The sequence below is a fragment of the Polypterus senegalus genome, chromosome 10, assembly GCF_016835505.1.
Source record: "Polypterus senegalus isolate Bchr_013 chromosome 10, ASM1683550v1, whole genome shotgun sequence".
NCBI classification, from domain to species: domain Eukaryota; kingdom Metazoa; phylum Chordata; class Cladistia; order Polypteriformes; family Polypteridae; genus Polypterus; species Polypterus senegalus.
The window spans coordinates 71892325-71964413 of record NC_053163.1 but is presented as its reverse complement, the minus strand read 5'-3'; the positions used below and the strand labels follow the sequence as shown (position 1 = coordinate 71964413).

The following is a 72089-nucleotide window of genomic DNA, read 5'->3' as shown; positions in this document are numbered from 1 at the left end:
AAGTATTAAAATGTCTAAAAAATGCATAACCTTAAAATGGAAATAAATATGTCTTGGTACTTGTCTTCAGTATACTAATGATAGATCACAATGAATACTATATAATTATACACGTACTTTAGGTATATCTGTTCTTTAACCCAAATAGCCTGTTCTTCCAAGCTACCAAACATGTGGCTGAAACTCAGTATTTAGAGCATACTAGAAGCAACATCCAGCATTGCATGGGTAAGTAATTTTTAACTTTGAACTGCTAGTCTTGCTCAAGTCTGTTCTAGTGTTTCACTCATTCTCAGCCGCCAGGTGGCACTGTTCTTCAAACCATTGTAAACAAAAAAAAAAATAGTACTAGGGTCACAATTTTGTACTTTCCCCTGCCCAAATGGAGGTGTGCAAACTTTGGCAGAGGTAGGTCAAACTTTGTTTATACTGGATATACAGTATATTGTGACAGGGGCTTGGCGCCCTTACCTAGCCGGGACGCCCCTGCACGCTATATTCAGGGGGAACAGCCATGGACGTTGCAATACCTCCCCCTGAACGCTAGTTGGCCACCTCCTTGGGGTGAAACAGTATATCGGGTTCCCGCAGGGCATCCTGGGATTTGGAGTTGGGTGCAGCCCTGTTGGGTCCAGCAGGTACCACCAGGGGGCGCTATATTTGGGACTCCTGAACACGTGAGGGTAGCCAATCCATTATACCCGGAAGTGAAGCAGGAAATGAGGGATCAAGCACCTGGACCACTTCCGGGTTAATTATAAAAGGAGCCAGCGACCACCTCTCAGTGGCCAGAGTCGGGTGGAAGGAGGACAAAGCTTGGTGAGGAGTGGTGGAGTGAGAAGAGGAAAGGGTATTGTGTGCCTGGGACTGTGTTGGGCTAGTGAGACACGGGGAAGACGTGTCTCACAGCTGAAGAAAAATAAAAATATATTTAATTTTATACGTGCCTCCTGTGTCCAATCTGTGTCAGGTCGGGCACTATATAGCGCCTTTCTTACAATATATATATATATATATATATATATATATATATATATTGTGATGGATGGCCAGCCATTTATCTCGGCCAATACCCCCAAGCCGCCAGGTGGAGCCCTCCTTGCAGTACGGAGGTCCTCAGAAGACCAGCAGGGCATCATGGACAATGTAGTTTTTATGCACAGCCCCGCTGGATGCCATGGGGGCCACTAGGGGATGCAGCAGGGAGGAATAATGGCTATTTTCCCTACACCCCGGAAGCACACGTGGACAAGAGGAATGACGTGCTTCCGGGGTGAAGAAAAGAACTTTTGCTGATTGAGAGTCACATGGACTGGGGATTAGGAACACTTCCGGGTCAGGAGATATAAAAGGACTGTGGGAGCTCCCAGACAGCGAGCTGAGCTGGGTGGAAGGGTGGCAACGCGTCTGGGAGTGGAGGATTGTTTATTGTTAGTAATTGTGATTGTTTATGAGTATTGTGGAAAAGAGGGTTCTTTGTGCACTTTCAATTTGAGGACTTTTATCTGGTGTCTGGAGTCGTGGACAGGGGTTCAAGAGAGCGATAGCACCCCCTATCTGTCACTATATATATATATATATATATATATATATATATATATATATATATATATATATATATATATATATATATATATATATATATATACTGTCAGAGGTGACTGGGGTGGCGACCTGGCCGCGACACCCAGGAAGACCAAAAGAGGGCTTACGTCCTCCCCAGACCACATGGGGGTGACCACCGTGGCTCCTTACCCTGTAGGGGCCCGTGGTCACCGCCAGGGGGCGCCCCTGCGCCTAAAGAGCCCTGGACCTCAGCACTTCCGCCACACCCGGACGTGCTGGTGGGAAGAGGATCGGGGACACCCGGAGTGCTTCCAGGTACACAGCTGGTGCTTCCACCTCACAGGGGCATGTCGGCGGAAGGTCATTGGAGAACACCTGGGGCACATCCGGGTGCTTATATAAAGGGGCCACCTCCCTTCATATGATGGCTGGTGTCGGGAGGAGAAGGAGACAAGGTCTTAGGAGGAGGAGGCAAGGAGGCGGCCTGAAGAAGAGAGTTAGGCATTGTGGTGGCCAAGACTTTGGGGACTTTTGGGGTTGTTGTTGCATCATGTAAATAATGGACTGTATAAATAAACGTGTTTTGGGTGAGTTGAACGTGTCCAACTGTCTGTGTCTGGGCCAGCTTCTACAATATATATACTGTATATATATATATATATATATATATACATTGTGACAGATAGGGGGCGCTATCGCTCCCTTGAACCCTAGTCCAAGACTCCAGACACCAGGAAAAAGTCCAAATGTAGACTTTATTTAAATGCCACAGTGCACAAAGCACCCTCTCCTCCACTATACTCATATAAACTTACAATCACAAACAATAAACCAATCCTCCACTCCCAGACGCGTTGCCCTCCTACCACCCAGCTCAGCTCGCCGTCTGGGAGCTCCCATAGTCCTTTTATTGTCCCAGACCCGGAAGTGTTCCCAATCCCCAGTCCATGTGATTCAATATTACTTCCGAGTCAGGTACAAGTCCTTCTTCTTCACCCCGGAAGCACGTCACTCTTCCTTTGATGCACTTCTGGGTTATAGGGCACAAAGAAGTCTTCGGTCCTCCGTGCAGATCCCCACAGTAGTAGTAGTAGTAGTAGCAGTAGTACCCAGCAAGGCTGAGGATAAAAACTACAAAGTCCATGACTCCCTGCTGGTCTTCGGGGCACCTCCATACTGCAGGGAGGGCTCCATCTGGTGGCCTGGGGGTATTGGCCGGGATGATAAGCCGGCCAAATACCACAATATATATATGTTGAATAGTCTACTGTTAAATAATGCAAAGAGTATTCTGGGCTCATCAGGCATACACACTCACTGCACCCCCTCTCGGGGGTCGAACCTTAGACCTCAGTGTCAGAGGCAAAGCCTCTTTACGTTGCGCCACAGCGTGTGGTTTGTTTATTTGACACCATGTAGGTAACCACCCATACAATCAAATTGTGATTCAGACTACGAATGCCATGAATATATCTATACTAATAAAAGGCAAAGCCCTCACTCACTCACTCACTCACTCACTCACTGACTCACTGACTCACTGACTCACTCACTGACTCATCACTAATTCTCCAACTTCCCGTGTGGGTGGAAGGCTGAAATTTGGCAGGTTCATTCCTGACAGCTTCCTTACAAAAGTTGGGCAGGTTTTATATCGAAATTCTATGCGTAATGGTCATAACTGGAAGCAGTTTTTCTCCATTTACTGTAATGGAGATGAGCTTCAACGCCGGGGGGAGTTTCGTGTGACATCATCACGCCTCCCACGTAATCACGCAGTACATAGAAAACCAGGAAGACCTCAAAAAAGCGCTTAAGAAAACATGCATTATATAATTGAGAAGGCAGTGAAACAATAAGAAGCGAGCGAGTGACATATACAACCATATTCATGAGTTCTGCTACTTCGGAAACAAAGCACGATGTAAACCTACACTTTAAATTAAGTTCATAGACAGGCTGCGCTGGCGTTTGTAATTTAGTGCCTGCCCATATAAGGCCGTCCGTCAGCGGCAATCCAATAGCAAACTGCCACGGGTAAATATTCACGGGTGAAGGACTGTGCTTATGGAGAGGAAGATGAGATGGTCAGGGTGGTGTTTGACACAAACTCAGCGAAACTGCGAGAGAAAGTTTTAAGTGCCAGGACTAAGGTAACATTAAATACAGCCATGGACATAGCACGAGATGGCACCAGCACAGCTGGGAACCTTCGATGCAAGTACACCGAGTGGCTCACGTGAACTGACGCGAGTGCACAGATAAAAGCAACAGTTCCAAAGAGCTGAACAAAACCGAATTACACAATTGAAAAGGCAGCAAAAATATGAAGCGTCTGATAAGCATATTCATAAATGCAGCTACTGTGGAAACAAAGCACACGGTGGGAAAAGTCAATGTCCCTTAAAGGAAGACAGTGTAAAAAAAAACCTGTGCATGCAGTGTGTCAGGTCTCAGATAAAGAAGAAGACAAGCTGTTTATTGATGCAGTAAGAAACGAATCGATGAATGAAACCTGTCATCTTTACAACGATTGACAAACACGGAATGTAACTTGAACACAACACATCCTACAAATACAAACCTGATTGAAAGAAATAATGATAATCAAATCCTTGATGACAGCAACACTCAGTAACACTCACAAAACAAATACTGTATATTGACAGTCATGTTACGTTATTTTTAAAATGTTCCCTTTTCTTTTCTACCTTTTTAACACACTACTTCTCCGCTGCGATACGTGGGTATATATATGTATATATATATATATCCCGCTCTACATACTCGAATAATGGATACTTTATTCACCATCAGTGATTGTTTTGGTAAAGCCATACTCAGTGTATTCATTAGATGAACGGTAAAAAAGTAAGAGCGAGGGAGGATGACTCATTGAGGCATGCAGGCTGTAGTCTTGCCAACTCTATCTGAATTGCGATCACATTTGAAAAATATATCTTTTCAAGTTCTATTTAGTCCATATGTGTCAAACTCAAGGGTCATGGCCACATCCGGACCGGCGTAATTATATCCGCCCGTGAGATCATTTTATATACTGTATTATTGTTATTAAAGCCCGGGTATATGAAGCGCTGGTAACACAATAAACTACAGATCCCATAATGCAGCGCTTCAGCTGCCTTGCCAACACTTACCGCTTACTAGAGTTATTGCGCACTGAGTTTGCATGGCGCTTTGGTGACTTTGAAGAACAAAAAAAGTCCGTCTACATGCGGCTCGAACCTTGTGCATGTTTGGTAGCACATATCTGTGTGAGAAGCTCTTCTCAGTGATAAAGACTAACAAAACAGCACACAGGAGTCGCCTCACTGATGAGCACCTGCAATCCATCCTGAGAATCTCCACAACACAGAACCTCACACCAAACATAAACGAACTTGTTGCCAAAAAAAGATGCCAGGCGTCCAGCTCTAAAATGACATATGAGCAAAGACAACTGAATGATTTGATTTGTTATTGCACATAAGAGCGGAGTCAACGCTTTAACAAACAGCGTATTGCACTGATACTGAAATAGCTGTGTGTGTATATATGTAGATATGTATGTATATGTATATATATGTTTATATATGTGTGTATATATGTAGATATATATGTATATATATGTGGATATGTATAGATATGTATATATATATATATGTTTATGTGTGTAAATATATATATATATATATATATATATATATATATATATATATATATATATATGACAACACCACTCATCACTCACAACAGTGACAAAACAATTACATTGACAATCAGGTTACGTTATTTTCAAAATGTTTCCTTTTCTTTTCATTGCTTCTTTAACACACTACTTCTCCGCTGCGAAGCGCGGGTATTTTGCTATATATATATATATTGTGAAATAACAAGTCTCAATACAATAAAAAAAGGTTTGGGGCAGACATCCGTATATTGCTCCTAGCTGCAAAAGGATTTTACTGATGTTGCTTGTTTGTGTTCCTACTATGAACTGAACTTGGTTTGGCAAAATGGAGGATTTATAGTCTGTAACCCGGAAGTGACTTCAGTCTGGGAGCCGGAACCGAAAGTGATGTCAGTTTGCGGGCTGGAACCGGAAGTGGCGTCAGTTTGGGAGCCAGAACTGGAACTGACGTTGAATCAGGCAGGTTTTCCCGTATTTGATCTGCAGAATTAACAGAAACAGGTTTAGCACCCCGCCACCCCCTGGCCTGGCGGGTAATCACCTCCACTTGGACCATTCAGCTCGCTCCTAGTCGTACGTGTGTGACTATATATAAAGTATATATATATATATATAGTGAAAGCCAGCCCGACCACAGACAGACAGACACCATTTTCCAGTCCACCACACACAATTTATTAAACTATTTACAAATGCCAAGTCCATAAACAGTCCCGCACCACACACAGTGCTTCCAGCACCAATCACCCTTCTTGCCGAGCCTCCCAATGCTCCTCTTCGGGCCGGCTTCTTTCCATTTTTCCAAGCCTCGTCTCCTTCTTCCCCACAACAGTTCCCTGACTGTTGGAAGGCGGCCCCTTTTATGTTGCCCCGGATATGCTCCATGTACCCCTTAATGAACTTCTGCCAGCACTTCCTGGTGCGGTGGAAGTACCGGCTGAGCAACCGGAAGCACTCAGGGTGACCCTGGAATATCTCCCACCAGCACTTCCTACTGTGGCGGAAGTTCTGGCTTCCAGGGCTTCAGGATCCCAAACCCGCCCCCGGCGGTGGCCATGGGCCCCTATAGGGTTGAGCTTCCCAGCTCGGTTCCCATGACCCCCATAGAAACCAGGGCGGCTGTTCTCTCCTGGCAGAGGCACTATATATGGCATCCCGACTGGGTATGGCACCCAGCCACCCGTGACAATATATATATATAGTGGCGGAAGGCCCCTTTGATACTGGATCTGGGGGAGCAGCCATGGGATGCACACTACATCCCCCGGAACACTTGGTGGCAGCCCCCCGGGTTGCATCGGGGCCAACATCTTGGAACACTGGAGCTTATCCCTGTTGGGCTCCGTGGCCACCGCCAGGGGGTGCTACAAGGCTTCTTGAGCCCAAGTGGGCTGGCAACGCAGCCACACCCGGAAGTGCAGCCTAATCTAGTTTAATTGCCACCTGGAGCACTTCCGGGTGAACTATAAAGAGAACCTGTGGCCACTACTCAGGGTACCAGAGTTGGGTGGAGGAGGACGAAGCTGCCTGGGAGGAGAAGTGGAGGATGAAGAGTGTGGTTTGGGATTTACTTTGTGTGTTATTTGGGACTGTGTTGGGCCAGTGGAACACAGGGAAGACGTGCCCCACAGCTGAAGAAAAATAAGTTATTTTCATTTATTTCTACATGTGCCTCCATTGTCAGTCTGTGTTGGGTCGATGCCTATATAGCGCATTTACCACTGTATATATACAGTGCATCCGGAAAGTATTCACGGCGCATCACTTTTTCCACATTTTGTTATGTTACAGCCTTATTCCATAATGGATTAAATTCATTTTTTTTCTCAGCATTCTACACACAACATCCCATTATGACAACGTAAAAAAAGTTTACTTGAAGTTTTTTCAAATTTATTAAAAATAAAAAACTGAGAAAGCACATGTACATAAGTATTCATAGCCTTTGCTCAATAATTTGTCGATGCACCTTTGGCAGCAATTACAGCCTCAAATCTTTTTGAATATGATGCTACAAGCTTGGCACACCTATCCTTGGCCAGTTTCGCCCATTCCTCTTTGCAGCACCTCTCAAGCTCCATTAGGTTGGATGGGAAGCATCGGTGCACAGCCATTTTAAGATCTCTCCAGAGATGTTCAATCAGATTCAAGTCTGGGCTCTGGCTGGGCCACTCAAGGACATTCACAGAGTTGTCCTGAAGCCACTCCTTTGATATCTTGGCTGTGTGCTTAGGGTCATTGTCCTGCTGAAAGATGAACCGTCGCCCCAGTCTGAGGTCAAGAGCGCTCTGGAGCAGGTTTTCATCCAGGGATGGTATTGGCCTGGTGATGAGCGTTGCCTGGTTTCCTCCAAACGTGACGCGTGGCATTCACACCAAAGAGTTCAATCTTTATCTCATCAGACCAGAGAATTTTGTTTCTTATGGTCCGAGAGCCCTTAAGGTGCCTTTTGGCAAACTCCAGGTGGGCTGCCATGTGCCTTTTACTAAGGAGTGGCTTCCGTCTGGCCACTTTACCATGCCTGATTGGTAGATTGCTGCAGAGATAGTTGTCCTTCTGGTAGGTTCTCCTCTCTTCACAGAGGACCTCTGGAGCTCTGACAGAGTGACCATTGGGTTCTTGGTCACCATCCTGACTAAGGTTCTTCTCCCCCGATTGCTCAGTTCAGATGGCCAGCCAGCTCTAGGAAGAGTCCTGGTGGTTTCAAACTTCTTCCACTTACGGATGATGGAGGCCACTGTGCTCACTGGGACCTTCAAAGCAGCAGAAATTTTTCTGCAACCTTCCTTAAATTTGTGCCTCGAGACAATCTTGTCTCGGAGGTCTACAGACAATTCCTTTGACTTCATGCTTGGTTTGTGCTCTGACATGAACTGTCAACTGTGGGACCTTCTATAGACAGGTGTGTGCCTTTCCAAATCATGTCCAATCAACTGAATTTACCACAGGTGGACTCCAATTAAGCTACAGAAACATCTCTAGGATGATCAGGGGAAATAGGATGCACCTGAGCTCAATTTTGAGCTTCATGGCAAAGACTGTAAATACTTATGTACATGTGCTTTCTCAGTTTTTTTTATTTTTAATAAATTTGCAAAAACCTCAAGTAAACTTTTTTCATGTTGTCATTATGGGGTGTTGTGTGTAGATTTCTGGGGAAAAAAATGAATTTAATCCATTTTGGAATAAGGCCGTAACATAACAAAATGTGGAAAAAGTGATGCGCTGTGAATACTTTCCGGATGCACTATATATATTTATATATATATATATATATATGTGTATACACACACAGTTTAGCTGTATCTAGATAGACAAGTTCAACAAAACATTACAATGGCCAATAAGCATGATCTAAACATCTTTGACCTGGGTATGATTATTGGACATAATGGTTGTAGATAATTTACCTATATTTATATATTGTGAACTTTGCCCGGACACAGACAGGCGGACATGTTGTTTAAAACCACCACACGTTTATTTACTATAATTATTTACAATAATTTGGTCACAAAGACCCAGTCCAATGGTCACACAGACCTCAATCACGTGCACAAACCCCAAAACAGTCACAGTCCTGGCCACAATGCCTTGTCTTCGGGCCGCCTCCACAGCTCCTCTTGCCTCGTCCTCCTTCCACCCGACTCTAGCCTCGAATGAATGGGGACGGCCCCTTTTATAGAGAACCCGGATGAGCCCCAGGTGTTCCCGGCAATCTTCTTCTGGCCACGCCCCAGTGTGGCGGAAGTGCCGGCTGTCCTCCCGGCTGCTCTCCGGCGCCATAATCTTCCCCAGCACTTCCTGGTGTGGCGGAAGTGCTGGGGTAACAGGTCCCCAAGGCACTGGGGCGCCTCCTGGTGGTGACCACGGGCCCCTACAGGGAAAGGCTTCCATGCCCTTGACCCGTGGCCCCCAAAACGACCCGGAAGGCAAACCCCACGTGATCCAGGCAGGGCTCTGACCCTCTTCCGGTCCCTCCTGGCGTCCCGGCCGGGTCATGGCCCCTGGCATCCCTGACAATATATATATATATATAGAGAGAGAGAGAGGTTGCAACAAAAATGCAAGTAGATTTTATGTAAAACTAGGGGGCTATGCCCCATCCTTGCTTTACTCGCCCACCCCCCGTGTTTGGTTTACCGGATATACAATTTAAAGAGATTGTTATTTTCATGGAAATTGTTACATATGCATTATTTTCACTTTTACTTTAAAAACGTTTGTAAAAAAAATACTTGTCCTTTATTTTCGGTCCCGGGCTTGGTTACATCTCTTTCTCGCAGGACGTATATAACACTGCTCACATTGTGAAGGGGGAGTGGCTGAACGCACGCTAAGGAGATGCCGCCGGATCATCTGCTATCTATTTGCTACTTGCGAGCTGCCTGTTCTGCTTGTCGCATGTCGTCAGTTTTAAGAGCTGGGAGCACATGATGCTTGTCTGCCAAATGCAATCCAACTACTGCTAGGTTAGATGTATGTGGACTTGTTTTAAATAATGGCTCACTGCCTTGTCTTGCCTGACGTCGTAAAAACAATACTTGTCCTTTATTTCCAGCCCTGGGTGTGGTTAAATCTCTTTCTCGCAGGACGTATAACGATGCTCGCGTTTTGAAGGGGGGGGGATTGAAATTAGCTGCTGTCGCGCTGCCTGTCGATCATTTTAAAGCCTGTACAGCCGCTCTCCTTTTTGCCACTTCGTGTCTCTGCTGCTTGTGTTGTGATTGCTTCTCCATGATCATAAATATACACCTGACCGAATTGTGTTTTCTTTGAAATTAAACTTGTCACTGCTTTAACTGTTGTGGGACCATAGATTCTCATAGCATGTAGTCTATTATTGTGTAAATCTACGTTTCGTGCATTGAATGATGCGAATGTGAAAAGACTTTATTTTCTGCTCTTTGCCTTTTATTTCTGATCTCGCTTCGTCCTGCTATTTTTTCAATTACACCTGGTCCTGATGATTAATTTCCTTTTGTTTGCGCTAACAAGATCTTTACTATCTGTTTTTCGATACTGTAGCGACTGACGTAATAAAGTGTCACAAAAGTTTTACTTGAACAATCGCCAACTTCATATCCCCAAACACAACTTTCTAGCACCCTCTCCAACCCCTCATCCCCTGGGTCTGCCCCCCCTCTTACCGCATCAATCAATACCCTGCTATCAGTCTTCCATGCTGTACTCCACCCTTCCTCAATTGGACCTAACAATCACTTAAAACAAAAAAGGCTTCAACCTGGCTGGGACGCTACAATACTTTTGAATTATACTGCTTTCATATTCTTTACCTTTCTCTGCATGTGTATTGTACCATCATTTGTTTGAGCCATTCGAATTCCACTGCTTTCATAATCCCTTATCTGCCTTTTTTTCTCTCCAGCGCTTTTGGGTCTCTTTTATCCGCGCGGCTCCTTCTTCTTTGCTTAAGCGTTGACGTTTCATCTAGAACATATTGTCCTTATACGCTCTATATGTGCTGAGAGCACATGATCTGTGTGTGCTATGTGCCTTTACAAGACTGAGTGTTTTGCTGGCTGTACTCTCTTATTTGATATTGTTTGCGTCTTGTAGGTCTTTTAAGTGTCTTCCGAGAACTTCAGAGAAGATCACGTCTCGTCGCCCTGCTTTTCCTTTCCAGGATTTTTTTTTATTTATAATAGAGAGATCTTTTCAGACACATGTCCATGAGTCAGGCTGGTGAGTGGAGGTAGAGCTGCATGTTTTATGAAGAGGAAGAATAAGGAAAGGAACAAACAGTGACTTCATAGATTGTCAACTTTCAGAGCTTTTGGTCTGTAGATGAAAAGGAAGAACACATAAATAATAGTACCACTTCTCAACCCGAGGTGGAATTACAACCATTACACCAGCCCAGAGAATGTTTATTACTCAGGTATGTGTGAAAATATGAATCCAGTGAGTACTACAATTCTGGTCTGATAAATCTCAATTCTATTTTAACAGGCAAATGATAGGGTCAGAATTTGTTGTGAACATCCTCAATCCATGAATCCTTCCTACCTTGTACTAATGGTGTTGACTAGGGGTGATAATGTAATGTTCTGGAAGTTGTTTTTTTGGCACATAAACTTAGGTCCATAAGTATTTGGACAGTAACACATTTTCATAATTTTGGCTCTGTACATCACCACAATGGATTTGAGCAATCATTATGTGATTGAAGTGTAGAGTTTCAGCTTTAGTTTGAGGGAGTTTACCAAAAATATTGTATGAACTGTTTATGAATGACAGACGTTTTTCTGCATAGCCTCCTATTTCCAGGGGCTCAAATGTATTTGAACATTTGACTGACAAGCTGTTCCATAGCCAGACTGGAGCAGTTCCACCATTATTTCATTAATTATTAAGCAGGTAAAAGGTTTGGAATTGATTCCAAGTGTGGAATTTGCATTTGAAAGCTGTCACTGTGAACTCTCAAATTTAGGTCCAAAGAGCTGTCCATACAAGTAAAGTAACAGTCCATAATTAGGCAGAGAAAACAAAACAACTCCTTTAGAGCAGGGGTGTCAAACAGTCCTGGAGGGGCACAGTGGCTGCAGGTTTTCATTCTAACCGTCTTCTGAATTAGTGACCAGTTGTTGCTGCTGATTACTTCTTTTAATTAACTTGACTCAGGCCCTTTAGTTGTTTGTTTTTCTTTCATTAGCAACCAAATAATAATGAGATACAAAACAAGCTGCCACATCACACAATATCTGAAAACAAAGAAAGGTGAAGGTCTCCGTAAGGTTGATCTCTCAACTCACCAAAACACTTAGATGATGTTCTTATGAAAAACAGAAAATCAACAGTTTTGGAAATGTGAGCTGTGGCAGAATGAGAGCAACAACGAGCCGTGGAATTAAATAACGAGTTTAATTAACAGCAAGAATTGGCTTCTCATTAAGAAACTGGTTGGAGTTTGAAGCCCCAGTTTAGCTGGTCATCTGTTGCCTCGTTTCACGTCTCATTTCTGTTTGGCTGCATTTTAATGACGAAACGAATCAATTCAGAGGATAGAATCCTTCTAACAGGGCTATTAAAATGTGAATTAGCAGTGAAAATGGGTCACTGATTAGGAAAAGGGTTAGGAGGAAAACCTGTAGCCGCTGCGGCCCTCCAGGCCTGGAGTTCGACACCTGTGCTTTAGAGAGAGCAGAAACACCAGGAGTGGTCAAATCAAATCTCTGGTACATTTTTATGAAGGAGGAACTCACTGGTGAACTCAGCAACACCAGAAGGTATGGAAAACCACTGAAGAAAACTGTTCTGGATGATTGCAGAATTCTGTCCTTGGTGAAGAAGAACCCCATCAAAACATGTAGCCAATCCAAGAATCCTCTCTGAGAGGGAGACCTATCATTACAAAAGTTTATGATCAAGAGAAGCTTTCATGAAAGTAAAGACAGTGGGTTTACCACAAGGTGCAAACCGTTGGTAAACCTCAAACATAGGAAGGACAGACAGATAAGACTTTGCCAGGAAACAGCTTTTAAAAGCCTGTCTAGTTCTGCAACAGTTTTCTTTGGATAAAGGAAACTAAGATCAATATATAAGAGAAGAGTATTTGGCTCATAATCCAAACCTATCAGAGAGATAGCTAAAACTGCAGGAGTGCCCAAATCTACAATATAGTACATTCTTAAAAAGAATTATGAAAATTGTGTCACTGTCCAAATACTGTATTAGGCCTTTTAATATTTGATGAGCACCCTTCAAATGCTGTAGTGCCATTGTCAGCAATAATTATTAGGTGCATTCTGTGCACCCTCCCAAGCATGTGTGCATAAGGGAAATCTTCACGGCCCCGATAATGTAAACAATACTACCTGATCAGAGAGGTAGCACTGTCACTAATTATCCATCCTTTTCTGCCTGCAGTTCCATACCTCACCAATTGGAAGATATGTGACCCAGTTCCGCTTCCACCCTGATTCCCCATCCCTTCCAGGTTGTTAATATGAAAACCCAGATGCCACTGAAAATCGGGGTTCATTTTGTTGTGAATATAGAGTTCCAAAGCACTTAAGTTCCAAAAAGCACTTTCAGTAATGCCCACTGGGGGAAAAACACAGTCAAAATCACTAGCCAGATATAAAAAGGACCTCATAGAATCTTTATAAAATAAAAGATTTATTCTTCCTAAAACAGTATTCCAATATAAATGAAACTTTCAGTGCAAAACACAACCAAGGCATAGTACACAAAGCACAGAATACATGAAAGTAACATTAATATAAAACAGTGACCCAAAAGTGAATAACAAATATATACAAATATGAACCCTAGCCAGGGGAGGAACACTGGCAGAAATATAACAGAACCCCCACCTCAAGGAGTAGTTTCAAGACACACAAACCCCCATGATTGAGTCCAACAGGTACACCTAGGAAAGGCCGGAAGGGAAGACTTCAATACCTGGATGGCACACAAAGAATGAAGATTTGAACCCGCTTGGGTAGATGAGGAGTGAAACTATCAGGCCTCCTCCTGGCAATCCCCTCAGTGCAAGTGGGTACAGCAGACAACTTCCAGGCACCACCCTGGATAGCAGGCACCTGGGCATCTGCCAGCAAGGATGTCAAGGCTAAAACATAAAGTATAAGCTAAGAGGTGAGTTGTTGTTTTTGGTACTCAGTTCTAGTTTCTCTGAAGCCCTTGACTGTACTTCAGATGTGCCCTCTTCTGAGGTCACGGACAGGAACTAAATTGTGCTACCTGCTGGGGTCACTGGCAGATACTCGAATGTGTCCCGTTCTTGGATCAAGGGCAGGAACTCGAATGTCCCACCTACTGGGATCACTGGCAGGTACTTGAATGTGCTCCCTCCTGGGGCCATGAGCAGGAACTTGAATGTGCCCCCTCCTGGAGTAGGGCATCAGCTCAACAGGTACTCCTCCCAATTGACCCAACAGGCCCGACAAGAGATAAAGGCCACCACCATGAAAATACCATTTCCTGGTTTTAATGACTGGGCAACAAGCACCTGGACATGTCACAGTAGGGACAAGATTTACTGACTGTATTCTAATTGCAATGTAGCTCCATGGAGCACAAAGGCAAATGGATTTGCCTATAACAATAAAGGCAATCCTAGGCAAACAAGTTCCAAAGCAGAAATTCAAAAAATGTCAAAAACAGAGCAAAAGTTCAAAATATCCAATAAATGCAAAACAAATCACAAAATGTTACAAAGCACAAGAACTCACCAAACTCTCAGAGTGCTTTCACAATGAACCACCAGGAACAATGAGAGACCCTGCGGACTTATAGGGCAAAGGGCAGTTCCTGGCAGTGGGCCCAGTTTCTCAGGGGGCCACCCACAAAACACATGAAACATAACCAAGGCATAGTATGCAAAGCACAGAATACATGAAAGTAACATTACCATAAAATAATAACCAAGAAGTGAACAAAAATATATAAAAGAATAATATGCACCACAGCCAGGGTTCATATAATGCATTTGAGGACCATTTGTTGAAAAGGATAGAGCATTACTTCACCAGCATTATTTTCTGTTTGGTTTGATGCCAGTTTTTTACCCATGTGTGTTATTAATTTTCCATCTTTTTTATCCTTCATTATTAAGTGGGGTTACCAGTTGGTACCCCAACCCTTTGTTTTGCGTGATGTTTTCTTCTTTACACTTTACAACCCCTTTATGGTCACAGTGTACCCTTTTTCAGATTATTACTTTTAGCTGGATAAAGTGCCATCACACAAAGAATGCATCATCTCAAGCTTCCTTGAAAGTGACTTCAGTCTACTCCAATTCCTGCTATGTCCCTTTAACATTAGATGGAATGGTGTTAGGATATAGCAGATTGGATAATGGGTGGATGAGATTTGCAGTAGGAATGTCTGGACAAAAAATGTGCCGGAACTGTGTGATGCTATTGGGTCAACACAAACTGAAAATCTCCAAGGAACAGCTCCCAGTTGAAAATATGCCTTGAAGAATTAAGTCTGTTCTAAGCAAGTAAGAAAAACCTGGCAACAAATATAGTAGGTTTACCAAATAGTCGCCCATTTAGTGCTCTCTGTTTATTTTTTTTCCAATGCTATTGATTATATTACTGGCCATTAAATTTGAAGGTTGGTCATTACACTTGAAGGTTGCCAATTCAATTCTTGCCTCCAACTCTCTGTGCAATCCTGTGTAAGTCCCTTCTTCTCACTATTATTCTGGGTGTTCAGAAAGAGCTAGTATTATGACAGATTAAATTTTTAAGATTTAATCCTGAAAAAAGAATTTGAATTGAAGCCTTGACCTGAGTCTGTTAAAAAATTTGTGAAAGATGGAGACAAAAATGGTAAACAATGAGAAGATTGACCGGATCTTCACAAAGAAGTATTGTGTAAGCTATAGAGAAGACATTTTCTACACAGAAATAAAACAAATTTTTAAGGAATGGATAGACCTCTCTTTAGCAAAGAAATTGAAGACAATTTTATAATTGTATGCACATCAAGTACAGTATATTTAGTTGAAATTCCAGTATGAAGGAAATTTGAGACCTAGTGTCCATGTGGGTTTCCTCCCGCAGTCTAGATATGCAGGTTAGGTGACTTGCTGTTGCAAAATTTTCCCTAGTGCGTGTGTGAGTATGTGTGGGTGTGTGTGTGCTCAACCTGTGATGGACTGGCAACCTAAAAGGTGGTGTTCCTGCCTCGTGCCCTATGTCTACTGGGACAGGCTCCAGCTGACCTGTGTAAAGGGTTTAGGAAAATAGTTGGTTGAATGGATGGAAATTTAAAATAATTTGGGGTATATATTCTTTGTCTGAAAAGTGAATGTGCTTGTATAGACATACCCAAACACACAAAAGGTGATAGTATTAAGAGAAGTGCATTTAATGCTTTTAACTGAATAGAGTAAGCAAACAAAAAAAGATTTTTAGGATCTCGAGATTGTTCAGAAAATGGATGACAATTCATAAAAACAAGACAGGTCACTTCAGTTTCAAAGTTTGACTGAAAAGAAAATATTAAGTCTGTCAATTTACATAAGAGTGGCAAGACGTGTTAGGCTGGAAATGTGGAAAACATGGCTATATTGCAATAAAAGTGAAATGTTTCAAAGATGGATACATAGCAAGAGATTGAAAAGTAATTTTTTGTGCAGATGCAAAGCAAAGATTTAATTAGTAGGGACCGTCGTATGTGAATCAGATGAAAGAAGATAATGAAAAATGAGGGAAAAAACAAGAAGTGGATCTGAATGATGACAGAAGAAGGAGATAAGGGTTGCAATGAATAATTATAACCCGTGATCAAATGACAGTTTATTGAACTTTCATTCGGTGCTGCTATGAGAGTGACCATACTTTTTCAACAACTCCCAAGCAGATGATTTACAAAAGATTTAATTTAGGAAGCCATTGGAAGGAAATCACCTATCCTTTAAATGAAAAGATTAGGCATTATTACTAGAACTTTTTTCCCTTTTTGTTTTGCTCAGCAATGAAATGTTTGCCACTTGAGGTAGTGTTCTACTCAATTTAGCAACTTTTTACCCCACGCGAAGAAACAGGCATGGATAGGTTGGTGGTTTTAGAACTGCTTCCAGTATTCCAAGGCATTTGTTTCAAATTTTAAATTACTTGACTGCCATAATGTAACATTTAATAACAGTCACAAATTAGGTCATTTGCAATAAAGAAACACTTATTTTGTCTCAATATTCCATGAGTAGAACCTTACCCTCCTTGTGCTGCCCACCCCCATTATATTTTAAGAAAGAAACAGCATTCTATAACATGAGAAAAAATCATCACAGTCCAATTAAATTGCAGTTTTCATAATGTAGCAAATTAATTATTGTGCCTTCTTCAGATTTTTTAATAATAATTTGAAATTTACTCAGTTCACTTGTAACAGCTGTCTATTTTAAATGTTAATAAACTCAGCCTGGACTTCATGTGTCTTTGGTTTCTATCTCCAGTTAGTCAGTCTTGCATAACTGCTCATCTGGTCACTTTTTCCTTACTCTTATTTTGCTATTTACATTTTTTCCTAAACTTAGTTTAGACTGCTGCAATAAATTCAGTCTTTTCTTAAATTTATTTATTCTCCCATCTTGATATGTTAACCTCCTGTATTCTGTATTCAGTTTAACTTAACGCATTCTTCCATTGTTTTTTTTCTCCACATAAATTCTTCACTTACTTATCCAGTCCTGCGGCCATCACTGTTTAATAGCACAGCCCCCGACCTCAAAATTCCACTTTCAGGTATGTTTTTATACATGATAGACTAATTGATTTCTTGCCAAGCAAATCACATCTGACATTAAAAAAATGATTATTGCATAACAGATGGTCTGGAAAGGTCAAAGCCTGTTATTAAATGACACAGTATGATGACACTGGAACTAAACTGCTTCCTTAACTTCAACATGGAAGTGATCGTTACATTACCATCTTTGGACATGAATGTTTTATTTCTCCAACCCTAGCAGCACACGGCTTCCTTCAGTGCCATCTAGTAAGAAACTGTATCAGCACATTTCACGCTTACTAGCAGACAATTCAAAATAAACATTATTGAACAAGCCTCAAGTTTGCATGTACTGCCACAGTCCTCAGTTAGTGAGGTTTGTCTGCTATTATTCAGCAGTTCCGGAGTTTCCAGTTTTTCACCAGTAGGAGGCTGCTATATACTGAAAAAGATAAATAAGATACTTAAACTTACTTACTGTAACTTTGTCTATTTTACTGCCTGTTGCCCAAATACCTTTGTGGTTTCCTTTAAATGGTACAGTGGTGAGCAGTTTTAAATACTGAAAGTGCTAAAAGATTATTACAGTTGAATTCCCTGTAGAACTGAATTCATTCATTTAACCATATGGTAACCATCTAACATTTATTGTAAGTGTCTCACATTCATCCTTGCAGCTGAGGCACATCATCATATGACAGGAAACATTTCTGGCCAACAAGGGATTTTGTGAAACTTTATCATATCCTAGAAGTTATGGAAACATTTGATTTTAACTATTGCAAACCTACATTGTTAAAGAAGGTTTCACAAATTATATGATGATTACTCAAATAATAATACATTTCCTTAGATTCGTATAATAGCCTATAAAGTAAGAATTGATTTTTGAGCATGTTTATAAATTTATTACCGATTCAACATTTTGGATCCTTTATAGATAGTGACAGACAGTTTTTACCTTGACAATAAAGCAGCTGTTTCACTAGCCAGTTTTGCAATTCTCATCTTCACAGAAGCAGCATCTGGATAGTGTCAACAGTGACTTGGGCTTAAGTTTAATGTACACAGGAATCATTAGCCAGCCAAAAAAGGTTTAAACTCTGAAGAGAAAATTGTTGCCAAGGATCATTTTAAACAGATTCAAAAGCAAAATTCAGCAAACAGCTAAAACAGAGAGGTTTAGCATTAACTTGTAGTTTTTAATATTAAAAGATTAAGTTTATGTTTTGTATAAACACCTTTCCTAGTGAGCACTGAACACTGTCACAAACAGCATTCCACAAATCACAACCTTGCTATGAAGTTAGTGTAGTATGAAATATTTTATATTTGAAACCACATGGCTCAGTAGTATCATGGTGCTCTGTGTTTCATGATATCATGTTATGCCAGTGTTCATATAAAAGCAGACATGGGAAAGCTTGGTTTTTACTGCAGCCAATCTTATGTGAGCCTGTCATGGGACCTCTTACCTAATTCTACTCGATATTCTCATTTTCTGAACTCACATGGCTAGGTATGGGGCTGCAGGGAGTTGCAGTATGTCTAAGCAACACTGCACACAAGGTAGGATTCAAATCAGAATTAGTCCTTTACGCTATACACCCCCCCAGCCATATTCATACTAACAAAATGTAGACGTGCATGCCAATCTAATATATATATATATATATATATATATATATATATATATATATATATAGTGAAACCAATAGGGAGAACATGTAAACTTCACACTGGCAGAGTCTGAAGTTGAACCATAGGCCTTCAAGCTGCGAGGCAGCAGCACTAACCACAGTGTTAATGTGCAGTCTTAATTCTACTCTCTTTTTAATATATTTATGAATTTACAGGATCCCAGATCAGTGCTACCTTTCTCCAAAATATGAGCACAGATTTGAATTGCTTTTGCGATCCCACTGACCTTTTTTGTTAAAAGGCGAGTCATTTCTGATCAGCAGATGAATGGTAGGAATGTAATAATGCTTGATTTGTGTCACTTATGCCAGTTCAGCAGAAAGTAGTTTTCGATAGAAACAGTTAATCGAACAGGCGTAATTAAAAGTAGTATCAACAGCATAATAAAATTTGTGACATTGGTTGATGACCAAAACCACAGCATTTTCAGGTATAAATAAGCCTCTAATAATATGCATTGGAATGAAAATCTTTCTGCACTGAACCAATTTAGAAGAGCTTTAAGGTGGGGTTCACCATGAAATGCGCTATATAAATTAAGCCCAATTGATTAAGTATAAACAATATATCCACAAAATGGTAATCCTAATACATTCCAGTGCTATGTCTAAAGATATGTGCATTTTCATAATTCTGAAAAAAATACCTCAAAGAACAAGAACAGATGCACGACTGATTATCCAGCAAAATCAGAGCATGAACTTGAAAAGGCAAACCTTTCGTGACCTTTTATCATTTCGACGATTCAATATTACGTGCGACAGGCACACCTTCTGTATGTGCACCAGTGTAGATAAGGCATTTTACTAAACAAGCAAGCATACGCCCCTTGAATAAAGAAAAGGGAAATTAATGGGAGAATCTGTTATAAAAAAGAACAAGGTAGCTCAATATAACGTATGCATCGAGCACAACATGTTTTTCTTTGTTTTCGAGAAACATTCTCTTCTACTTTCAGCATATCTACCTGCAGCGATCAGTTAATTAAACGGTGGCCTCGAAGCAAAACGGGAACCTTGGTAAATTCTTCCACGCATGCGTACGTGCACGCGCAGCGCCCTCTCAGAGGCGGAGCCCACAACTGTCGCGTACCCGTAACAAGCGCGAGCCAGTTTGCAAGGAATTTCGCGCGCCACCGCCACGACTGTCTTGAAGGTACAGCGGTTTTGTAAGCGGACGACCAGCTACGTGTTCGGACCTTTCCAGCTGTCCACGGTGCATTCCAGCAACCGCTGTCCTTGACCTGCTTGTGCCGGTGTTTTCCTACCTTTGCCTTTGCAGGTGTTCAGCAATTAATAATGGTGATTAAAGTTTACATAGCATCTTCTTCTGGATCAACTTCGGTAAGACAACGCTTTCTTCGAGAAGCCTAAATGTTCGGAGTAAAGAGTGCACGAGAATGGGTATTTATGTTAACTGGTATTAGCTAGCACGTAGGTAATCCGAAATAGTGCTTTGTGGAATGTTTTATTCAAACACGACCCAGGTTATTATTGCATCAGCGTGTAATGTAGTTTACTTTAAGTACTGTTTGAATGTTTAAGGCAACATTCAATGGTAATGCTGTTTTATTCAGATTGCAAATATGATTTTCAGGCTCTGTTTAAGTAAGTGTGTGAATAATTAAACTCCCAAGTTGATAGACTTGAATAAGAAGGGAGAATATATCATTGTTCTGGAAACTGAATTAATATTAATTCATCCTAAATAGAAAAACACGTGTTAAAGTTGCACAGATGTTGGTACTTCTGCCCCTCCACTCGTGGTAGGAAAAACGTTGGAGTATTATTTGACAGTGTTACTTGAAATTACACATATGGTATCTTTGTTGCACTGATGGTAATTAGAAATGGTCATTAACTGAGTGCAATACTTTTCACGAGTAAGAAAAGAGTAAGCTTTTAAAATGTCAGTTAAAGGGTTTTGAAAATGTTCGAGTGTAAAGATTTTTTTTGCAGTGTGTTTTTGAGTGTTTAGTCGGAAGTAGCAAGAGTGACTACGGTATAGCAGTGTGGGTGTCATGTAAGGGCTTTGGGTGTAAGCCAACTCTCAAAGCTAATTTCACAGAGAGAGTCTTTATTAAGTAAAATAACTCTCCTTAGAAAGTGAGCCACTGGTATTGTGTGCCATCTGGCTCTCATTCCGATCTGCAAGCCATTTAAGTGTTTACCAGAGGTGTGAGGAATGTGTTTTGTTTTTTTTTTAAATTGTGAATCGTAGTGGGTGGGTGGGGAGGGTTTTAAGATCTTTTTTCGTTCTTGCATTGCAACATTATGCATGAAAGGTTTTGCTTGGTGTATTAACATATTGTACACTAGTTACATAGTTAAACTACTGCGAATCACTCTGCTACCACACATGTGGTCAATGCTGTGCAGATAGCAGTACCTGGGCACTTTAAAGCTGCCAGGTTTGTATTGTTTGAACCTTGCAATTCTTAGACTGACATGTAGTGTTTGTAACAAAAAAAACTTTGGGAATTTAAAATGCTTTGCTTATTTTATTTATTTTTTCCTCCAGTTCCACAAGGGAATTTTTTAAAGTTTTTATAAGGAAACATGAAAAAGCTTTGCGCCAGTTCTCAACAATGATACTGATAAATGTTACACAAAATTTCAGACATGCTGTTGTATAAAACATGTTAAACAGTGGAGATATTTGAACTGAAGGTGTGGCTTTGCATATAGAGGAACCAGTAAACTAAATGCTCTTTTGTTTTAGGCATTCAGTCTAATAGCTGTCTTGCAAACCACAAAGCTGTTTATAATGCGTAGTTATTATTACTTTGCTCGTGTCCTTTATTTATCAGTTCTTCTTTTCATTTAAATATAGGCCTAGCAGGGTACAGACAAACTTATTTCCCTTTGTGATATAACATAATCAACACAGCATTCACAAGTAGTTGCACATTATGGGAACAATATACAAATGTAACTAAAATTTGTATTATGTAAATTATATTACATCTGATTGTTACATACTTTATTTCCTGACATTTTATTTATATGTTTATGCATTTCCTAGTTCCTGGTTTTCTGAGTGGTCTCCTCTCTTTTGTCAAATGAGTTCTAATGATTGAATTGTCAATAAAATGCTTTTTTCTGATCATCTCACATTCCCATGTGGTTATGCTGTATATTGTATTTATCCTCGGTGTCATTTTTAAGAAAAAAATTAGGAAAATGTTGTTGAACACTTACCAGGTGCTGTTACACAAGGCAACACACAATCAGAAAATGTTAGAGAAAAAGAGAATAGATATTTAGTGGTTATGCATTTAAGGTTAATTTATAGTCAAGATATACACCCAGGATAGGACTGTTTTGCAATCATTTTATAAAATGTATTCATATGAGTTCTTTGCTAGGGTTTTGTTTATGTGTTTATTGGTTTAATCCTTATTTTTCCCATCTTTTAACATAATTACACATGTTAAAGTAAAGTTAACATTTTACTATTTTAGACATTGAATAAATGCAAGACTCAGTTGCACCACTTAATGACTGATATTGACACAAATCACTTACATTGAGGAATATTTATTGTATTAACAGGAAAGGAAAAAGATTTTTAAAATGTAAAGAAGGAGAGAATCAAAGGGGACAAAAAAAGAGCATAAACATAAAGATGTTCTTTTCGGGTCATTTTATACAGTAATTTAAACTGTTATTAACAAGTAGAACTTGGCTTATTTTAGTTAATATGCATTTTGTATACACTCATCTCCCCTTTTCTGTATTTAAAGTTATTCTACTGCAATTAGGTTATTGTCTTATCTCTCCCCTTCTTAAGTCCAAATTTTCAGATCTCTGGCAAAAAAAGACTTATGGAGCCCAGTGTGAAGTCACTTATATGGTTAGAAGTAATGGTAGTTCTAGTGCACAGTACCTTCTTAGTGTTCCTAGGTGTATATCCCATTACATATTTCACGTACTTTCACACTTGCAATAAACATTTGTTTAATTTGAAGTCAAGAACAAAAATAAAGTGTAGTCTTTATTATAGTACTCACTGCTCTGGCAAAGAAACAAAGCTGAAAAATTGGTTTGAAGAAAATAACATTTCTAGGATACGCTCATCCATTTATCCATCTTCTTTGTTACTTTGACAGCACTGGCCACATAGCTGGATCCAACACTTGATGGCGTAGTGTCCAATTCCATTAAAAGCAGGGAGAAGATCAATTATTAACATACTGTATATGTTTTCATCAACCACTTCACCCTCACCCAGACTGTCTGTTGAATCCTCTCCTGCATAACTTATTTAATTATAAGTAAACCCAAATATTATTAATAATTGCTGTGCCTAAAAGAGAGAACTTCATCTTTGTACTATTTCCCTTGTCTATATTTGAGGGAGATGGAGTCCATTCCGCAGACTCATAATTAAAATTAAGTTATTGATATTAGCCTGTATAGTAGAAGAAGATCAAAAGGTTTTACTGCTTTCTGCACAATTATTTAACAGGCAAGATTAAATAGTTGTATTGGTCTCTAGTTTTACAATCTGTCAAAGAAGGTAAATTTAAACAAGTGTGGCAAAAAATCTAATTCTCTGTACGAGCAGTATTTTTAATTCCAACAACTGTATTTTTTTAACATACATCAAGAAAACAGCTACAGACCTATATTCAAAACAGAAAAGTATGCATGAGACAGGCGCCAGGTGCATGGATTTCAAATTTCAAATAATGTTGTTCACAACTTCTTGCCACAATATGAGTATTTAACAATTAAGATGGCATATGCACATTTCAACGCCACATGTTAGTCCATATTATTGGCATTCATTTTCCTGATTTTTACATATTGCCAAAAGGCTCCATTTTTAGAGGTGCAATCCTGCTGGAGCAAAGCTAGAGAAGAATTGCAGTGGTAAAAATTAGCTAAGTTTGAACTTTTCAGCCTACTGGTTCTACATTCAGCTATAGATAAAATTATTTCTCTTATGTTTTACAGTGATTCAAATCTGATATGACTGTGTACTGGTATCTATCCTGACAAGATAAATTTAATAAAATTAATTAATCAGCTCGATGTTACTTCATAAACAAACATGAATACTAGCTACATGTTGGCCTCAAATTATATTGCAGAATGTCTGTAAGTTGGTCATCTAATGATGGTCATTGCTTAAAGGTGCTTTTAGTGGAATCATTACTGCCAAAAAAAACACATTTGAGGCTTGCCATTGCAGGGAAACATTGTAGTATTTGGGCAGTTTTGGCAAGCTTTCTTTTTTTGCGTATTACATTTCTGTATGGAATTATTGAAAAAGGAGGAATATTATTATTATTATTATTTTTACTATTTGATTAATGTTTGCCTTTATTTTTTTTGTTTCCCTCCACCTAATGTTTATGACAGGCTGGCGCCCATGCATATTGCATTGTCTGATTGTGCCTTTTTGTAAAATGTTGTTAATTTCTGGAATTTCTTTAAGCTGTCAGTCACAGTTTATGTTAAGTCTTTTAAGTTTGCATGGCAAGTGATTAATTAGAAAGGACAGAAGTCTTTAAGCTTGGAGAACAGTTTGAAACAGATGAAGTATCGAGCAATACATCCGAGTTTAGTTTCACAATCAGTTTCATATTATACATATTTTTTTTTGTCTTATGTTCAGAGAATACATTGTATTTTGAAGCCTGTATAATATTACATACTGTATGTGAGCAAACTGCATCATCTCTTGCATGATAGAGATGAATATGTTGTTGGTACAATAAGGGGTTAATCTTTTAGTCAGTTTATCATTAGTTCAGTTTAGTTTGGTCAGTAGTTTGTCCAGTTTGCATCACAGCTGTGAGCATAAGTGCCAGGAGGTAGATTATAAGTTTAAATCCAATCTCAATAGAAGGAATATGTTGGCAGTCTATAATACAAATCTATAGAAAATTGCATCATATCCTTTTTGAAAGGAGTGCCTTTGTTTTATGTGTATAAGGTGAGGGTGTTGGTGTGTGTGTGGTTTTTTTTCCTTGTTTTTCCTTCTTACTCTCCTATATTGAGTTATTTGAGAAGTTAATTTCAGGCGTCAGAGATGGAATTTGTAAGCTTACCCAAGGGATGCTAAGAGTTTTCAGTTTGTGCAGAACTATGTTTGCTTTCATGTTTGTCACATGTCTAAACCTACATTTTGCTTTCAGTACACTGTGATGATTAAAAAAAGCAGCAGTTGCACTGCAAGCTGAGTCAGAAAATAGTGCTAGCCTACACAACAGGAAAGGATGTTCTGGTTTTACTGCTTCTAAAATAACACATATCAGTCATTTAATTATGCTTACCCAAACTTAGCTTTTTTGTTTTATACAAATAAAATATAAATTACAAGTAAGACTTATGTAGTAGAGAAAAAAGAAATTAATTTTCTTTGTTTCTTAATGTAGAAGATGAGGGGAAATTCTAACTGCTCACCAAAGCAGTGAACTCATTTTATATGTATGTATACAGTATACATTTATACAAATGTAAACCACATACAGAATCTGTATGTGATTCGCTGGATAAATGTAAAACTTTCTGCCTAGTAATTGTATTTATAAACAATGAAATTTTGCCAAAAAACAAAACGGTGCCAAGATCTCTGTGCTATAATTATTAGAAAAGGTATCTTAAAAATACGCTATATATATATATTGACAATAGTTTTTTTTTCTAACTTAAATTTTAATGTTAAAGTTAGAATAAAACTAGGGTCCATGTATATTAGTATACTGCTGCTGGATTATGTGAATTTCCCCTTGGGATTAATAAAGTATCTATCTATCTATCAATTAAATGTTTCTATAAAGCCTGAAAAGTAGACATAGAAATGCATTAAAAGTTTTCAAATAAATTGCCTGGTACTTAGTCTTTTTTGCTTAAACTTCATTTTGGTACAACTATATTTTTAATTGATTGAATTTAGAATGTTTATTTTTTTAACATATTGCGGAATTCAGGTTGTTGCAGTCTTTGTGTCTACCAGTGACATCCAAAGAAGAAAAAAAAAACTGCCATGAGATTTTTTTATTAGTTTCCTGCAGTTTTTCCCCCCTAAACTTCCTGTTTTAAGTTACAGTATTTGCTTGCACAGTTGTCAGAAATAAAATGCAAACCAAATTCTGTCCTATCTGTGGTTCTGAACATTTTTATATGAATATGTGGCTCTGGATACCCATTGTTTTAAAGGGGTCAAAGCTGTTTATATTTTATTTATAAAATATTTACAGTATACAATATTCTTTCAAGATTTATCTCAAAGGTACTGCATGTTTTGCCTTAAATTGTGTATGTGTTATGCAAGTCTTCCAAATACATAAAACGTTTTTATTTTTATTCTTTTATTCAGTTTCATCATCCATTGACCTTCCTCCTCTTGTTAGCAGAAATGCTTCTAGTAAATTGACCCTTAGAAATCTCTTGAAGATTCATCTTTTCCCATGACACCCTGAGAAACCCTAAGCCTTCCAGCAGATTTTTTTCTGCCTGATGTTTAATCATTTCCTGTGCATAGATGTTTCCTTCTCTTTCTAAATCTGATGGTAGCTGCTGTGGCATACTAGCATGGTAGCAATGATCCCTATATGTAACTGTCTTAACTTTGTACTGTCAAACACTAGGTGTACTGTATGTGTTCTGCTTTTTGTAAATCAGCTTTGATAACTCAATCTATAAAATAATTCAGTCTTTATCCACATTGATAATGCTTAAGCAATTAAAATAGGGAGAAGAGGGGTGGTACAGTGTGCATAATATGTCTGTTTACACAAAGTATTGTATTCCTTAAAGTATACCTCATGGAAATGGTCAGTGTATTTTGCAGAAGTCATTGTGATCTAGACTTATACTTATTTTACTAAAAATAATTTGGCAAATAGGATAGTTTATGACATATTTCAATATTGTAGCCGATGAAGTGGACAACTACCGTACAAGTATTGTTTATATTTGCACTGTGATAATCAATACACTCTACTTGTAACATCTGTATAGTGTAAAATTATAAATTTTGATCTTAGAAACCACTGTAAGAGCACAGTAATAAAAATCTTGCATAACAAAGTCATTTATTCAGTTGACATGAAACCATGATGATCATGTCATTAAATTTTATTTATTAATAGATTACACTTTCATTTTTTTGTTTATTAAATGAGATAAAAAATAAGAAAATAGTAGTAAGTTATTTTCTTATTTTAAACCAAAATGTGTATATGTACTTTGTCTTTTAAAGATTGCTGCACTCTAGAAAATAGATAAATCATAAAGTAGGCTGCGTTTTGGTAGTTGTAAACTTACAAGTATGTGTCATGGTGCATACACTGATAACATTTTTCTCATTTTTTTTTTATTTAAATGGCCTAGTAAATATTGTGATTCTAATAAAATAAGCAAGTCAAATGCAGCTTCTCCATATTCATCTGCAAATTTCCCTATAATTCCCAAGCCATCTGACAGGTGCAATCAATCTATTATGTCTTGGGTCTCTTCCTATTAGGCTGTACCCAGTTGACCTTTTACAAGATAAGCCTAAGCCTTACTTTGTCTTGTTGCCCATATTGTATCAGTTGGACCCTTAATTCTACTGCAGCAGCAGCAGCATAAGCTCTGTAGCCCAGTGGAGAAAACTTATTCCACTGGCTCATATCTGTAGCCTCATGATTTATGTTATTACCCAAAATTAATTTCATTGGGTGAACTAGAGCCTAATGTACTTAAACTTACAGTGAATTCAGAGGTTATCCAGGTGCCTTCACTTCCTGCACACTTAATTGTATTGTAGATTTAATTTTAAATTGATTCATCTGCCATTTTTGTTTACCAGTCTACACTCGATAACCAAAAATAAGTTAAAAGCATAGGACAGCCTGCATGGCGTTTGCCATACTTTATGAACCCACTGTATCCTTGAGCATGGGGAAGGTACTATATAAATAAAATGTATTATTATTATCATCATCCTTGATGGTTCTACACCTGTTACATAGAGAGGTGTGTCACTCTCAATGTGATGTCCAATAGCAATTCACAACTCAAAGCAGGGTGGCTGTTCCACAAAGACATGTTCCTAGAGGTGTGACTGTCACTGACTCATGTGAGTGTGCTAGGTATGTTAAGAGACTCTATTGAGCTTTGCAAAAATGTTTCCAAGATGGTTAAATCCTTTAATTTGCTGTTAGGTGCATACCGGCAAACACAGAATTTTACAACCTGTAACATCAAATCACAGTGGGTAACTCTGTCATGGCGTGGCTTCAAATTACAAATGTACAGCAGTCATTTAGGTCTTATGAAGATTCTGAAACACACTCTAGGTCTCACTCTTATCTGCCAACCTTAGAAAAGGACAAAGAACACCTTTAATTAATAAGTCTAGTTCTAGAGCCGATCCTGTCTCTATACGTAAATAGAGTATATTAAAATGGTACTTTTCAACATTCCACACAAGGTCTTTTTCCATCCCCACAACTGAAGTAACATTCCAGATCCCAGGAGCCAGTTTCTGTTGTCAAGGTCTAATCTTTCTGTAACCACCCATCATATTGTAGTGACCTCACTGTGACAGGAAAAGAAGAAAAAACACAGCAGGACAAAGAAGGGATTGCATAATAGTTTACTTGAACAGTCAAAAAAAATACAGGAATTAAAAATTATCTATGAATCTTTCATTATGGCCCTGAGAAAAGCTGTCAACAGACCAAAAACACACCTCCAGTTCCATTTCTGTAACCCACCTTGTGTACCCAGTTTAACTCCCCATCTCTGTCCTTCTGCACCTTCTTAGCTGTTCCACAAACCATCCAGAAATCCCTGCCTCCGTTTCCCACCCCTCCATTCAGGGTGCTGCCCCTTTTCTTCCCTTTACAGTCAATCATATCCCTGATGTCAATCCTCCGCACTGTTCTCCAACCTACTAGCTCGGCCCAACAGTTGCTTTCCCTCTGGCTCACTCCAGCTGAGATGCTACAATGTTATCACTAAAGTGATGTAGAAGGTAGCCTCTACCCTTCATCTTGTAGGTTACACTGGAAAAATGCTGCTATGCCAAGGCAGTACTGTAAAGGCGATTCCCAGGAACTCTGTTCTAAGTGTGGCCTATTTAGTTTCTATGTGAACTAACATAGGAATCAGTTTTGTAAGTTTTGTAAAGTTTATGAATGGTAATCATGCTTGCATAGAAAGCTCCCAACAGTGCAGCAATAAGGATTCCTATAGCATCAAAGTCTCTAGAGCACACCAAGGCAACAGTCCTAGCAGGTGCTGATAAAATTAAGTGTAGAATAAATACCAAGGGTATATTATTGTTATGTTATTGTTATGTACCTGAGTAGTAAGCCTTGGATCACAAAAGGTATTGAAGCACTTCTATTAGAGAGACAGCATGCTCTCTGAGGAAATGAGGTAGAAGGAAACTCTGGCTTTACAGTATATAATGTATAATTCCTTTATAAAAGAAAATGGTACATGGGAGGAGGAAAAGAGAGTTTAATAATAATAAAAAAAAAAATCCAAAAGCCATGAAAACTGAATTGGGTGTTTTCTATGATACAGGTATCACAAACTCTTCCCTTATGAATTAAGTGACATGTTAAAAGATTTCAAGCCAATAATTTCAACACCTTAAATGTACAAGTAATGGGAATGCTTTGCTAAAATGCCATAAATGTTTCTGGGATGGAGGTGACCATAGCTGAAATGAAAATGGAAGTTGTGTGCACTGGGTAAACAGGGCAGTGCCAGATACAAAAGTGTTGCCAGAAGTCCTGATTTTTATCTAAGCTCTAGAAAGAGGCAGCCATTAGCCAAGATTACCTAAGATGTCCAAGCTAGGCAGTATTCATGACTATGAGCCAGTGGGCTTTACCTCCATAACAATGAAATGGTTTGATATTTGGGGATATACATCCTAATGACAGAGACCAAGCCATCAATTTCTTTACTGTGCACATAGCTGTAGAGAATGTACTGGTTGTAATCTTACATAATAACTGCTTTTTCTTGACAAACATGATCCTTACATGAAGGCACTATTTCTGGATTTTTTTCAATATTCAGTTTTTTCCAGTCATGTGTATTGATGGAGAAGCTGAACAACATGAATGTGAATCCATATATGACCTTCCTAAAGCCTTATTTGAACAGGTTTGGTCTTACACCAGAATGCAAGATAAAGTCAGTGCTACAAGTGGGCCAATATGCACTTGTACTCCGTACTGACAATTCCCCATTCTTGACTTGCTAGTACTTATTTTATATATCCCAAAAATAAGACCTACTCTGAAAATGAGCCCTAGCATAATTTTCAGGCTGCTCAGTAATATAACACCCTACCCAAAAATAAGACCTATTCAAGATTGTCAGCTGAAAAGTAAGGTGCCTAAGGCCAGGTTTATACTTTTTTTTTTTTTAGATACTTTATTAATCCCAAGGGGAAATTCATATAATCCAGCAGCAGTATACTGATACAAAGAAACAATATTAAATTAAATAGTAATAAAAATGAAAAGAATTAAAATAAAATTAATGTTCGTGATTTACTCCCGGTGGAATTGAAGAGTCGCATAGTGTGGGGGAGGAACGATCTCCTCAGTCTGTCAGTGGAACAGGACAGTGACAAAAGTCTGTCACTGAAGCTACTCCTCTGCCTGGAGATGATCCTGTTAAGTGGATGCAGTGGATTCTTCATGATTGACAGGAGTTTGCTTAGTGCCCGTCGCTCTGCCACAGATGTTAAACTGTCCAACTTTAATCCTGCAATGGAGCCTGCCTTCTTAACAAGTTTGTCCAGGCGTGAGGCGTCTTTCATCTTTATGCTGCCACCCCAGCACACCACCGCGTAGAAGAGGGCACTTGCCACAACCGTCTGGTAGAACATCTGCAGCATCTTACTGCAGATGTTGAAGGATGCCAACCTTCTCAGAAAGTATAGTCTGCTCTGAGCTTTCTTACATAGAGCATCAGTATTGGCAGTCCAGTCCAATTTGTCATCCAGCTGCACTCCCAGATATTTATAGGTCTGCACCCTCTGCACACAGTCACCTCTGATGATCACAGGGTCCATGAGGGGCCTGGGCCTCCTAAAATCCACCATTTAATGATTACATCCATCAATCCGGGGATGCGCCCATTCCAGCAGCATTGGTGCATGACAGAAACAAAATCCCTGCACAAGTCATCAGCACATCGCAAGGTTAACACAAGCACGCACACATACACTAGCGTCATTTTAGCATCACCAAGTCCGCAAACCTTCATGTCTTTGGATGGAAAATTGAGCCCACTGTGGAAACCCACCAGGAAAAACATGCAAACTCCAAGCAGGGATCACAAGGGACGTGACTCCCTACTGCCAGAGAGCAGCACTACCACTCTGCCACCGTGCCACCCCCATATGTGTAACTATTAACAGTATTATTTAAACAAAGTTAGCGATTTATCTGTAAATGTAACATCACATATTTTAATGCATTTCATCATGAAAGTGATATAAAGTATAAATCTAAAAATTCTAATTGTTCAGAGAGCTGGAATATCATATATTTAATGTGTTCTTTGTGGTGGTCTGTTGCTGCTTGCCACTGCTGTCAGGTCAGGAGGATGCCCCAGAAGCTTGTAGCGATTTAACAACTGATGGCGTTTACTATGGTCTACTTTAATGATAAAGTAAACTACGAAGTTAAAGTGGACATTTTGAGTTTAAAGCCAAAATTTCCACTTTAATCACAAAATAGACATTTTCATTATGTCCTTATTTTTTTTTCTCTGTGGCACAAATACGCCGCTGTACATTCGGATGGTATTGTAAAGGTACAAAAATAAAGATTGTACAGAAGATGTTATGTGAGACTTTTTTAAAATATATTTTGTCATTACTTTGGGGGATATACGACACTTAGATATAAAAGCAACTTGAATACATTTGTATGTCGGCATTTTGCTTCACCACATGGAACCATTCATCAAACATCGAAGCAGGCACATCGATCCGCAGAGCGGCTGGAGTAGCAAGTAATTCAGGCTGGAATTCAGGGTTTGAATGTGGAGAGCTATGACGATATTGCAGAAGAAGATGACATGACTGTATTTGGATAAATGAATATTGTTGTACATGAATCAATATATGATATCCCCTGAAAATAAGCCCTAGTGCATCTGTACCAGTAGTTAATGCTTTCACACTGGTACCATCAGTTTGGACTGCATTATTACTATTTATGTTAGATTTTTGTTCTTGTTTGTATGCTGCACAATTCACCTTACAGGGGAGCAGTTTGTTCAGACTAATGTTCTTGCCCTATACTTCAATTTTATTTTATTCTCTTTGGATTCATTTCTTGTTTACATTAAGGGTAAGTGTCTGTTTAAAATGCTCTCATTGTAATAGTTTTTGTTGGACATTTGTGTAAGTCCTGTAGACCACTTTGAAATAGTTTACTCATGCTTGCACTGTTTGATTTCAGTAATACTGTTTTTTATTTTTTTGTGTTTTTTTACTTCATCCATCAATCCATCCATTATTCAACCCGCTATATCCTCTTTAGGGTCACGGGGGTCTGCTGGAGCCAATCCCAGCTCTCCCCATTATGTTACTGAGCACCTATAACAAGGACCAGTTGTTTTATCCACTTCAGTTATTGGATAAAGTACTTATTACTGGAGGACCTCAGTAATTTTTGTCCAGTCCAAATAGCTTAAATAACAGGATTTTACTGACATGTTGATTCGCATAGGACTAGTTTAAACTGATTTTATTTTTTATAGTCCTTTTATAGTAAAGATTATGGCACAATTTACCTTTTAAGAGGTGAACACACGTAAAATGTTTACTGACATGAGCAATTCACAATGAAGTAACAATGCAGAGGTTCTCTAGTAATAATTACTTTATCCCACTGATGTAAAGCTAATCCTTTCTGAATACAATCTTAAGATTGTTCATTCAAACACAGGAGCTCCTCATGGTTGTGTTCTGTCTCAGTAGTGTTTATACTGTATGCCAGTGACATGAGACTTAACAGTGATCATTATTCCAATATCAAGTAAGCTAATAACACTATGGAAATAGGACAGATTTCTGTGAGGATAAAGTAATTACATAAATCAGGTGGACTGATTAGTATGTTGTAATCTTAACTATCTTTCACTGAAGACTAAAGAAATTATATTTGACTTCAGCAGACAGAAATTGGTATTTTTATCCTTCATTATTAATCGTATCTATCTGTCTCTCTGTCTGTCAGTCAGTCTATCTCTTGGAACTCAAATTAATAATAGTTTAAACTGGAAAATTATTACAAAAATATGTGTTCTAAATGCAGTAATTGCTTGGTTCCCCTCTGTAAGATCTGACTATTCACAGTAACCTGCTCTTTTATTGTAATGTTATCCAGTCTGTTATCATCTTCATCTCCATTGCCTGGTTTATTGGTCTGGGAAATCAATTTTTTAAAAAGGCCCCAACAGGGTATCAAACATGCAGTCAGAGTGATTGATGGTGATGTAAATGATGTGAAGCATGTGCCAGAGAGCGATGATGAAGAAACTGGAAAAGAGGGCTGATGACAGATACCCTTTACTTGTAGCACTTACCTTTGTTAACTAGGGATGATATTCACTTTGAAGACCCTGAAAAATTGTTCTAGAAATTCCTTTTTCCTCAGTACTTTACTGCTTTTTAACAAAAAGCATTTGAGGTTGTGAAGTTTTAGTAATGAAGAGGTTCTTCATTTGCACATTGAATATGACTAGGTAAAAACCTAAATATAAGTACCAATAAATGCTTTTGATTTTTTGTGAAATTTGTAACTTCTTTTGTATGTACACAAGTGAGATGGCAAATTTCTTATTGTCTTATGTTTAAACATGAGTAAAAAAAAAAAACGTTAAACCTATGAAATGGAGCACAGAGATACTGGCAAAATCCCGTGTAAAAGATGCAGAATTCCCAGTTAACGTAGTATTTAAAGAGAGTTGCCGAAGGATGTAACCCTAATCAAAACCTGATAAGAACTCCCTTCAAGTGTATATTGCTCATTTAAAGTTTTGTGAAATGTATCCATCTGTTCCTTCCTGTGTCTCAGTAACATATAGAAGTTCCTTTCACATGCAGCTTTGGAGTTCAGAAGCCATTTAAAATTTCCATTTCCAGGTGAGTTCTCAGCTCACTAGTTGTTTGATTTCATGTATTTGTAATGTTTTTAAATTTTACTATAAATACTAAGTATGTGCAAGTAACTGGCACAGATTAGGATTATGCAGAAATTAAACTGTATAGCTATATGCAAATAATAAGTACAAAGTACCTTTTCTAACAATGGGTGCTTTCTGGTTATTACTGGTAAGATTTTCTTTTTTTTTTTTGTTATCCATCTATCTATCCATTTGAAATCACTTTTAATTAAGTGACAGAAGAAGCCAGTGCACTTACAATTTGAAGTAGTTTAAGATAGGAACTCTTCACCTAGTGCTATAAACGCTCTTTTTAGATTTGTGGCTGTTTGATCTTGAGGCTTTAGTAGTGTTAACATGTAAATCACATCTAAAAACCCATCTTTTCTTATGCATTTTAAATTAAATGTTTTTATTTTAATCTTTATTACAATTGCATATTTACTTACTATGCTTGTACTAATTCAGCTGTACTCTTCTCTCTCTCTACTGTATCATTTTTACTTTGATAGGCTTTTCCTATTTTATTAGATTCCCGTGATGGAATTTATTTTTTATTCCGTCTATTTGAATAGTCTTATATCTAACTTTGTTTTTTCCATTGTAAATTATACATGTGTGCTTTACCCAAAAATATGCTTTGGCAAAATGTGACAGCATATACATACATACTTAAATATAGTTTAGGGCAATAGTTTCCAACCAGTCAATGGGAGGTCTAGGCGATCGCTGCCAGGCTGCTTTTTTCTATGTGGCTTCTAGCTACAGTGTAACTTTAGGGCAAATGATTGTAGAATAACATACAAAAAAATTCTGTACTAATAGAAAACAGACAAAGGATTCTTCAAAAACAATGAACACTTGAAACTGGCATTAACAACTTTAAAAATGAATAAATAAATATACACAAACATACAAATGTGTAAGCGCCTAGAGACTATGCAAAACGTTTTTGGAGGACCCAATGCTTGTAGATCTAACACACATCAGCCATTTGGCAGTGTTATAGATAGTGCATACCCTGCTATGGTGTCTTATGACCCAACTTTATCGTGTATTACATTAAATAGCTTGCAATTGTAATCCAGTTCTTCATTGCAGTGTAAAGAATGACACATTTACTGTATTAAATTTTACAGGAAAGTTTCATTTTCAGTGATTTTTAAATGGTATGGGTACAATTTGAAGTCACTTTTTATTAATTGGAGAATACTTTATGGTTCTTTAAATCAACACTCGTGATGTTTTTTTGCTGTAGTCATTATCAAGTACCTCTTTGTCATTCTGGTTCATTTATGTTTTAAGAACAGGAAATTACCACATTGTATAAAATGGGTTAAGTTAGGCAGTGTTATTGTATTTTAAGCTCTCACCTTGTGGTGTTTTTTGCTGCACATATTTCTAAGTATGACACTCCTAAACTTCTTCAAGAAATACTATTGTGTTATAGGCATTGTCACTTATTTTCTTCTAGAAAATATGCATTATTGGTCATTAAGGCTTTGGTTATATCAAGGCCGCTCCACAGTTTCACCCTAAATCTGTAGAATAATTGAAGTGAATGGAAAGTAGATATGAAAAATTTAGAGCTGCTATTAGGAAAAAATACTCATCTCTTTAAAGACGTATCTAAATTTTCAGGGAAAAGCCTGTAATAATGATTCCAGTTCTCTTGCCTCCTACTGGTAAGTGTTTTGTGACATCATTTACTGTGGGTTTGTTTATTCACATTGTTTTGCCAGAAGGTGCTTACCCACCACCTTCAACCTTTTCATTCAGGAGGTTGTGCTTGATGCACAGATGAACATGTCAATGCCCATGTAATTAGCTAGTAGTTAGTCAGAAATTGTTAAGTCAAACAAGAAGTAATGGTAGCTGGCACTGATTTTTAAGAATATCTGTGAATTGTGTTCTTATACCACAGAAAGAACATCTATCTAGATGAATTTCCAAGACATGATCATATATGAGTGACATCTTTAACTTTCCTAGACCCAGATTTGAACTTCCACTAATGTAAGAAGATACAGCTGCCTCACTGAAATGGGTCTCTAGAGAACTCTGTTGTTCACGTGTTGGAAGAATTTTTACAAGTACTGTATGTTACATTACTGCCAGAGTATCACAAGAATTTATAGGTAAACCTTGAATCAGAATTAGATCTAAATAACCACTTCCTTCCAGAAATAAACATGAATCCAGGAATAGAGCGATTACTTCCTGTAAAGTTTTTTGTTTTATATGTAAATTAAGTAAACATTTACAATACTCACATAATATTCTGTGATTTTTAAATGGGATGTCTGTCTATACAACAGAATTCAAACGGTTAAATCAGAGAGAGAAATATTTGAGTTGGGTAATTTTACATCCATATAGTGTGCAATGAATTGAATTGATCTTGCTTTGTTGTAAAAAGACATTCCTGCATAAAATATTAAGGGACAGAGAGCAGCAAAATATGAATTTGTATAAATATAACAAAAATGCTATATAATGCATAAGTGGTGCTTTTATGTAACATTCATGTAAGTTTACTCCATATGCTGTCAGCACTGGTGACCCTCCATTGAAAAATTGTTTTAGTTGCTACATGTGCTAAGAACCCAACCCTTCATCGGCAAAATACTGAAATGCAACCAAACTGATTGTAAACCTCTCAGCCTTTTGTGATTACAGTCTTGGTACAGACAAATTTGCTTACTTTGTTAAGTTAATTGGGTGTTTTGAGTATAAACACTTTAAAAAAAAAAAATATATATATATATATATATATATATATATATATATATATATATATATATATATATATTCCTTTGAAGTACATTTTGTTTGCAGTGTTTATTCAAGAAAAAGAAAGGTAAATGTCTTCTGTGAAAGAGCAAATAGAGCTTATGGGCTGTTTTGTGTTTTGACTAAGCAAGGTTTGACTGCAATAGCTAATAGTTGTAATATTTTTTTCTAAATGATGGATTCTGCATCATTAAAGACATTTTTCACAGTTGCCTTAACTGTCAACCTCATTACTGTATTTTCATTAAAGTAAATATTTTAGTAAAGAAATATTTTTAATTTAAAATTGGTAAAATGTAATAGTTTTAATGAGTCATTAATGTAACCATTTTAAGAGATAATTAGTAAATATTAGAGGCTTAACATACTGTTGGAATTATTGTGTATTTTTTTGGAATCCCAATTTCTTAGTAAAAACTAATTACTGCAACACTGGTAGTCAAGTTACTTTCTTGCTTGACTTTCACCTTTCGATAGTTCACATTTCCAGGTAAACACATCAAAGTAATAAAAATAACGATTCTATCAATAGACACTAGCTATTTGGTTGAAGTGCTTGAGTTATAATGTATATTTTGCACTTTACTATTATATATATGCATATCAACTTGATACTTGGAGAGCATCCAGTTTGTGAGCATAATAGTTACATGTCATGTATTTGGATAGAGCATGCATTTTCAGAGACTGATAAGACTTTTTAGCTTTAGATGACTAGTGACTCGTGAGATGTTCCTGGGTACAAAGAGCCACCATTATAAACCTCTCCCAGCAGATTCCTCCAACCGTAGAAAGCTATATGTGTAACCATGTTGCTCAAAGAGAGACACAAGTTCAAGATATTTTCAGAGAAAATTTGCAGACAGTTAGGGAGTATTTCTGCCTACTCTTAGTAGAATCTTGCCTGATTACCCAGTTTTCATCTCATGTTTTATTGACTACCACTGTCACAGCCAGCCAAGCAATATTTTTTGATACTCCAGTAAATTCATTGTTCAAGGTACAAATAAAGTACTTGCTTGTCTCAACCTCTGTCTCATTTGGAGAGAATGTTTTCTCCTTACTCCTCACTTGGCATTCACTTGCCATTTCAATAGAATTTATCATGGGTCATTTCCTGCTGTTTATATGGCATCATATAATACCATATAAGATATTGGAGGGTGTTCACTGGGTGGAGACAACATGCTCATTCACTTGTACATGATTTTAATATGATTTATAAGCAGGCTGCAAGTGGAAAGGATTTAGAAATATTTATTATACACATTTCTCTCTCTCTCTCTCTCTCTCTCTCTCTCTCTCCATATATATGTATATATGTATATATATATATATATATATATATATATATATGTATGTATGTATGTATGTATGTGTATATATATATATATATATATATATATATATATATATATTTATACATATACACAAGGCAGAAACATAAAAGGTAATTTGACCAGCTTCACCTTTAAACTCTGAGTAACCTTAGCCAAAATTATTTTGTACATTAGGCTAAAACAGTGTGATCATTGAACATTTTCTAATTAGATGTAATTAAAATTACTAACGGTCACAGAAGTCCAATGATCCCCAATAAGAGCCACAAAGTCCGCTTTCTGTAATACATCTAATTTTGCTTGCTTTTCAGTGTCATAAAGCTGTTGAATTTTATTTGAAATAGTCTCTCGGCACGGCAGTTGAAAAGGTGGATCACCTGATGGTAACTGTAGCACATTTTCTAACCCCCTATCTTTCACCACTGTTAGTGGTCTACAGTCCAAAGCAATCCATTTTGCGAGAGAATTTGTAGGTTTAGTTTGTAGGCCAGTCATTTCATCAGTTTTGGACTGCCGACGCCTTTTGTTGGTACTCAAACTTGTACTGCTAGTGCTAACAGCATACACAGTTTCTGTGTTCGCTGTAACATGTTTTGCATTTAGATGGTACCGTAAGGTTGAAGTGCCTCGGTGTTATGCAATCTCTTTTTTCCACAGTTTGCAAAAAACCACGCTTTTATCAAGGCTTCCGTCGAGTAGTCTTTTGAAATGAAATTTTCCTCCAATCAGTCGTAGCAACGTGCTTTCTTCCGACTGTTACATTTTTGTAGCTCTGATGTGTGCATCAGTGTAATCGGTGTACCAGGAAATCATGCATTGACAGAAGTTCCCCTTTGCTTGGAATGCAAAGTGTGATTAAATGCGTTATTTTTTAACGCGTTATGGAGCACATGCATCGAGGCTTCTCGGCTGTGCTTGTGCTAAGTTAAGGAAACATTTTAAAAATAACGTAACACGATTATCAATGTAACCTTTTGTAAGTAGTGCCTGGAGGATTCAGAGTGTGGAGAAACTCTAGAGACGGCGTGTGTATTACTTTGTGGATTTTTCTGTGAGTATTTGGTGGCAGCGTCACAAAGTTGGTTCCGCAAGACTGCGTTAGCTGCGGAGCTCAGCTCAGAGCGAAATGAGGTGAATCCCCCACCCGCCTTAACTGTCCATCCCCGCACAAACACAGTCTCTCGGAATTTGCATAAGCACAGCCCTTCACCTGCAATTTTAACTTAGTTACAAAGTGATCAAAACTCTCGTTTATATCCTGCGTCCTCTCATTAAACTTGTATCCCGATTTACCCGTGGGCATGACAAACGCCAGCAGCAGCGTGTCTATGAACTTAATTTAAACTTTAGGTTTACACCGTGCTTTGTTTCTGAAGTAGCAGCACTCATGAATATGGTAGTATATATGTCACTCGCTCGCTTCTTATTGTTTTGCTGCCATCTCAATTATATAATGCATGTTTTCTTCGGCACTTTTTGGAGCTCTTCCTTGTTTTCTACGTCCTGCGTTGACAGTCAGTTCACGTGATTACGTGGGAGGCGTGATGATGTCACATGAAACTCCACCCCCCATGGCCATCGAGCTCAACTCCATTACAGTATATGGAGAAAAATAGCTTCCAGTTATGACCATTACGCGTAGAATTTCTAAATGAAACCTGCCCAACTTTTGTAAGGAAGCTGTAAGGAATGAGCCTGCCAAATTTCAGCCTTCCACCCACACGGGAAGTTGGAGAATTAGTGATGAGTGAGTGAGTCAGTCAGTGAGTCAGTGAGTGAGTGAGTGAGTGAGGGCTTTGCCTTTTATTAATGTGTGTGTGTATATATATATATATATATATATATATATATATATATATATATATATATATATATATATATGTATGTTCTCCCCGTGTCTGCGTGGGTTTCCTCCAGGCGCTCTGGTTTCCTCCCACAGTCCAAAGACATGCAGGTTGGGTGGATTGGCGATTCTAAATTGGCCTTGGTGTGTTTGTGTGTGTGTCCTGCGTTGGGTTGGCACCCTGCCCAGGATTGGTTCCTGCCTTGTGCCCTGTGTATATATAATATATGGCTCTTGAATTTGTTTTGGAGAAATTGTGCACACTCCTCGCTGTTCACATTATTACATTAGTTTAACTCAGGGTACTAGGACTTGTGCATATCCACTGCTTTGCATATACATTCCTATCTGCTCACACTCATAGTGACAGTAGTGGCATTTGAACTCGCCATCTCAGGGTTTGAAGTTCTGTCTTAACCACTGCAACACACTGCCTGCCAGTAATATTAGGTTTTAAAAAAATATTCAGATATCATATACAGAAATACACTGAGCTACATAGTGCTTCTGATATACCTGATTAACAGACAGTACTATAACTGATGCCCATGGTCTTGTGTAATTTTAAGACTTAGATTAGGTGTTTTTCAGTTTTAATGTAGTAGCCTCCTTAACATTATGCTTACCCATGGGAAAAACAACAAGAAGAAGCAGTGTTACGTGTAACTGAAACACATGTAAACTAAAAGATTAGCATAAATACAGTAAGAAAGGTATGTCTAGTGTCCTTCCCACTGATGTACTGATAAAGATTTAGTACACGTCCTCCATATTTTGAAACCGTCAACACCACAAAGCCCAATGTCAAAATTAGGAAGGTAGAAACATATTTCTTTGCTCATTTTTTTTATAATATTTATTGTATTGCTTGTGCATGTGTGGGTAGAATATCAGTGCCCAATCCACACATTTCCACTGACGCAACCATTGACAATTTTTGCATTGTAAACATGGCTTAGGGGGCTAATGTTTTTTATGTCCTTACATTTGATTGCAAACATTTTGCATTTAAGTCACATGGATACTGAACCCCACTGCAGCTCTATGCAACTGAAGTCACCAGACATAACATGGCGATTCGATCATACAGTGTCGTATGCATCAGTTTCACTATACATATCAACATCTGATGACCAATTCATATTGTCACCAGTATTGCCTGAGCCAATTAATGGTTCAGTTTTAGTTTATTCTAAAACTGGCGTTACAGCTTTCTGTTGATTCACCATTGTGTGTTATTGGGGTATAGCAGGTCTGCGGCTCAGAAAAAGACGACAGTTTTAAATAAATAATTATTTGGCAGGTTCGCTCCCTATGGGTGTGCATGCTCACACAGTTGTCGGGGGTTGGTGGAGTAACTGGGGCGTGACACACCTGTACGTGAGGGTGCATTCATTTTCAGTTGCATCATCGGCTTCCTGCCATGCGTGATTGGGATGCTGCACCCATGGAGGCATATAAGAAAGAGCCGGCATGTTACTATGCTCACTAGATGACAACAGAATCCTGTGTCAAGCATTATTTGGTCTTATCACTTTATATCATAACACCTTAACCTAAGAAACACTTGGGCTAAATCTTTTTTACACAGAATTCCAAGCCCGAGAGATGCTCGAGGTTAATACCAAGGAAGTTAATCAGATGCAGTATAATAAGTATATTCTAGACCTGGAATGCACTGACTCTTAATTTATACTGAACCGGTTTTATACCATAATCTAAACTTTTATCTGCATTTTAATTGCTTGTGCACATATTCTACATTATGGCTGGTGACAGTAAATGATGGAGCTGTGGAGGGTATCCTAGAAAGGATGTTTTTTAAGAAAAAAACCTATGGCATTAGTGGGGTCACAACCTGAATTATACCTCCACTAAACTAATGGGCAACAGCCAAATCTGTCAAGAATATTACATGGTTCTGACACTGTCAAGCAAGGACAGGTAGCTAGGAAATTGTTGTGGGTACCTGAATCTTGGAATATGATAAAATAAAAAAGCTTAAGTGCAGCAGGCATCAGTGGCAAATCAGGTATCCAACTGTCATACTGGATGTGTTTTATTTAGTTTAGTTGAGCATAAGGGGACCACAATTTATTTATCCCATGTGAGTGACAAAAATTAAACAAAGTGTTACTTCTGCAATATATTTTACTACTTTATTCTATAAGAAAGGTGTTATAGCTAGTATTTTTGCAGCAGAATATTTCTGGCTCATTATGCAGCAAATTTGTGTTAGTAAAAAAAAAAAATTCTCTACACTGATACAATGTGTTAGATGGCAAAGGCGCTGTAACATTTTTTTCCTAACTCGGATATGTGAAGCTGTATTATGTTTGATATATGAGAGACTGTAGTAATTGTATTTCATTAAAATCCTTATAAAATCCTTATTCTTAAATTTAGTTATGCTAAATTTTCAATGTCTTTGGCAAAAATATTATTTATAAAACTGTACTGACAAGGCCAAAAAATAAATGTTTGAAAATTGGTAAGAACAGTGTTTTAGCTACTTTTCTAAACTCCAGATGTTTATGCTCATGGAGGGAAATACTAGACAATTATGCAATTGTTAGTTCAATTTTTAGGGTTCTTGCCGGAGCCAAATTTTATAAATGTCTATTTTCTATGGCAACACCCCTAAACATTTAAATACCCACTGGAGATATTGATGATCATTATTAATTATAAAATCTTCTTTTTAAGGGAAATACTGCTTATGCCTTGGAAGCAAGTAATTTTATGACAGAAACATTCCTGAATTCCCATTGTAAATATACATCTCCTGCTTTTTCAGTGTATTTATACTGTGAATATGCAGCTAAAGCCTGTGCACATTAATGGTTATTTAATTAAAAAAAAAACAAACATGTTTCACACAGCAATTACTCTCTCAAGAAACAGACTGCCAGCTTCATGATCTTTTGTAAATATGGCTTAGATCACCAACAAAGTCCATTTCCCTTACTCAAAGACTAGATTTCTACTGGAGGTGGTTATGGTAGAATAAAAAACATCAGAACAAAATCATTGGTCAAAACATGCAAATGTGTGCATCATTTCCATGTAAAAGATGGTCATGTTGCAGCACAGTGGTAGCGCAGCTGCCTCGCAGAAAGGAGACCTGGGTTTGCTTCCCAGGTCCTCCCTACGTGGAGTTTGCATGTTCTCCCGGTGTCTGCGTGGGTTTCCTCCGGATATTCTGGCTTCCTCCCACAGTCCAAAGACATGCAGGTTAGGTGCATTGGCGATCCTAGTGTGTGCTTGGGGTGTGTGTGTGTGCCCTATGGTGGGCTGGTGCCCTGTCCGGGATTTGTTCCTGTCTTGTGCCCTGTGCTGGCTGTGATTGGCTCCAGCAGACCCCCGTGACCCTATGTTAGGATATAGTGGGTTGGATAATGGATGGATAAAGATGGTCATGTTTGTAATGCTTTGAAAAGGCTTTAATAGGTACAATTTGTGCATCTCCTTGGCTTGTCTTGGTTCATATAGAGAGATATTTTATAATGATAATCAAACCCTGTACAAAATTAAAGCCACATATAACACATTGTATGTGTGTGAATTATCCAGCAACACAATGTAAAGTGAGTCTGTTATGACAAAGTATTGCTCAAGATCATTAATGTTTGTTTCATTTTGAATAGATGAAAGCTGTAAAAATGTAGAGTTTTAATATGCCAGTTAATCTGCATCTGTTAAAACTATTTTGATTAAAAATATTTTTTGTGTGTGTGTGAGATGCTCTTGTACATGTTGAGGTGCTTTAATTGCAGGTCAGTATGCTTTCACATATTACATGTGAACTTCTTGAATCAGTATTTTTGTTTAAAAGTAAAAAATTTTTTTTTGGTAAATTGATTCTGGACCACTGGCGGCATACCTGTTCTCTTAAAATTGGTAGTAGTACTAATAAAATGTATTTCTATAGCTTACTACAATAATGTAGTCATGCCTAGGTGCTTTACAAATCAAGATGAATAACACAGTAAATACAAGAATAATACTATTTAAAACTCTATAAAAAATAACATTTTAACAGAATAAAACAAAAGTAAATATTACCTACTACAGATTATTAAAAGCACATTGAAATAAATGCATCTTTAAATCCTTCTTAAAAGTAGTCACTAGTGTTGATCAGTGAAACTGGCCACAGTGTGACATCACAGAGCTGTAACAGCCATGTGCAAAACTTTCACTTTATGCCTACTATAAATGCAATTTCAGCTACTAACATTCATTAACAATCCATTCTTTCTGTGTCTTTTGCTGTTTGCAGCACTATGGCACGGTGGCTAGCACAGCTCAGATCATATATTTGGGCCCAATGATCAGTCCAGCATAGTTGTCAGACTTTTCCCTAAATCAAATGTCAATGTCAATTTATTTATATAGCACATTTAAAACAACATAGTAAGCGGCCAAAGTGCTTTACAATAATAGAATAAAAGAAAAGAACAACCATAAAACATAAATAGTAATAAAATATATGAAAATAAAATAAGATAGATAATATATAGAAATAATGTTATATGATCACAAAGAGGAAAACCTCAGTATTACTGAAGGTCACTGAATGCAAGAGAAAAGAAGTGAGTTTTTAATCTTGTTTTGAACAGTTCAATTGTAGACGACTTCTTTATATAATGAGGTAAAGGGGTTCCACAGGCGAGGGGCAGCAGCTGCAAAGACCCTGTCCCCCTTGGTTTTTCATTTGGTACGAGGGACAACAAGAGACAACTGACCAGAAGATCTAAGCACTCTGGATGGCTGGTGTAAAACGCACAGTTCAGATAAATAGGAGCAAGCCCATGTAAAGATTTAAAAACTAGCAGCAAGATTTTAAAATCAATTTGAAAACTGACACAGCAGCCAGTGTAAAGAAGCTAAAATAGGAGAAACGAAGTCATACTTTCTTGCCCCAACCAGAAAGCAAGCAGCAGCATTTTGGACCAGCTGTAACCTGTGTATCAGAGATTTGTTAATCCCAGAATACAGTGAATTGCAATAATCGAGGCGAGAAAAAATAAAAGCATGAGGAGCTTTCTTAAGATCTTTAGAAGATAAAAAAGGCTTTGCCTTACCTAATAGACGAAGTTGGAAAAAGCAACTCTTGACTACAGAATTTCTTGTTTCTCAAAGGTAACACCAAGATTGCGGACTTGAGGTTTGGAAAAGACAGAGAAAGTCCAAGACCAATTTGGGCTTTAGCTGGTGGACCCACTATAAGCACCTCTGTTTTATTTTGATTTAGATCAAGAAAATTATTAGCCATCCAGGATCTTAGTTCAGACAGACAGTTGTGGAGTTGATTTGTTGCAGAGTTGCAGACGGGAATATAAACCTGAGTATCATCAGCATAGCAGTGAAAAGAAATGTTAAATTTCCTAAAAATCGCTCCAATAGGGTGAAGGTATATAGAGAATAAAATAGGACCCAAAATGGATCCCTGAGGAACACCATATTTGAGAGGAGCAGTAGATGAAAAAGAGAAATTTAAAGTTACTGAAAAGTGTCTACCAGTTAGATATGACCTGAACCAGTTAAGAGCAGCCCCTTTAAGCCCAACAAGATGTTCGAGCCGCATCAGCAATATTTCATGGTCAGTGGTGTCAAAGGCAGCGGACAGGTCAAGGAGGACAAGGACTGCCGCATCACCTGAGTCAGTAATAAAAAAGATGTTGTTGAATACTTTCAGGAGTGCCGTTTCAACCGAAGTTGGTTTAAGGGTGTCAATAGTTCTTTTTAGCATTGAAAGTGAGACTTGATCAAAGGAATCTAGAACAATGTCATGATTAAAAGTAGGAAGTTCATAGCCAGTTTGAACAATACCACGGCGGATAGTATCAATTTTGCTGACAAAGAATGATAGAAACTGCTCACATGAATGAACAGTACTATTTAATCCCATCATAGAATGAGGGTGAATGGTACATTAATTGAATTAAATAAAACCCTAGGATTGTTTGAATGACGGGATACTAAATCGGCAAAGAAGTCATGTTTCAATTTCTTAACTTCAGCCTGGAAATTGAAAAGAGAAATCCTGAAAATCTGTTTAGAGATAGTCAGTCCATCTTTTTTCCAACGCCGTTCAGCAGTTCGACAGGCGCAGCACAGTGATTGCGTAGTTTCATTTAGCCAGGGAGCAGGTCTTACCTTATTACTGCGTATCTTGGGCGGAGCAATTGCGTCTAAAACCGTTTTACAGGAGGAATTCAATTTTACAACAGAATCATCGATATTATTATTTTGGTCCTGCATATAAAGACTAGAGAAAATGGTTTTAAAATCAGATATAATGGAAGAATTTCAAAAGCGCGAGCAGCGTGGTGGACGGCTATAGGTCGGGAGATCAACAATAATATGCAGATCCATTATTACAGAAAAGTGATCAGTAAAAGAAACATCACATAAATCAATACTATTCACTGAGATATCACGAGTAAGAATGAGATCAAGGGTGTGACCGAGAGAATGAGTTGGCGTATTAATATGCTGTATAAAATCAAATGAAATGAGTCCAATAGTGATAAAAAGTCTTTGACCAAAGGTTTCGATTGAAAACAAACGTGAATGTTGAAATCGCCAACAATAAATATTTTGTCATGGGAGAGGGTGATATCAGCCAGGAGATCAGAGAATTCATAAATGAAAAGTGTCATTAATTGCAGGAGGTCTATAAACCACGGCAAACAACAAAGAAGGGGAGCTACACACTTCGAAAAGTTGAAGTTCAAAGCTGCTAAACGGACCCCTTGTAAGGCTCTGACACAAGAACATACTTTTAAAAACAGTGGTAATGCCCAATCCCCCAAACCCCCGCGCACAACGAGTCAAATGAGGAGAGTTTAAAAATGAATAACCTGATGGAACCAAGTCAGTAAAACATGATGCGTCACCATTTAAAATCCAAGTCTTGGTGATGAAGAAGAAATCCAGATTATTTGATGTAATAAAGTCTTGCAGAATAAAAATTTTATTAGGCACTAATCTCATGTTCAGGAGAGCAGCCTTGATAGAAGTAGAAGAGCTCGTTGCAGAATGAGCACGGGTGAGTGTGCGAAGATTATCAGCGTTTACTGCCCGATAGCACACCGAGGAAAAGTGATGCTGTCTTGAAATGGAGAAATTAAATCCAGTGTCCAGCGCCCATGAATCAGTGATGGATTCCTGAGCAGGAGAAGATGGGTCATAGACAACTCGCAGGCATCGGGAAACAAAGCTCTGGGACTTGAGTCCGCGTTGTTTAACAGCAATTACAGCTCTTTTCCCACGACAGCGGCGGGTGCGTTTGCGTCATCGAGGGTCATTCAACTCACTGATACAGGTGAACACCGGCGTTCAGGAGATGAATAAAACAAAGGTGGCTGTCGCAGAGCTTCAAACAAACTGTGGGCACTCATTCCATTGGCAAGGTCCAGTAGAACCAAAGGCCTGGTCGGCAGTTGTAAACATTCTTGTCCATGGAACAGCCAGAAGGTTAGAGGACCCAGCGCGCAAAAAACTAACAGGTATATGTGTGATAAGCAAGTCTCAAAGATAGTCTGGGGGCAGTATCAGCAATATATTTGTAAACCTGTAAATAGGTAACCAAAATAAAAATGATATTTTGTTAAAAGACATGCAGTACCGTTTTTGACATACTGTAACCTCCGAATGTTCTTTTCGGGGAGACCAGCAAACAGGGAATTACAGTGGTCAAGACAAGATGTTATGAAAGCATAAACTAAGTTCTTGGCATCATGCATACGCAGAAAAGGCCTAATTCTTGCTATATTCTGTAAATGACAGAATGAAGTTATGGACTAGGGTACAAAGTGACTTTGAAATGAAAGTGTAGAATCAAATTTTAACCCCAAGATTTGTAACCAATGAAGAAACAGGAATTAGGGGATGATCAATACTGATATATTTTATGCTTGACTTTTTTTTTTTTTTACCTGACAAGGAGTACCCACAAGTATAAACTCTGACGTATTGCTGTTTAACTGCAAATAATTATTATTCATCCAATTCTGAATTTCACTAAGACAGAAAGTGACTTAAGTTTGTAGAACATGGGCATTGGGTATGGTTTGGAGATATATTTGAGTACTTTTATGATAATGAAACTGGTTAACATTTTTTAAATAACTACCCTTTACATTAATCAAGATTTAAGAGCTGATTTTTTATCCATTGCTGTTATTTTAGCCCTGTTTTGAAAATGGTTCAAATACAGTTTTACTTGACAGATATCAACAGTCTAAGACAGTCTTTACCCCTGTCCGGCACAAAACTTTTATTGATTGGACTTAATAATCACATTTGAGTGAGATTCAAATTGGAGTTATGCTGTTCCAGTTCTGTCTACCAGACCTGCAGAAGGGTTGTTATATCCTCTCTGAAAATACTACCCAGGTTACCTTTAAGTGCTTGTGTTCAAAATTGGGGCATTGAACAGTCTTTAATTGTTTGATTGTTATGAACTACTAAAATTGTATAATCTGATCAAAAATGTATGTAGCTAACATTTTTTTTTGATATTTAAAGCTAAATACTTCATTGTGGACCGATTTTTCTAATTTTTTTGCCTATGTTTCCAGAGGAACCTTTGTGAAGCCAATTCAGAGGACAGTTTTAAAATTAAATAAAAATTAAAATATACCTTTCAATATAGTATGTGTATTATGTGTACCGCATTCATGTGATCTTGAAATGCTGTGAGATTACCCCAAGCTTTTCATTTATCTGAAGCATTTAGGTAATATTTATATTTTTATATACATTGCATGTGCTGTATTTGGTTATTTTATAGTATATTGTTCTTAACTATAGATCAAAAAGCAGCAACAGGATGTATTGGGTTTCTTGGCAGCCAATAAGATTGAATTTGAAGAATGCGACATTGCAGCCAATGAAGAAAACAGAAAGTGGATGAGAGAAAATGTACCAGAAAGTGCGAGACCTGCAACTGGGAACCCTCTGCCACCTCAGATATTTAATGGGGAAAAATATTGTGGGGTAAAGTATTTTTCTTTTTCTTTGCTTTGTTGATTCATTTATATTACAGAGATTTACAGTAAATTAGTTTGGTTTGACTTAGTGTAATAAAGTAAATAGCACTTTAGCCAAAATGCACTTGTAACCCAGCTGAGCTATTTTTTTTAAACTATTCAATGATACAGAAAACAAAAGACAAAATAGCCAACGAACAGTGTAGTAAAAATAACTACATTTAACTGATCTTTCAGGCTACTGTCCAGGGTAGCACCAGTCAGAATAAGAGAAAGGGAGCCAATCATCATTAATAAGACTAATACACTCTCTTCAGTACAACATTTCTTGGAGTAATGAAACTTGTTCCTTGTGCAGTAAAGCAGAAGCAGTTAAATTTAAGCTTGAAGGCTAGGAGGGCAGCATGTACAAGAGATTTGTGCAAATAATGGGTCTACTTAAACTCTGAGAAGGATGATACTTTCCTATAGAGAGCATGGCCAAAATGATGTTCTTCAGTGAATGGTGCCATTTTGAAGATTGAAATGGTCCATAGAATCTTAAACCTAATGAGCAAGATCAGTCCCTTTCTTCTTATTGACCAGTTTTTAAGATATACTAGTAGACATCATATGATGGCTAAGGCCTGTGAAACATTGGAGATTCATCACAAGACATTCTGTATTAATTTTTTCCTTGTGAATGTCCTAAAAAAGAGAGCAATGGATCTGGTCATGCAGAGGGTATATTCGGATGTACTGTCATTCTTCTGTATTGTGACTTGGCCATTCCACAACATAAACTTTCTTCTGTTTCATCCATTCTGTTGTTTAGTTTTGTTAAGCTTTAGAGGATGGACCATTTCTCCAAAATTTTCCATTAAAATTTGTTGACTGCAGTTTTTAATGCATTGTTCCCCATGTAAATTCAAACTATCAAGGCCCTGGGAAGCAATGCATGATGCTCCCTCTATTTCTTTGGTTTTGGTGTTGATGTGTAATGCTTCTTTTCCCTCCAAAACAGTATTGCATGTTTCTGCCAAAGGGTACAGAGCATTTTCCCACATGTTGCTGTGGAATATTTATATGATCTTTTGCAAACTTGAGATGTGCTGCAATATTACTTTTGGAGAGCATAGGTTTCCCCTGTGATGTTCTTTCACAGACACCATTCTTGTTGTATTATCATGATATTTCCTTCTACTTACCCTTCACCTATGTTCTTTAGGGATAAGTGTACTCATCAGGTTCGTTACCGGGTTGATCTATTGTCTCACCTTAAGATTAACACACACACACACACACACACACATAGATGTATGCATTGTAGACACTAGGGGTCTCTATTGCCCCTTAAACCCAATAGACAGACACGCAGGACACAGGGTAAAAGCACCAAGAAGTTATTTTTTAATTATTTTCTTCCTTTCCAGTGCCTCCAAAGCAACACAGCTACAATAAACACACCAATAAACCACAATAATCTCTCCTCTACATCTCCAAGCAAGCTCTGTCACACTCCTGACTCCGGCTCGCTTTCTGGGATTCCTCCAGTCCTTTAAATAGTCCTTGACAGTCAGCTGGAAAGTTCAGGTTTTAATCAGCCCAGAAGTACTTCGGGGCTTCCGTTGTCATAGTCCATTAGTACTTCCGGCCTAGGTAAGAAATTGTTCTCCCACCAGCTTCCAACAGCGTCCCCTGTCAGCACCCACAGTACCTAGCAGAGCTGTGCTGCCGAACTCCAAGTCCCATAGTGCCCTGCAGGTATCCGGGGCACCGCTGCAATCCAGGGAAGCTTGCCTCCATCATTTTGATAAGCTGCCTTTCCCCATCCTTCCATTACTAGGGTGTCCCGGTCAGGATAAACCGCCGGCCGTTCCTTACAGCATACACACATATGCATACCGTATGAAAGATGTATACGCATGCATGTTATTCCCTAGCACTTTAACCCACACAAGTACAGTAAGAATAACACATGCACAGTCCACTATCCCTTACTTATCATAGATACGAACAACGAGTGATGTCTTAGATATATCTCAGACCTAATTATTACCTTTTGGTCTCCAAGAGTATATTCAAACATACAAAGGCTCAAAATCTCTGGCTATAGGCCATTTATCAATCAGTGAATGTTTTACTTTAACACAGTGTTCATTATTGGTCAGAGCTGTACGTCCTCAGCTCAATAAACTTTGCAGCTTGGATCATATACTTCCTCACTTCTCCAGGTGCTCTAAGAAATATACCTTATTACTTCAATCACTCTAGATAAGAAGACAAAGTATAGAGAGTTAAAAGCAACGTGGTATTTACTAAAGAGTAATAATACCAGTACAGGAAAGCATAAAAGAAAATGTGGATAGCAAAGTCAGGACATATATATCGTCTTTAGAAAAGGACTTACAAAAAGTTTAAGCTCTCAAAGATGAATGTCCCAGGGTGGCATTGATTTAGCAATCAATATTTACCTGAGAATCAGATGAAATGGTTGCACATTGCTGGTGTCCTCTCCTGATGTCGCTGCTCTGTTGTCTTATTATTTATTTCTGTCATATTTATTTTAAAATTCCACGGGGGTTTCACAGCAAGTTGTTGTTACATACACCTGATTGGCTGGCTCTGAATATGATGGATGAATTTGCTCATACTCTTTAATCTGTTTGAGTACATCCATTTTCCCAAACAATAAAGTTTTTGATGTTTTAAGAATCTCCTGTCTCAAGATGTAACCTAGTTTGGCAATTTCTAGTCCCACGGCATCTCCTTATGTTCACAGGTTGTAAAGTAATCGCATACAGCTTTAAGCATCGTCATGTCTTCTTTTCCCAAGCTGTAAACCAATTTAGTCCTGGTATCCATCTCTTCACAGGTGATAAAATTATCAATACAGCTTGAGGCATCTCCTAAATTTCTGCTCAGTTCAAACAGATGTTACTGTGATTAATACTTGTACAATTTAGGAAACCAGAATGCTTTGATTTTAAACTGCCCATGCAAGTGTCCTGTATTTAAGTTCATCTTGTTTAGCTTGAACAAAATATAATGGAAATCACTTGTTGAGTTTTTTGTTACAGTGAGACATGAACAGAGCCTTTGACAACTTCAAAAGTTTTATTGTTATCTTAGGTTGTTTTTTTACCATCTCTTGTGTTGCTGGATGCCTACTCCTAGGGAGAGTATCAAAAGTTATAAAACAACAGTTTATAGAGGATTTGTCTTACTATGGATTTATGGAACAACCAGGCTTTTAGAGGTGTTTTTTGTCATTTACCAGCTTTATGCATCTCCACAATTCCTCCACTAAGGTCCTCTGATATTTTTGATTGGGACATGGTTCACATGAGCAGATCTTTCTTGAGGAGAATAAGCTCTGTCAGTTACCGAAGTCTCTGTGTGTGTTTTTTTAATGGTCAGAACACTTGAAACAATTGCATCTAGTCATGTCTTATTAATTGGAACAGCTGACTCCTGGCTAACTATTGGAGTCATCATTAACCTAAATGTTCAAGTACCTTTTTCGAACTTAATCTTTGGGTGTTTAAAATATGTTTTTATTATTGAAAAGAAGCAAAATGGTTTGTATGTTATTGTTTAAGCAGATTATGTTTGTCAATTATTATGACTTAAGGGCATGTCTCATTACATGACTTTTCCACCAATATTCAATCATAGTTTTCATATACATAATCTTAAACAGTTGGAGGCAGTAGCCAGTGTGCTCCCCTGAAGCAAGTTGTGTAATGTGACATGCCCAGCGACTAATTGCAACAAGTCCACAGCTCTCTTTAAATGTAGGGTTGGGCTTGTGTGCATGAGAGCTGACAACAGTGAATGCTCATCCGCAAGTACAATGTATATAATGCAGTGACAAGGAAAAAGGAACATACAGTAGGTGTTTTGGACTTCACAGATGGGAAAGAAGTGTGTCTGTCTCATGTTTTATATACCACGACAGAATGGTTGTGGCTGAACTCACTGTAACTGTTAAAACTTCACATAGCAACCAGCTCTGTGAGGTAGCACGTTACTATATTTAACACTACAGGAACAGTATGACTGTGTTGAAAGGTCAGAATACAGTCGCTAAATGTGACATACCCACATATTCAGTCGTGGATATAAGCATAGTACGATTAGAAGATCAGCAACTTTATTTGGCAAGCTTGAGATGCCAAACAACTAAAAGACTCGCCTTATTAACACTGGTTTTAGTTGAACGTCAGATCACATTTTTATGAATAATTAAAGCAGAACTCTGGGTAATTTTAAAGTGTACATTAAATTACTTTTACAACTATATGTTTTCTCTTTGTATATCTACTACTTTTGTTTTATAATAATTGCTGTTGTATTTACTTTGAATGCATGTTTTGTAATAAAAAATTATCAAAATAACTGTCAGAGGTGCTATTTTTTCAGTACTTCAGAAAATAAAGAACATAGTTGCCTGTAAATCTGATTTTTTTCCAGTTTTGACAATAACAATTTTAAATGCATCTGGAACATTGCTTGTTAGTAAAGAGTCATTAAAACCTTAAGACTGTGCTCTGCAAGTGTTATAATTATAAATTATTAAAGATTTGCTTTTCATTTCAAATGCATGTGCAGCTGGCAAAAAATATAAAGGGGTGGAAGACAATTCAATAGAAATTTTTGTTATCATCCTTAGATTTTCCCATCATCATGTTCTTCTCCAAGGTTGTGCATTGTAGTGTCTATTGATTATAACATTGATAATTTTTTTACACAATTGTCTTTTGAAATTGAGTACGGGTTCACAGCTATCTTGTTCAAATTTACATGTTCCTAGCAAATGCAACATGCACTTATGTTGTCACAAATACATGTTACGTTAGATTGAACTTCTATCCCTTTACATCATAATGCATGGATTCTGTGCTTGAACTTCTATTCTTTTACATTTTGCAGTGTATTTGCCAATGTTTTCTGAATCATATTTTGTTTTGAATTTTTCTGCCAAAAACAAAGGCACTTAATTAAGTACACGTTCAGTTTATTCTCTTTTAAGAAATTAAGTTCATCTTAACCTTGTGCTTCAGGAAGAGAATTTAATATTTAACAAAATGTTCATTTTAATCATGCGAAGGACTTGATGGCTCTTGTACTCCTGTTTTTTTTTTAGGATTATGAAGCGTTCTTCAATGCCAGAGAAGACAATGCAGTTTATGCATTTCTAAGCCTAACTGCTCCACCTGGATCAAAGGTAAGTACATATTTTATAAATAACTAGTTAAATATATATTTTGTGACTTCCTGGAAAATGAAGTATTACTCAAGTAGTTATTTAAGGTTAATTAAAACTTTGTAAAATGTATGTTCATGTTTTATTGTAATGCAACTGGATATAAAATAATGTTAATTTCAAGTTAAAAGCACATAAAGAAACATATAAAATAAGAAGATGTTTCCATTTCTTACTGTTAAGTGTGCCACATGGAGGTGACCATGAGAACAGCAAATACTCGATCTTTAAATGTAATACGCTACCGTGGCTGTTCATTTGTCTGTCCAGGATTTTAAATCACCTGTAGCTTGCAAATTGTTTGACCTATTGACCTGAAATTTGGTACACATATAGTATGTGACGTCTACTATCCGCTTTCGGAGTGATGATTGACCGCCAAGGTTATCCATCCATCCATCCATTGTCTAACCCGCTGAATCCGAATACAGGGTCACGGGGGTCTGCTGGAGCCAATCCCAGCCAACACAGGGCACAAGGCAGGAACCAATCCTGGGCAGGGTGCCAACCCACCGCAGGACACACACAAACACGGGCCAATTTAGAATTGCCAATCCACCTAACCTGCATGTCTTTGGATTGTGGGAGGAAACCGGAGCGCCCGGAGGAAACCCACGCAGACACGGGAGAACATGCAAACTCCACGCAGGGAGGACCCGGGAAGCGAACCCGGGTCTCCCAACTGCGAGGCAGCAGCGCTACCGTGCCGCCCTGCCAAGGTTATTCCTCTTTTTATTTTTATTTTATTTTATTGTAGAATCAACTCTCGGCAGCAGGCAGCCATGTGGCACATGTGTACGGGCGCCGTTCTCATCACTACCACTTTCACCGTCACTTCCCCTACTTCTTTATATCTTAAATCATTCTTGAGGAAGATTGAAGATTTAAGTGCAAAAATGAAAGAAAACATACTAAGTAATTGCAACACAGACACTAACTTAATCAGTTTTAATGCAAAAAGATGCCGAGAAAAGAAGAGAAGATGCGGGCAGCAAGCACATCAACCTCTGAGCAAACGAATGCTAAATGTACAGAGAAAGAGTATGAAAACTATGAATGCTCAATTCATGTGTATTACTGCACGTTATCGTGTAGTGTGCCGTTACTGGTACCTGTATATTACTGCTCAGTAGTACAGATGAATGTATTTTAGTTCAGTTTAATTTTTTTTTATAAATCTGTTGACAGAGTACAAGCTCTGAGTGTGTCAACAAACCCACAGCTAATGTGCATATACAGAAAATTACATACATAAACATACACATTAAAACAGAACAGTTTTAACACAGAGAAAAATCATGACAACCTAAAGTCCATTAACATTATAATGAGCTATAGACAGATAACAGCAAAAGACAAGACAACAAAAAAAAACAAAAAATTCAGCAGCGTTACTGATGAGAATAAAATACCAGAGGAGTGTACAGCCAGTTATAGATGTCACTGCAACAGTCTGAATTAGACAAAGTCACAGTTCTGATGACTGGTAGCCTGACCACTCCTAATACATTTAATACATCTTGTTAAAGTAAGATTAATTCTTTTCATCTTTGAATCCAAAGGATCCCAAATCCCTAGTGTTTCGCATGAGAGAAAGTAGTTAACAATTTGGCAGTGACACCAAATGACACAGCAGGATACCCAGAAGATAACCTATTAATAGAGGAAGGTCCATAGCAGTTCCTAATATTTACCATATTTGTATTTTTGTGTAAGTGACTAAATCCCTGCAATGTTAACCGATAATCAACACCTCAAATCAGGGTAATCTAAATTCAAGTAATGAGTCTTCAGTCTAGATTTAAATGCTGGGACCAGCAGGGCATCCCTTGCATAAGCAGGCAGATCATTCCACAGCTTTCGAGCCCTATAGCTAAAGGTACTGCTTTACACAGTATTTTTGTTTCTGTTGAACCTTTGGAAGACTGACACCTTTACATTATACCCTCACAGTATTTAGGGATCAGTAAGCTCTGTCAAGTCAGTAGAGCCCAAGCCATATAAAGCCTTACTGTGTACCTGTTAAAGCTGGTAAGCATAAATTGAGATACCTGGTTTTCCTGTGGAAATAAAGGTGTTGGTGAGCCTTCTTTACAATAGCCATGGTATATTGTACTCACTTCAGGTTGTGAGTGGTGGTAACTCAAAGAATCGTAATGCTGTTGACCGAAGAAATGTGATGCCCTTTGTGGATTGATTATGATGATATGCTAAGTATGTCCAGCAAGTCGGTTCAATGGTTAAATTCATTTTGAATAACTTGTTACCACTGTATCTGTGTACGCTGGAATGACTTGTCATGCCATCTTTATTTTCAGGAAGCTGAAGCTAATGCCAGAGAGCAGATGTGAATATGCCATTTCAAGTTGACCTCCAGTAATACAGTGAACAAAACCTGTCAGCATGATGAAAATCTGCAGAAATGGGGAAAGCCTGTTCTTTATTGCCTATGTTCAGCTTAATACATTCAAATTGTAATTTTGCACGTTTTCTATACATGAAAATAGAGCCAAAAATATAGAAAGGTATATTTTTAAAGGAGCAATCAGAGTACCAATTTTATATGTTTCAATATATTGTATATTTTCTTTTGCATATTAGAAAAAAAACAATTTGTATTTACTTATTTTGCTGGATTTTTAAATGCAAAAATACTTCAGTTTATCCTATAAAATGCATTACGAATAAGATAATAATAATTGTAGTGAATTACTGCATTAAATGTTTATATTTCAGTATCAGGATCATAAAAGCAGGACGATCATAAACCATGACATTTATTATCTGCTAATGTAAAAAACCTGCAAACTTAAAAAAAAACAAACATATTTTTATTTATCAGATTATTCAAATTAAGTGATGTTGATTCCCTTTATCACTGTATTGTTGTTAAATAATACAAAAATTATGCATGGTGAAACATATTGCATACATTTGTGGTAGAAATCTGCAATGGTGTCTTTGGAGAAAAAACAGGTAATAATGTCCTTCAGAAACTCCTTGTTCACTGTATATTGTGGTCATTTATATGCTTATTTTAAAGATGAATACACATTTCAACTTGTGAGCAGTGTCAATGTAGATTATAGCATTTTCCTATCAGTTTTTACCGTTACAAAACTTTTTTTTTTGTAATTTGACTTGGGTACCAATATAACCATGATAGTTAAGAGAGTAGAAAACTGTGTAATTTTAGGCAATTTTTTCTATGTTTTCATTTTAGGTTATATTGGCTACTACTAAACTAACACCAACATTATCTTCTCTTATTTAAAATATGTCCAATATTTTACAAAACCTCTATTGATATTGAATGTGAAATGGCACTTAATAAACAGTAGATTATTAAAACAAATACCACCTCTTTAGCAGTTCATATGTTTACATTTGGCTGGGTAACAGCAAGCAGACAGTACAAGAGTACACGCCCTTCCTTTATAAAGAGAAAAACAAAAATGCGTATGCCACAATTTTCTTGGGAATAGAAGGGTGGAAAACGATGAAGAACTAGTTAGGGAGTATATGACTTCATATCTAGCACTTGGGTGCAACAGGTCCTTAAAAATGGATTTTTACCCTGGGACCATTGGAACGGCCTCTGATGAACATGGGGAGAGATTCCAGCAGGACATTGCTCAATTTGACAGATGTTATAGTGGAGTGTGGAGTGAGTCCATGTTAGCAGGCATCTGAGGTAATTCCACCATGAAACACCTTATAAGAGAGAGAAAAACTATCAAGTGACTACTTTTTATAAATATAATTATTTCAAACAATTATATGTGTAATTTGTAATTTTTGCAAGTGTAATCAATCTTAAAAATAGTACTTTTTCTCAGAAATAGTGTTTTTTTTTTCTTTATTTTAAACCTTCATCTCTGAAAAGTTGTAGTTTTTAGAGGCCCCCATCTTAGCCTCTCATCTATTGGTTTGCTTTGTGCCTCCTTTCTCTTTAGCTGATAATTAAAAAAGAGACAATTAAGATGGTCATACTTGTTAAAATTAAGCCAAAAGAATTTAGTTAAATTATCATCATTCATTTTTCATTAATTCTGAAAGTGGGTGAATGAAAACCTGTAACTACCGTGACCCACCAGAATCTGAGTTTAACCCCCAGCTGTAATTCAAGGACCACCAATTTAAGTAAGAGGGAGCAAATACAGTAAACATGAAAACCTGACATGTGGTGATAATGATGCCACCTGAGTTAATAACAATGATGGTAACCTCCCAGACAATAAAAAATCTCAACTTCAGTTGGTAGTGAATGATGCCTCGTGAAGCTTTTGAGGCTTCTTCCCCATTGTGCTGAAAAAAGTTCAAAATGATGACATTTGGTGGTTTACAGAAATCAGACGTGCAGCTCAGGCCCTTGATGACTGCCTGGTTACAATCCAAAAATTGCATGTAGTTAATAAAATGTGCCAATAAACGCATATGCTAGGATGTGTGACAGTTTTCTGTAATGAAATAATGCTGTAATGTTGAAATGTGTTGACCTGGAGATATTACTGGTTGCCATGACAGCAAGCATTTGGAATATGTCATAAGCCACCACTGATTCAGAACTTTTTCATGTGTGGGGATTTTTGTTTTGAGGCAATTCGAATGATTAGTTTCTTCCCCATCAGTGTTTGGTAAAAAATAAGAATGTTTAGGGAATGTGCCTATAGTATTAATTACCAAATAATCAAAATGGTCCTGCAATTTTGATGGATTTCTTCACTTCTGATCTCCATTTTCAATTCAGTATTGTCTCTGTATAAAATAAGACTGGTAGTTTCACTTTTATAGCATGTGAGAAAGTGAAAAGCTTTGAAATCATCACTGTTCTTGGTGTTCCAGTAACATTCAAATCTTCAGCCATTATCACTTAGTAATGGGAATTTGATACAAATTTTGACACAGTGTGTTTCACCATAGTGACACGAGCATTGATCTCAAACATCCCATCTCTGTCATTTTCTTTTACGCTGCATTTAACGTGCGTTCTTGTACCAGGTTGAGTGTCTAGAGCTGGAGCTCAGCGCACTGTTGGTCAACTAAGGGTGAGGCTGATCTACAGGTTCACCTAAACTGGCCCATAAACCTAACTTGGCAGACGGAAGGTGTGAGTCAACAGTTGGAGGTTTTTTTGTTGTTGAAAGTGGTACATTAGGAATTCCTCACATGAATACTTTAGGTAAAGAACTCTGCTTGTCTTACGGTACTTTAGTAAGATATGGTAAGTCATAACTGTCACAGAAGAGCTCACTCTGCAAAACTGACTTGCAACTTAAGCATCAGCTGGAGTTCATACCTGTCACCACCCCACCAAAAGTGAAACAATTCTCCAGACAATATTCATTACATTAATAGAATACCTGCAGAATGAGTAGGACAGGCTCTCTGACTGGATAGGAACAGGAATCTTTAACCATCTGGGGAGACAGTATGTTAGAAGGACTGGAGAGAAGACAGCATATGGGTACTGTTATCCCCTGATGTGCTAGGGAGCAGCATCCCTAGGATCTGGGTCCCCTTCATACACCCGCAGAACATCTTGGGAATTGGAAACTTTGGGTTGAGCCCTATTGAATTCCATGGTTGCCACCTTGCGGTACTGAAAGAGGATAGGGTCTCTGCTTTGTGGGATTCTTGTCTGACCCAGAAGAGCTTCCAATAGATTATGTCCAAGCCCTGGAAGTACTCTTGGGACAAAGCTTCACCATAACTGGGCAGAGTCGGGAGGTGGTGAATGAAGCATGTCGGGAGCAGAATAGAGGAAGAGGATTGTATTGCTGTACTGATTATACTTTGATCATACCTACCTGTCTGTTAAGGTAACATTATTAATAAAAGGGACAATATTTGAACCTGTCCCTGTGTTGGATGTGATTGTGCCTGAGGTTTGGGGCTCGGTGGTGCCCCCTTACTGATTACATCCTCTTATGAATGAAATGTTTGCTTATTAACTTTCCCCTTTAATGTTTTGTGTATTGTAATGGACACCCGGGCGTCAGCAAGCCCAGACACGAACACAGAATCACAGTCCCGGGTTCAAATAAAGGTTGTTTTATTAACCAAAAACACCTCCAATATGGTACAAAAAGCACAACCCACAAGTTTTCCTCTCCTCCCTAATAACTCTCACCACCACACTGCCATGCCTTCCAGTCAAGTGTTGTCTCTCTACCACCCAGCTCTGACTTGCCTGAATAAGGGAGTGTGGTCCCTTTTATTACAGACTCTGGAGTACTTCTGGTGCCATGACGATTGCCTGATGGAAGTACTTCTGGGTCGAATGGAAGTCCATAATAGGGAGCTTGTCTCCCTACAGCGCCCACTTGTGGTACCCATAGACCCCAGCAGGACTGCTCTGCCAGATTACATATCTCGGAATGCATTGCTGGTTCCTTACGGTGCATCAAACTCCGGGGCTGCTGCCATCTAGTGTGTTGGGGCAATAAAAAAACGTCCATCCACATTTTGTCTTTTTAATGAACTGTCTGTCCACCCTTTCCAATTCTTCCCTCCAGGTCTATTCCCTTTCCTGCCTGGGATGTCCATCCAGCCCATGTGGCATCTACAATATATAATATAAAGTGTATAACTTAGCATTAAGTCTTCATAAATTCATTATTTGAAAATTGCAAGTTTGTGAGAAAGATGAAGTGGATCAGGATAAGCATGCAGACTGGCAAACCCCAAAGAGTGCTGCACATTTTCAAGAGCTAATTAAAGAACAGCAGAACGTGATGTTATCTTTCAATTTTGAACCCGCATTTTAAGAGCATTTAGCTCCACAGTGGAATCCACAAAAAGGGATACTCTGAGATGTCCACCGCTTCCTTTGGATCTTTTCCTTATTTCACTTTATTTACACAGGTTACCCAGGTGGTCTCCAGACCTTCACAGTTTGTTTCCTGTTGCTTCTCTTACACACACTGACACTCTTCTGGTAGTAAGTAATACCCAATGGCAGTTGCTATACACTGTCAAACAGTTTAAACATGACCCAAGAAAGAATCCCCACAAACACATGTATTTCTCATGAATTCCATAGCTCAGGATCACATCATGGTGCAAGATCCTGACACATTCTTATTTTCTTAACTCCTTTACAAAGAACTTTAGTGTGCTTTTGAGAATTTTCAATGATTCTGAAATGTTCTTCTCCACTTCTCAGATTGGTGAAGTTCTCTTACCAAATGCTGTGTTTGCTTTTCCCAAATCTTCTGTTGACAGCTCACTGCACCAGTGCAACTGGACCAACTGAACTGACATTGAAGAGTGCAGTAGTTTAGTTTTTATGTTTGACCTTCATAGTTTTTTTTTTGTTTTTTTTTATCGATACAGAATTTTTTCTAGGTTTTATTGTAACCAAGTAAAATAAAAAGTCCTTGGTGTGGTGGGGGCTTGTGTGCCTCAACGAGCCATAGCAGTAAGATGTACGCTCGTGTTATAGTTGCAGGTGGCAACATGGTCAAATTGTAGGGGCCATTCAAAGAACAATCCATGAAATTCCACCATGACAAGCCTCAAATAAATCAAAATAGATATTCTTGGGGAAAGGGGATACCTGAAGCCACACAGGAGAGACAAGTTCACCCACAAGTGACTGGGTGACCCACGTAGATAATCAGAGCAAGTCCTGCAAAGAGCTGAGTGGAGCCGTCAAGTGGCCTCACCACACACGAGGTGAAGGACGCATCTTCAGATCTCTTAGAATGAAGTATACAAGAGATATCTGAGACCATTTCAAACACATACTCAAGATGACATTCTGGCTGGTGTGAGATATCTGAAGTACATTTTAAGAAAACTAAAATATATTTTGAGATATCTTGAAATACTTTCCATATATTTGGAAAAGTAAACACATTTTCAGGAATCTTAAAATAAGTTTGTGCATATTTAGAGATATCTGGAATGCAATTAAAGTAATCTTAAAATGACTACCTGTAAAATTTTCAGCAGTACTTCCTACCATTTTATTATCTCTTGAAATATATTTGAGATTTCTTGAGTTGCACACAAACGTATTTGAGAGTATCTAAATATCTAAAAAAAGTAATCAAGGGGTCTTAAAATACATTTCAGACGTATGTACAGCGACTCACATACATGTTATTTCCCAACATCTTAAGACGAGTTTTTGCTCATTTTGAGAAATCCTAAAATGTATTTTAGAATATCAGAATATTACATTTTAAGTTACATGTATGCATGTATTGGCTGAGCTGGTGCTTGAGAGCTGTCTGAACTGAAATTAGTACTAAAGACTCCAAATGTTTGCATAGCAAATTGGTTGTATTCCAAAAATAAGCAGAAGGTCCACAAATAGGCAACAAAAACAGAGGGAAAGTAGAAAGCAAATAATCTCTATCACAGTGGACAATCCAGGACGGGTCCCTTGGGGTGTATGGTGTGTGTGCCTACATCCAAACTCCTTACTCCTCCACATTCTCTTTCCTCACCTCTGACCTTTCTTCTTTCTCCTAACCTGTTCCCCTCAACTCTAAAGCTCACCACTCATTAAGCCTAGGAGCTGATCCATCCTTTGATCCAGGACGCTACGGCAGAGCTCCAACTAGTGGACCAAACTGTCCCTGCAGTTCTGTAGTGTCCTGCCTATCTTATAACATTAAGTGGTCTGTTGTGTCAAACCAGGGTCAAGCTCACCACGTATTCTGAAGTAGTGTCAGGTTTTAAGGTGCTTAAATTTCTTACATCTGTGACCTTCTCAGCTTTAATAATAGGGCAGATATTTTGCTGTAATGTTAAGAAGACCCACTGTGATGTGTTTAATGGCACCTTTCAACACATTTCATATCCGGCCAGAAGATGTCAGTAACACTTCAAAACAAGGCAGAAATGATAAAATATGGAGATCACAGAGTGATCAGTTTAATTCCACACGTATTGAAAACGTTCACTATTCTGCACACAAACCAATTTACTGATAATAAAGGCTAAGCAACACTTTTGAGAAGAATTTTTGATGAGGTAGGACTTAAAGACCAGTGAAGAATTGCTAACCTTAAGCTCCAGCCACTGCATTATTATATGGACGGAGCATGAAATTTCACTTCAAACGAAAGTATCAGCGTCCTGTTGTTTAAAATTAAACATGAAAGAAGAAAACAGAACCTTCACAGACAGTGCTGCAGCTTTCTCTCAGTGTTGCAGATTCACTATACAGTATATAGCATCCACAATATCAGACCATATCTGATGGTGTTTTCAGCACAATTGATGGTCTAGGTTATGGTCTTGTCACTGCAGATGATTCAAAATGTGTTCAACCAACCAATACGAGAACATGTCAGATCACTAGCTATATTGGCTACTTGCAGCAGCATGTACTAAGTTCATATCTTGATTCTTGCCTATAGAGAAGTCAATGGGTCAGCACCAAGATACATGGAGGCATTTGTGAGGTCCTATGCTCCTTTTAGCTACTCAGGTCTGCTGAATAGTTCACATCCTGTTTTTTCTTATCATGTTTCCGTTATGCTACTGCCTGTATATAGAATACTGCTTAAAACAGTGCAAACCAACTTTTATAAAGGATTAGGGTGTAGTCAGAGGGAGCTGTTTCAACCCTGCAGGACTGTTTAGATCTTATAGACTGGGATATGTTTAAAGTAGTTGCTGACTATGATCATCAGATCAACTTGAAGGAGTATGAATCATCAATCACTGGCGAAACTGACAAGGGCATAGATGATTTGACTACCTCAAAGACCATCAGAACATGTGCAAATCACAAATTGTGGGTGACACTGGAGGTACTTGCACTGCTAAAAGCCCATAATGCTGCCTTTAGAACAGGTGACAAGGCCAACAAGGGAAAAATCCATCAAAGCAGGTAAAAGAGATGTTGGAAATTGCATCCACAGCTACTTTCATTTCACCAGAAACACACAGTGCATTTGTCAGGGTATTCAAACCATCAGAGGTCACAAGCTCACACTACCTGTCTACAGTAATGATGCCTCCCTTTCAGATGTCTTAAACAACCTCTGTATTCAGTTTGATGTCCTGAACGACATACCTGCTAGGAAGTTCATCCCACCTCATGAAGAACAGGTACTGTAAAAATGTTAGGTTTGAATACACAATGAGAAGTATGAAAATCGAAAGTACACCTTATGAGAAGGATTTAGGAGTCGTAGTAGACTCAACACTATCAACTGCAGTGTTCAGAAGGCTAACAGAATGTTAGGTTATATAGCGCCCTGATGTGTAGAGTACAAGTCCAGTTAGGCTCTGCTCAACCTTTATAACTCACTGGTGAGGCCTCATCTGGAGTACTGTGTACAGGCTACAAGAAGGACATAGCAGCACTAGAAAAGGTCCAGAGAAGAGCAGCTAGGCTGATTCCAGGGCAATAGAGGATGAATTAGGAAGAATGATTAAAAGAGCTGAGCCTATACAGTTTAAGCAAAAGAAGATTAAAAGGAGACATGACTGAAGTGTTTAAAATTATGAAGGGAATTAGTACAGTGGATCGAGACTGTTGTTTTGAAATGAGTTCATCAAGAACACAGGGACACAGTTGGAAACTTCTTAAGGGTAAATTTCACACAGACATTTGGAAGTTTTTCTTTACACAAAGAGCCATAGACACATGGAATAAAGTACCAAGTGGTGTGGTAGACAGTAAGACTTTAGGGACTTTCAAAACTACACTGGTCATTATTTTGGAAGAATTAAGTGGACAGCACTGGCGAGCTTTGTTGGTGGAATGACCCACCCACCTCAGTTCAAACTGACAAAATGTGTTTGAGAAGTGTTTGAAGACTCTATTGCGCAGTGAATTTCTGTCAAATTGATAATATCTTTGTTAGGCTCTTGTAACAAAGGAAGTGTAACTTGCTTGCATTTTGTTTTGAGCTCTTGTTTTGTGATAATCGATTTTCTAACCTTGTCCTGTAACACTTGTTCCCTCACACTGAAGATTATGTGATTATGCTGACCTCCTTTGATAAGCAAATACTGTAAATGTAATTGGATACAGTGTAAAGAAGTATTGTTGTTGTTTTTTATTATTATTTTTCATTGTATACTGAGAAATGATGATGGCCAAGTCAAAGGAAGAGGTAGAGGACATTGTGAGAAATGGAGGTCAGAAGGTTTTTAGCATCTCAAGCCATGGTGGTTGACTTTTGGGAAATATGGCAAAAACTGATTAATAGAGTTAACACTCTAGGTGTGCAGATTTGGTGTAGAAGACAAGAAGTCTAATTTAGAAAAAAAAATCATAATGAATTGAAATTAGAATAAGAGGTGTTCTGCATTTGGCCATAGAGGTACATGACGTGAAAAGTAGAATAAACGCATCAAACAAAGAGCAGTGAAAGGCTGACATACCAGACCATTCTAGTCTGAAGAGAGGACTGTCTCAGAGCCATTCTAAATGAATTAGTGCTTATTGGATAAATAGAAGGGTTGGGACCCGAGAACACCTAAGGTGTTAAAGACGAGGATTCATGTATGGACACCAAGTACAAAGAAAGTGCTAGAAAGTTTAGATACTTTGAACCTACCAAAAAATACACCATAAGAACTATGATTCCATTTTATTCATTTTTCTTGATGAAGTTAAAACCCTTAAAGGAATTAGTAGAGTTAACACTGAGTCATTATTTTAAATTAACCTTCAACAAGAACATGGGAACAAAGATGGAAACTTATTAAGTGCAGTTTTCACACATGTTAGAAAGTTTTCCTCTGGATAACTTTAAACATGTGGAATAAAGCATCATTCAACGTGGACAGTGGCACTTCAGAGAGTTTCAAAACAGGACCTGTGAGTTTGATAAAATTAGGCAAATCAGAATGGGCAGCATTGTTATACTGTTCTCGACAAAACTGTTCTGATGTACAACAAGCTCAGTGTACGTTACAGATTTAGAAATATGTTTTTAATCAAATCATAGCATTTGTTAAAATCACAAAAGAGCCTGCAGTAGAATAAACAACACCATGTACAATGAAGACAGATAAACACAAACATCATCAGATGCACAGAGATTTGGTATGTATGTATTTTAAGTGTGTCATTTATTGATTTTCACGGTGGTCCATGCAGATGTTTTTATTGAATTTGTAGTATTGGTGTGTTTTTACTTTATTGAATTACCAATGTGATGATTAGGTGTTTATATGTTCCTGTGTGCCTTGTTAATTTTGCAATTTACTTCACTTGGTAATTGACATCAATGAACAAGCTATGAGAACAGGAAACAAAGTTATGACTATTAAGGGCACTTCATTTTTTAGGTAGAAAAAAAAGGCTAAGTGATGAAAAAGGAACAAAAGGCCAGAAAAAGCACATTGTGAAAATGCGGGCGGAGGTCACCAGCAAAAAAGAGACATACTAAACAAAATGATCTAAACCCAAAGGGCAAAACTAAACTCGTACAAAGACAGGATGAGATAATCTGAACATGCTAACCGACTTCAATTCATTTACTAAACAATCATGCAGGAGGGCATTTAGATCCTGTCTTTGATTCGTCAAGAGATGTTTAAACTTACATTAATATTTATTAGTTTAATAGATGCCATAATAGAAAGAGGTCAACATTAATCAAGAAATATCACTTTCGGGGACAGCATGAGAACAAGTGTTACAGGACAATGGTGCAAAATTAAAGACCACAAGTGAAAAGTTTGGAACAAAAATACAAGTTAGCAACTATTCCTAGATTATATAATCTAACAGCTAATATCAGACTGAAATTCAGAGTCTTCAGACGCTTCTTAAACACAATGAGGGAGTAAACTGTTTGGAAGATGGGCAGTTCGTTCCATCAGCTAGTGACTACACATGAAAACAGACTGGACTGAGGTTTCATACCACACATTAAGCCAGACGCTGTTCATGAGCAGACCTTAGTTGTCAAGAAGAAGCATAGGACTTCTCAAAGGTCTCCATGTCTATATATTGTCAAGCTTGGGTTACAAAGTTGCACAGGAGAGCACAGAAGGGTTTCCAAGGAGCAGAAGCTTTATGGCACTTCCGGCAGATACAAACACAAGACCCTTTCAGAAGCGGTCCAGCCACACAGGGATCAGCTGTCAAACGTGACACCTCTGTCCTGACTCCTGGTCAAAAGTACACAAAGTCTCCCTCTTCAAGGGGGTAAAGCAGCTCAGAAGCAGCGACTGGAGCTGAGGGAACCTGGGGGAGAAGAGGATAGGAGAGTGAGACTTTAAGATGGCCACGGCTTGGTCTTTTAAATGTTCGAAGCCCTGCGCAAGGAGCATATCATGCAGCAAGCCAGCAAGCCAGCAGCTGATCCCACAAAGAGGAGGTGTTTGTTTCTTATTGAAATACTGTTTAAGAGGGAGTTTCCGAAGAGTGGCCTTGTCCCCCTGTGGCAGTGATCACAATGTATATAGGTGCTGATTTACTGACTACTCTGTAGGCAAGTATCAAGGGTTTGAAGTTAATGTGTGCCTCCACAGGAAGCCAATGTAACAATTTAAAGAGAGGAGTGGCATGTGCCCACCACAACTGGTTAAACAGCAGACGTGCCGCTGCATTTTGAATCATCTGCTGGTAGTGAGATTTCTTTAGGCAGAAAATTAACTGAAGGATGTTGGCTCATGCAGATTAGTAAGCTGTTTGGGTACACACTTTACGATACCCCAAGTAAACACACATTATAGTATGTGCAGATCCATAGCTGATTTCCAAATGTGCAGCAACAGCGGAGAACGTAGTCTGTTAGTGTTCTCTGATGAAGACATTCACCATGTCAATATTGGCTTGTGTGCACAATGCTGGTGGTCAACCAGATTGAGCTTCATTGGTCACACATGTTCTTTCCACTTTAAACCCCTCTACCCATTGATAAACTTATTGAGTCATACCGTTTTCACTTCTGCATTGAACCAACATCTTTCAATGTATTTCACCAAGTTTCACTCCATCTGCCCAAAGAAATCTCACTTTGGCACATTGTTCAACAATGGTGCAATCCCACAGGAAATGTCCATGTTCATTTGACCTTGGCTTCAACTAGATTAATGGCCGAATGCTGTACTGTGTGTGTTCAAACTACCAATAAGCCAATGAGAATGTGTTGTATTGCATCAGCTTCTTTCAATTGCATTTACCGTGTAATCAAATTGCCTTTACTTTGTGAATTACTCCTATATATCTAGAGTAATCACAAAATTTTTCTGGACAACTTTTTTAGACTGCAATATTTTCAAACATTGTGTGGTAAAGTGAGGTCCACAGCTGTTTGGCATTTTAAATAATAATTGCCGCGGCTTAAGGAGGGGGCGTGGTAGTGTGGCCGGAGCAGTTCCAGGGCACAATGCAGGTATGGGTGTTTCCGCACTAAAGTGCACAGGTGCGTGATTGCCCATGTCCATAATTGATGCCGGGAGCTGCTAATCGCCACACCAGTGCCACATCCCCATTATAAATAGGAGGAGCGCAAGTGCGGAGTGAAAAAGAGAAAGAAAGAGAACGGAGGTTAGTGACAAGAAGAGGAAGGCTGGAGAAGTGTAGATCTGGTGAGGTAGTGAGCGAGTGAGAAAACAGGTTCGCTGATAAATGCAGGCAGCTGGGAGGACAGCCCCTCAGGAGGAGTGTTAGGTCGACACTCGGTAGGGGCAGCTGGAAGTGGTTGCTCCAGCTGAATGATCTCAGGAGCTGGAGTCTCCCAGAAGGTGGTTGGCTCACCCTATAAGACTGGTAAGGCAGCGGGAGTCAGGGAGGCTTGGGAGAGTGAGCCCCAGCGTGAGCGCCCTGGTCGCTGGGGAACCCGAGTCTCGGTCCAGCATTTCAGCTGTATGGAGCCAGAGGACGGAAGGCTATTGGACCAGCAGGAGAAGGTCAGCTGCAGGTGGGCAAAAGCCCGTATGTGAGAAGCAAGGGAGCTGCCAGCAAAAAGAAGAAGGCACCAGGTTTTAAAAGAGGACAGTTTCCAGCCTGTTGTTTTCAACTTCGTTTTAAAGGAATATTTATTGGATTTTTAACCTCCACTTTTATCACCCTAATTTTATGCATTACTTATTTAAGGATAATTTTGAAGGACTGCACTTTGGACATTGTTTTGGTTTTGTTTGTTTTGATCCTTTTTAATAAAAGCACTTTTGCACCATCCCCTTGCTTAGTTTGATTTGTCCCCATTTGCCAGTTCATCCAGTTACACTACCGACAAGTGTTGGGTTGAGAGGCACCCAAAAGTAAGGTGGGAGCTTGGAGCAGGACCCACATTGTCACACACTGCTGCCAAGTCTTGGTCAAACACAACTACGATATCGCCCAAACTGACTAAATCAGATTCCTGTTCCTTTGCCTCCAAAAGTTTAACAAGAATTTTTTAAACATGGTGGTGCGCTGAAGTTCACCGTGCTTTGTCTAAGTTTTTCTAGTAGATTTCCCTGGGTTAGTAGACCCCATGTCTTGTTTCTGTATCTTCAACTGGCAGTAAAAAGTGTATGGAAGAATGATATTAGATATGGAGTGACTACCTCTGTCACACTATCACATTGTTGTTTTGCAAGTCAGCTAATTTTAATAAAGATTTATATAAACTAAAATGATTGCTTAGGGGATCTTCAACCCAACCCAAATAAATGAGCTGGCAATGTAGATGACGAGAGCCTCAGCTTTCATTGACACATCTAAGCTGTGTTCAAAACTTCCTTCTGTTATTTGCAAATGATTTCGGGTGGCTGATTGTACTAGCTATGTCGTGAACTCTCATTCAGATTGTGGAACTTTGTAGTCTTGAAGCTTTCTGCATGTTGTATGTCTGCATTACTTATAACTGAGGCATAAAACATAACCCATTTGCCTTACAAACTACTATTTCTAACAGAAGAGATACTCTTGTCCCATCTTTCTAGACTCAGAATATAATAATAGCAAAAACATCAAAAGTATCAACAATAATATACTTACAAAAATTAATCTTAATAAAAAGACGAGTATAAAAAGATAGGTGTCTGTGTGTGCCTAGGTGTACCTGTGTTTCTGTGTGTCCCTCTGATTTGTAGAGTGTTATTTTCTGGACCTACACCACTAGATGGAGATAGAGAACAGGAAATGAGATGTACTAGAGAACAAAGAGAGGAAGAGAAGTGTTTATGCTAACAATTGTTTGCTTACTATTATTCATTTTGAACACTGAATATTAATAACTGGTAACTTCATGTGGTGGGCAATAAATGAGTGAAAATAACTGGAATAAATGGAAGCACATGTTGGGAAACCAAATCCCTGACTCATCTAGGCTAGAGTCACTCAACCAGGCCAATTCGGTACTGACCACCTCCACATTTTTCCAGCAAAACACATTGACTATAAGTGTGGTCGGTTCAACAAGTGGTGCTGACTGGAAGCAATGAAAACAGGTGGCTCTATCTGAAAACAAAATGGCCACCATGAGGGAAAGGAATCAGTTGTGAATTATTGTGCCAGTAGACAACCCATGAAAAAAATAAAAAACATGAGGTCTACATGTATGTTGATTACATAGACTCAACCCATCCTTGACGGGTAGCACAGCTAGTAAATGATAATCATAAAGTAGGAGAAAAATAAAATCAGAATAACCTAACATCAAAGTTCAACAAGGGAAGAGACAAAATGTAGTCTTGGGTAGAAGACTAGAACCAACAATAGCAATGAACTGACTGCCTTTATTCTTCTAAACTAACTAATAGAAAGATGTTTTTAGGCTCTTCAGTCCAGCAGTGAAATTCCAAATAGTGTGAGATGGCGCCATTTTGTACAGCAAAAACTAGTTATGTCACAACTGATAACATGGTAGAACAGCAATGTGCATTTTAACAAACTGCTCACAAAATGACGGCGCCCACAATGAAGCTGAAAAAACAAAATTATAACATAAATGTAAACTTACTAACCTTAAAATGATGCAGAAGAAGAAAAATAAATTGAAAATGAAAACCACCTAACTGTGTAACTCTAAATCCTAGAATAAAATGTATTTGGTCCAAAAGAAAACAAAATATGCAAAATCATAACACCTGTTAGGATCATTTCCTGTCAAGCTCTGGTGGTTTCACAGACAGTGCGATTCTAGGTGCAGAGACATGGTGCACCACTGAGTTTCCAGTTGCTCTAAAAGGGGCAAATCATTAAGCTGGCCTGACAGCGGGCCCTACAAGTCAGGGGTGATGTGCCATACCAGACTTGTTATTCCTCCCCCTCCAACTTATCTTTGAATAAGAAGCCTGATCTCAGTTTCCCTACATAATGGACACAGGTGGCCCCCTGTTAGTCAGGTGGTCGTGTTACCTCTTGTCAAGCCTCTATTTATGGACTAGTTGCCACTACATGTGATTCTTTGAGTATACCATTCTATACTGGCCCCTGTGTGCCCTCAGTTCCTCCTTCCCTGAAGTTTCCCCTTCATCCACAAGTTGGAGGGTTATAGTCATCGTCCCTTGGATGAAGCTTGGATAATATTTTGTGAGCTTACTTTTTGAACTTTTTAAACTAATCACATTTTAGCACCATGTAGGACAAAGCCAGCAAC

General features: G+C 38.3%; 1 protein-coding gene across 1 annotated transcript; it reads left to right on the top strand.

Annotated features, from left to right (window-relative positions):
- The first annotated feature begins 20286 nt into the window (after positions 1–20286).
- Positions 20287–57933, top strand: LOC120537200 (SH3 domain-binding glutamic acid-rich-like protein). Its single transcript, XM_039765958.1, has 4 exons — positions 20287–20532; positions 49141–49326; positions 54448–54528; positions 56886–57933. The coding sequence occupies exons 1-4, from the start codon at positions 20488–20490 to the stop codon at positions 56916–56918; spliced, it is 345 nt and encodes a 114-aa protein (XP_039621892.1). The 5' UTR covers positions 20287–20487; the 3' UTR covers positions 56919–57933.
- The last annotated feature ends 14156 nt before the right edge of the window (positions 57934–72089 follow it).

Excerpts from the sequence above, each read along its gene's own strand:
- LOC120537200 (XM_039765958.1), top strand. The coding sequence starts at position 20,488 with ATGGTGATTAAAGTTTACATAGCATCTTCTTCTGGATCAACTTCG. Across the intron at positions 49,327-54,447 it reads ATGGGGAAAAATATTGTGGG|GATTATGAAGCGTTCTTCAA; the intron begins GTAAAGTATTTT and ends TTTTTTTTTTAG. Across the intron at positions 54,529-56,885 it reads CTGCTCCACCTGGATCAAAG|GAAGCTGAAGCTAATGCCAG; the intron begins GTAAGTACATAT and ends CTTTATTTTCAG.